Source organism: Paramormyrops kingsleyae, chromosome 5 (genome assembly GCF_048594095.1).
Source record: "Paramormyrops kingsleyae isolate MSU_618 chromosome 5, PKINGS_0.4, whole genome shotgun sequence".
Classification (NCBI taxonomy): Eukaryota; Metazoa; Chordata; class Actinopteri; order Osteoglossiformes; family Mormyridae; genus Paramormyrops; species Paramormyrops kingsleyae.
The window spans coordinates 39,819,475-39,891,213 of record NC_132801.1 but is presented as its reverse complement, the minus strand read 5'-3'; the positions used below and the strand labels follow the sequence as shown (position 1 = coordinate 39,891,213).

The window sequence follows — 71,739 nt, the reverse complement described above, 5'->3', positions numbered from 1 at the left end:
GCAAACGAATAATTATGGAATGTGAGGGGGACACGTCCCCTTCAGATTTAATGGCGGCGACGCCCATGATTATATCGGGTATTGACCATATATAATATGGATACAGCGTACTAATTAATAACTTAGAAAGTTATTCTGAAAATGCAAGGGGTGTGCATTGTCCTCCAGAGTCACACTTCGAATTCATAGGACATGACTGTCCCATTTTGTTTCAGAGCTGTTAACCCCTTAGTGTGTTGCACCATTGCACTTCAATTGGATGCAATATAATAATCAATAACTATTACAGACAAAAATCATCTGAAACCCCAAGGGGTGTGCATTGTTCCCTGTAGTCCACTGATCAAAGCACACTTCACTAGATGTGTGCCTGTCTTGTCTAGTTTTAAAGTGATTAACCCATTCATGTATTGTCCCATTGCACATTATACGGATACCTTCGAAAATTCAAAAATTAATTTAAAATTGTACGTAAAGCAATCTGGGAAAGAAAGGGGTGTGCAACAGTCGCCATGAGCCCAAAATGCTAAACCACCATGTCATTATAGCTGACAGGACCTATTCTATTAGCTAATATTAACATGATTTTGCACAAAAATCATCAAGATTTCGTCATTAAAAACGCCCCACCTTACTTCCGTTAAATGTTATTAAAGCCAGAAAACTGAATATCGAATATGAAGCTTAACCGCGGTGCCCCAGGTAAACTTGACTTAGCCCCTCATCCTTTCAATAGCTAGAAACTTCCCTGGTCAGCGCGTTGGTGGAATAGCGAAAGTTACTGAACTGGATGGGTTGGTGATATTTTATGAACGCGAAATATGTGTTGCATACACCTATTCCTAATAAAAGTACACTATTATAGAACTACAAAGATGCAATTCAATGCTGTAAACTGGCTCCGGAGCTTCCCGCCATGTTGCGATGTTCTGAAGCGTTATGGAGTGGGCGTGCTCAGATGGTTAAAGGCGTGTTCACTCCAAATTCCAGCTGACCAATCCACAGTATTCCTGAGTTCGCGCCATTACCCCTGATTCATAGCGGAAGACGGTTTTTTACTTCCGCTTGCGCTGTTGACAGTTGCGAGGTTACACATTCACTGTTTGTATTAAGGTTTCTCTTACTGCAGTATCTTTTACCTGGCGTAAATAGCAACACATCGGTGGTGGATACACAGTAGAGATGTTTTAAAAAGCGGGGAGGACAGTTCAGTAGCAGTGCCTCACCCGTCACTTCTCACGGACTGGGTAGATGACATGAAACTATGATATTAGCTTCATCGACATTATTAATTACCTCGTATTTTCCGAAGGCGTTGATAGCGAGGAATTGCGTAATTACAAGAGCACCGAGGCGTATTATTACCTGCACAGCAACAAAATTGATAAAGTACTGCTCAACAAACAAGGCAACTTTATTTTTCTTAAAGCAGATGTAGAGCCGAGTCAGAGCGTTAATCAAGCTAAACACTTAGCATGGGAGTGGATTAGTGGAGACAGTCGGCTGTTCCTGTATCGCCGGATTAGGGAAATCATGTAGTCATGCGGCTGCTATTCTGTGGAAGGTATATCACTTATCTGGATATCAGGGGCCTGTTTCACAAAGCAGGGTTTCTTGCTTAGTAGGATAACTTGTTGGATTTAAGGTAGTCAGGGCTAAATGTAAGTGTACAAAGATAACGTGCATCTAGCTCAGACTACCTTAAATCCAACAAGTTATCCAGCTAAGCAAGAAATCCTGCTTTGTGAAACCGGCCCCATAATGTTTAAATCACTGAAACAGAAACACTGGACTGGCCAAACGCTGTGATTGGGGAGTCACGCTGCTGCCATCTAGCTAAGTACTACGTGGAGTACTGTTTACATGTGAAAGCCACTCGTTAAAGCTTTGTGTGGGCTGTATGCTGTACAATCACACAAAGATTAAAATAATATATAAAAAATAAAAGTCGGTACATTAAGGGCAAATTTAATAGATAAGAAAAAAATACAGTTATAAAAGAATGCAGTTAAAAATATTATGAACTGTATTAATTCTTTAATATTAAGTGTATTATTACAGTTTTTCCGATCCTCCTTCCGCGGCATAGAGTGCAGTGCGTAGGGCCCTGGGCACAGACAGGCCTTTCGAAGTTGTTGATGCTCAAGGCAAAATGTTTCTAATGTGTTTTTCAGTTTTTTTTAATTATTGTGGCAGCCGACAACAGCACACGTTGAACCTGAGCTCATCCTCGAACAGGTAAAGGCGCCAATTACAGCACAAAGTAACCGATTTTGTTGTTAGCATCGAGTGTATATCAGTCTTTTGTACCCATATTGCTTCTCAAGGGGCTGTGATATAAGGCCTATTAAAGGCCTATGCGAAATAAAATCTTTTGAAGTCGAAGGACTCCATCATTATCCGGTTAAATCTTCTCTTTCCTCTCGCTGTCGACATTCTCATCAAAAATCAACAGACGATGAAATGTGACGCGATGCCGTAAAAATAGCACGCCTGCTTCTAGAAGTCGCAAGCGTGCGCATGCGTAAGTTACATTTTCGGTTGGTGTAACATTTTCGGTAGTGACAGACGTGTAAGCTGCTAAGGTCCGCCCACCTGTTGAAACAGTGCCAAAAGTCAGAAGCAAAAAAGCATTCCAAAAGCAAAAAAAAAATTCAAAAGCAAAGAAAAACATTCCAGAAGCAAAACAAATTAGAGAAGAAGGGAAAAATTATTTTATTCGACTTTTTTGATATTTGGAAAACATATTTTCATTCTGATACTTAATGATTTGCTTGCGGTTTTCAAAATTTTGATTAATACTTTTGGCACAAAATTAACTCCATACTCTATCCCCATTTAAAAAAAATCAAAATAAACACTGAAAAACAATAGCAAATACTTCTACATAGTGATATTGTCAAATGTGGATTATCAAATTTAAAACAAGTGTTAAAAACTGATGGACAAATGACGCTTCATGAAGCTGGATATTAATATTGTAATATCTTCTAAAATGAAGCAGCACATTTTTTGCAGCACAGATGGGCACAAACGCAGCACAGACGGGCGCAAACGAATCAGCCCAGTGTTACCTTGTCAGCACAAATTGTAGGCAATACGTCGCATAAATGGCGGATGGGCGCAATCGGATCGCGTTCCATTACGAAACATAGCGTTTTATTTGCGAAAAGTGTTGCTTGTCAAAACGTCGGATCATCGCATTTAAGTCAAAGGTCGCTTGTTGGTAGGGGAAACTACGCATCACATCGGATCTTGTTTAAAAAAGGGTTTCTTTGCCTCTGGAAGTAGTAATATTACTATAATAATATTATTTAATATAGTAATATTACTTGTAATATTATAGGGTATGGCACGATCTTACATAACTATTTTATATATTGGACATTGTTAAATGTTTCTTGTTATCATAGATAATGTTTGTTTGAGATCCTGTTTATATGAGAGCATTTTAAATATGAATGCACCTGTGTGGGGATCTATTGAGAGATGTCCCACTGTGGGTGAAGACTTGGCAATGTCAGATGGCTATCCATGCAACTGTTCTTAAATAAGTGTGTGTTGTTTGGGAGACAACTGTCTGCTTCTGGAGTTGTAGTCCATCATGTTTTCACTGAAAATACTCCAATGGTTTTCCGATAAGTTTTGGGTGCTTTGTTTCGATATGCCGCTTGAGTTTTGATGGTTTTAGAGCCTCGTTTGAAAGTGTTAATCCACAATACACACACTGGGCCTTGGGCTTACAGCGCTGGCTTAAAGCAATGCATTCTGGTCTTGACGCAATGCATCATGGTTAGATTTAAAAGTGGCGCTGGCAGCTATATACGGACCAATGGCCAGTCTCGATTTTAAATTCGCGGCCCATCAGTAGTTGAGAAACGTGGTTTTAAAAGATATGTAGAAAGTAAAAAAGAAAAGTATGTTCCGTCGCCTACACTTGGCTGGAAAGGTAGGTTGAAAATCATTTCTTTCTTAAATAGTTTCAGAATGATCTAAATGACTTTCTTTTTGTTTTTGATGATACATATTAATATGTCAACAATCGTGTTTTGATTATTTATTGTTTCACACTTTTTGTCGCACTTTAACCATTTTAACATCTATGGCTATGCTAACGTTACCATGCTCGACCTTTTGTGTGATGTGTTTTGTATGTTACTAGGGGTGTAACAATACATCGATTTTTATCGATATATCCATTCAACGGCAAACTATCCGATGCATGGATGTGACCACATAAATATTGATACATGCGTTTTTATTTTCTCGCCTGTTCCAGTATTGTTTTCATGATCAACTCCGACGTATATATGGTCTACGCCCAATACGTCGATCGCGATCTACTGGTCGATTGCAAAGGTAGTTTGGGTAGATCTTATGGCAGGGGTGGCCAATCTTATCCGCAAAGGGCCAGTGTGTATGCGAGTTTTCACTGCAACTCCCTAATTAGATTACTAATTAGAGGACTGATTGGCTGAAGAGTCCTCACACCTGGGTTTGAACAGCTGACCTACAGGTTATCCCAAAAACCTGCATACAGACCGGCCCTTTGCGGATAAGATTGGCCACCTCTGTCTTATGGCATAAAAAATAGAGGATGGATGACGCCTTCAACCGCGCCAGCTGCTGCAAGCTACCGAGTCGCCTAGTTAGCCTCCAGTTTATTTCTACTAAACTTAAGAAAGGGTATAAAAATGAATGGGGGAGCTGGACCAAGTAAGAAGGCAAAAACCTACCACTTCCATACAGAATGGGAGGATTTTTTTTTTCTTCTTCATATTCGAAGTGCATTTGCCTCATCTGTCAGTCTACCATTGCTATTCCAAAGAAGGAAAATGTGGAGCAGCATTTTCGGACTGTTCATAAAAACCACAGCATTAACTTCCCTCCGAAAAGCGAGCTGAGAAATAGAAAGGTGAAGGAACTAAAATCCCAGTTCAATTCAAAAATACTTTATTCATCTCAAAGGGAAATTAATAATAATAATAGTAGTAATAATAATAAATATTAAATAATACTCAATATTTTCATACATGAATATATGTTTTGCATTTTTATAGTAGGTAGATCATTTTGACTTGGTCATTTTATAAGTAGCTCGCAAGCTAGCGTACCTTCAGAGCGTGTGTTTAGTACGGCAGGTGACATAGGACGCTATACTCAGAGCACACAATCTCCTGAACACGTTGACCATTTAATTTTTCTTTAAAAAAAACCTCTCAAAGAAGAATATTGACATACTTGTCAGTCATGTTGATCTTCCTCATTCTACATGTCTGTCCATGCAATGTGTTTTATTTGACTTTATCGCGCTTTATTTTACTTGTTGTTGTTGTACCCTAGCGTAGGGCGAGCGAGCAGGGAACGAGGAATCAGGGTCAAGCAGATAGAAATCCAACAAACAGGGGGGGGGGGGGGGTTATTGCAAGCACAGCACACAACACGGGGAAAACTTCAATGACAGTGTCACGTTCAGGCAAAGGAGGCGAGCAGGGAAGCAGGCGATCGGAGCCAGGAAGTCAGGTAAACTGGGTTTAATACACCACGGACGGACATCGACGGACAATACAATGACGGATCTGGCATACATGGGGAGACGCGAACTCATATACACAGGACAAAAGCAAAAGAAACAGGAAACAGCTGGGCACAATCGGGGAAGCACACGTGGATAATGAGGGGGCGTGGCACACACTAGGAGCGGACGGAGCGGGGCGTGACAGACAGATCTGGGCGACAGACTCTGACGTGGACTTAAATACACAGGACTAGACGAAACAATAAGAAACGGCTGGGAACAATCGGGATTGGGAGAACTTAATGAGGGGCGTAGCACACGAGAGGGTCATACGAGCAGGTCGTAACAGTTATGGACATACTTTTGGTTACACTTTTGTATTTGTCTGGAGAAGACTTGATTAAAAAAATGAGTCACCATGTTAATCTACATTCATCCAAAGTTATTATTTTTTACCTTATTGCACTTTTATTTTGCTTGATTAATTATGGGACATACTTGACTACACTAGATTTTGTTTACAGTTCCCAATAAAATATGATAAAATGCTAATTATATTTGCCTTTTTTTATTCATTGAAATGTAAAGGATTGTGTGAAATTTCATAATTTCGACTACTATCCCCAGTATCGAACTGAATCGAATCGTATCATGGGAATTTCTGAGGTATCAAAAAAAATCGAACTGTTGGCTTGAAGAATCGATATTGTATCGTATCACGAGGAACGCTGTGATTACCACCCCTATATGTTACTATTAATTTAAGTTGTATTACTATGGCATAAGATCACTCTCAAAATACATGTGCATACTGAAAATTATCACAATTGTGCTTTTCAATTTTCAATATAATACAAAATAATAATTGTGATCACTTACTTTTAGAGTAATTTTTTACTGTCTTATTTGCACAGATGTTCCTTCGAGAATTCTGCTACCCACAGGGCAACTTATATCAAGTCAATGCACATGTAACTTGAAAACAGATCTATACCTACATCTGTCTCGATGTATGTCTAAATATTTAATGCTGTGTTCTCTATTGTTGACCTTACAGCAACAGAGAGGTTCCTTCTGCAAATGTTGGTGGAGTTGCATTGCCAGGTCCAACACCTGACAGAGATTATTACCCAAAGACCTCCCTTTTGGGGTAACAGTCCTGCAGACATACCATTAACAATGGCAAGTGCATTGTACAAAATTGCTTTATGATCTCTTTGAATTAAATTATTTTAGATTGATTTTGGAAATGTTTTTTTTTTCTTTGTCTAAATAATAAAGTTTCAAGGTGTATTTAAGTTTATATTTCATACCAATTTCTAAGTGAATTACTATTTACTCAATTACAGAGATTTTTAAAATCTAAAAATACTTTTTACAGGTCTTTCTATAAGAATCTATTATTTTTTCAGTCTGCAGAGGATGGTGGACTTCCACTGCAAGACATTGAGGAGCTGAAGAACATTGAAATGCAGTTGGGAAATGTTGACTTTAAGAACAAACTGGTATGATTATGGTTTTAGAAAACTACCTTACACATAGCTAATGCATGGATAGTAAGAAATATAACGTATACTTATATAATATTTTATATATATATATACACACATAGATACACACACTACCCAAAAGTATGTAATAAATTTGTATGACCAAACATCTGTTGTCACCTCCAGGTTTCCAAACTGTCACTGGCTGCGCAAACACTAAAAAAAACAGTTTGGAGGGTCTGTGGAAAGGTGTTTGCTCCCCAGTTGGTAGTTCATTTAAACTGGTGTGGCAAAGGGGACAAAATACCGATGAGGAATACAAACATCATAGATGTGATTATCCGTAAGTAAAACCAATGTTTAAGCAAAAGTAAAATTTGACCTTTCAGGATAAAGTTTTTATCCTAAAGGTTTAAACTAAATATGGATTTAGAATAGAATAGAATAGAATAGAATAGAATTCAACTTTATTGTCATTGCACATGTCACAAGTACCTGGCAACAAAATGCAGTTTGCATCCATCCAGAAAGTGCTTTTAGCCATAATATTTACAAAAATATATATTAGGAATAATATAGATATATTACAAAATGGGTCTATTATAGATATTAGAGTACAAAAAATATTAGTCTATTATGGGTATGTTACAATGTACACGGTAAAAAGGTATGTGTGAATATACTATGAGTATAATACAAGTTATAAACAGTTGTATTATTATAATTTCCGTATTGTACAAAAATGATTGTTTATACAGCATTTACAGTAGTGCAGTTAGGTCAGGAGGCAGAATTCAAGAGTCTGACAGCTGTAGGGAAGAAGCTGTTCCGGAACCGGGTGGTCTTAGTCCGGAGGCTCCTGTAGCGCCTCCCAGAGGGCAGGAGAGTGAAAAGTCCATGTGCTGGATGACTGGGGTCTTTGATGATTTTCCCAGCCCTATTCAGACACCGCTTCCTGTAGATGTCGTTTATGGCAGGAAGTGGTGCTCCGGCGATGCACTGGGCGGTTTTCACGACCCTCTGCAACGCCTTCCGTAGGCAGAGCAGTTCCCATACCAGACTGTTATACAGTTGGTCAGGATGCTCTCGATGGTGCAGCGGTAGAAGTTCACCAGGATATCTGAGGACAGGTGGTTCTTCCTTAGAGTCCTCAAGAAGAAGAGGCGCTGGTGAGCCTTCTTGATCAGCTTGGAGCAGTTGATCGTCCAAGTGAGATTCTCGGAGATGTGGACACCCAGGAACTTGAAGCTGCTCACACGCTCCACAGCCGTCCCTTTAATGTAGATGGGTGGATGTGGGTCAGCATTCCTCCTGTAGTCCACGATGAGTTCCTTGGTCTTCTCCGTGTTAAGCAACAGGTTATTGGTGTTGCACCACTCAGCCAGACGACCCACCTCCTCCATGTAGGCGGCCTCATCGTTATCATTGATGAGGCCAATCACCGTGGTGTCATCTGCAAACTTAATGATGGTGTTGGAACCATCGGCAGGTCTGCAGTCGTGGGTGAAGAGGGAGTACAGGAAAGGGCTCATCACACAGCCTTGTGGTACACCGGTGTTCATTGTGATGGTAGATGAGCAGTGTTGGGGCCGGTTGGTCAGGAAGTCCAGTAACCATTTACACATGAGGGAACTGATGTCTAGGTCTGTCAGTTTCCTAATGAGTTGTGAGGGGAGGATTGTATTGAACGCTGAACTAAAGTCTATAAATAGCATTCTGGCATAGGTGTTTTTATTGTCCAGGTGTGAGAGGACAGAGTGCAGTGCGCTAGAGACTGCATCCTCTGTGCTCCTGTTCTGACGATATGCGAATTGGTGGGGGTCCAGAGTGGGGGGGAGACTGGATTTGAAGTGTGCTAGGACCAGCCGCTCTAAGCACTTTGTGATAATGGGGGTGAGGGCTACTGGGCGGTAGTCGTTGAGGCTCGATGGTTTGGAGTTTTTGGGTATCGGGATGATGGAGGTGGATTTGAAGCAGGCTGGTACCACAGCGTGGGCCAAGGACAGATTGAATATGTCTTTCAACACTCCCGCAAGCTCCCCAGAACACGCTCTAAGAACACGCCCGGGGATGCCATCAGGACCTGCAGCCTTGTGGACATTAATCCTGCTCAGCACCGCTCCTACATCGGTGGGGGAGAGAGTCAGTGGTTGCTGGTCCGGAGTCACGTCTGCTTTAGTCGCAGTAGTTAGATTCCCTCGCTCAAAACGAGCACAAAAGTTGTTGAGCTTGTTGAGGAAGGAGACATCAGAGGATGCAGGGGAGGGTTTGGTAGTCCTGTAGTTTGTAATGGTCTGAAGTCCTTGCCACATGCGTCGGGGGTTGGAGTTGGAGAAGTGTTCTTCTACCTTCTTTTTGTAATGGTGTTTGGCTCTTTTAATGCTCCCCTTTAGCTTAGCCCTGGCTGTATTGTAGGCCTGTGCATCTCCTGACCTGAAGGCGGTGTTGCGGGCTTTCAGGAGGAGACGAACATCCCGGTTCATCCAAGGCTTCTAGTTGGGGTACATGGTGATCCGTTTCTGGGTGGTGACACTGTCTGTAGTTTTGGAGATGTAATCCAGTACAGATGAAGCATACTGGTCCAAGTCTATGTGGATGAACGTATTCCAGTCTGTGTTTTTGAATCTGTCCTGGAGCACTGCGTCTGTCCCCTCTGGCCACACTTTAATTGTCCTCACAGCAGGTTTCACACATTGGATCAGTGGTGAGTACCGAGGTGTAAGGAACAAGGAGAGATGGTCTGATTGTCCAATGTGGGGGAGGGGTGTAGCTTTGTAGGCTCAAGCCAGGTTGGAATAAACATGATCTAAAGTCTTGTCCCCTCTAGTGTGGCAGGAGACATGTTGGTGGAATCTGGGGAGAACTGTCTTTAAGTTGGTGTGGTTGAAGTCACCAGCAACAATAAAGGCAGCCTCAGGGTGTTTAGTCTGGTATTTGTTAATGACTACATAAAGTTCTTTCATGGCCAACCTAGTATTTGCATCAGGGGGGATATACACTGCAGTGAGTATAATAGAAGTGAGTTCTCTGGGGAGATAATAAGGTCTGCATTTAACCATTAAAAACTGTGCATTAGGTGAGCAGTGACTCTCAGTAGTAGTGGAGTTCATGCACCAAGCATTGTTAATATAAATGCACAAACCTCCACCTCTGGTCTTGCCGGAGTCGTCTGCTAGCCTGTCGGCTCGGTGTGTGTGGCGTCCTGCTAATTCAATAGCATTGTCCGGGCAGCTGTTGTTCAACCATGTTTCCGTAAAAACCATGACATTTGAGTCCATAATCCTTCTGTTGTTGGTGATGGAGAGCCGTATCTCATCCATTTTGTTTGCCAGAGAACGGACATTGGCGACGAAAATGCTGGGTAATGGCAGCCGGTGTGGTGTTATCTTCAGTCTAGCTCGTAGCCCTCCGTGCCTACCTTGCCTTTGTCTACGATCTCGGCGCCGCCTGCGTGCACTTCCGCCCAGCCGGGGAGAGTGGGCAGCCTCCGGTTTTCTGGAGATCTCTGGGGTGAGTCGGAGATCGGCGATAAAACTGTTGGCATTATGAGTCCAAATGTCCAGAAGTTCTTGTCTGCTGTAAGTCAGCAATGCACAGCAATTCTGGATAAATAATCCCGTCAAAAGTAGATTAAAAAAACCGCTAAATAGCAGATTCTGGAGAGACACTGAGCCTCGCGTTGTTCACGCGCCGCCGCCCCATACACGTTACATAATTCTTTCCCATAGTTATCATTGGTTTCAATGCCCAAAGTAGCTTTTTTTCAGACTGCAGATAAAAAGTGAACAATCACAATGTAAAGGAATAACAATAAACTCACCTGTTCATGATTTCACATTTACCATTTTATAAGGTCTAATGTAAGTGAATTGTGTCTATTCTGTTTTTTAGAGTCTGCATTACGAAACCCACTGGTGTCTAGTCCAAATGAGGCTGAAGCTGAAACAACCATCAAAGAGTGGCTTGTGACAGGCTGACCAGGCCTGTCCGATAGTTTTCTTTCAGTATTTTTATTTTTCTGTATTTTTAATTTTTGTAACGTGTGCATTTTATATTTTGTTAGTTTTTTAAAATAAAAACTTTTAACAAACACCTTTATATTTTATATATTATACATAAAATATATTAATATCAATACGTGTTCAACAACAAGCAAATGTAAAAATAATTATTGGCATTCATAGGCGGAAAACGTCGCGATTACATCGCCTGGACGGAGCTGTTTCAATGCCGCTACGTAGGGCCAATATGCAAACGCCTGAAATGCTACTAGATACCGACCTTTCAAAAAACGTTTCAAGGACGTAGCGCAGACGTACTTGTGCTGACTGGGTACGTCCAAACGTTATTTTAGTGGAGCTGGGTAAACTTTTGGTGACCTGTGTAAATAATCAGTAATATCTCAAAAATTGTTAAACTGATTCAACTACGATTTTTGTGGCACAAACGCTGTACTAACGAACGAGCCCGGTTTCACGTATGAACGCCTTTGTAGGGGGGCTGGCTGAACTTTTGGTGATCTGTGTAAATAATAATATCTCAAAAACTATAAAAGAGAACTACGATTTTTGCAGCACAAAAGAGCACAAACGCAGCACTAACGAACGAGCCCGGTTTCACGTCCGAACACCTTTGTAGGGGGGCTAGGTTACGTAATTGTAATAATAGCTATTATCTTTAAAACGAAAGCAGCACAAATCTTAATTTTTGCAGGTTACTTATGTGGAGTAAAGGCCATGCAGGGATGCCTACCTGCATATCTGCCTGCCTGTCCACTTGCCTCCTTGCCTGCTTGCCTATCCATCTGTCTATCTGTCTGCTTATCCGTCTGCCTGTTTGTCTGCCTGCCTGTCCATCTGCCTGCCTGCCTATCCGTCTGCCTGCCTGTCCATCTGCCTGCCTGCCCATCTGCCTGTCTGCACGTGTGACTGGCACTCTACGGCTTGAAGCTGCTGGCTGGACCAACATTCATTCATCAGCTTGTGTGCATCACATTATCGTCTGTGCGATGCTCTGTCTGTGAGCTAAACTGCCCAGTCCCAATCAGAAGCACTGAGATGGGAGTGAGATGGGGGAGGGAGCCAGAGCATGAGAAAGAAGGGGGGAGGGAAAGCGAGAGAGGGAGAGAGAGAGAGAGAGAATGAGTAGAGGAGCATCAATAATACTAACACACAGGCTGGCACACGAGCAAAACGGGAATCCGGCAGGAAGACGAAGGAGCTATCACATCCAGGAACAGGAAACAGAGCGAGGGAGAGGAGGTGAGAAGAATGAGGAGGTATCCCTTTGTGTGCGCTGATTTATGGTGCCGATGGCCAGCAAAGCCAGCGCAGGGGGCAGGGATTCAGCCATTCAGACACCCTGGGTGCAAGGCTTTTTCAGGGCGATGGTGCATGTCGGAGAGCAGCTAGACTATTCAAACTGAGAGTTGCTCTCACTTTCCATTCAGCTCCATGTCCTCACTGAACTGGGCTTCTATCAGATATTTGTGGTAGGTTTTTGGCTGGATGCTCAGCATTCGGGAAGGTAAGGTCGCTTAATTTACATGGTGAGGAAAAATACCAGCATGGTGTATGTCTGACGGGTGCCGTATTCCTTTTTTTTTTTTTTTTTTGGGGGGGGGGGGGGGCGGGTCTTGGATTTCAACTCCACAACAAGACCTCGGTCTTCTCTGTAGTGTCTGACACTGTGATTTTCATGTGTGTGTAATTCTGTGTGGTCGTGATCTCAGCAAGACCCTTATCCTGACCTGCGGCACTGTGAGATGCATGTCGATTGGTCAGGTGGAGGTATGGTTTAGGTGACAGCTGAGCTATGGGGTGTGAGGCAGAAGCTGAACATTTTGGCAGAGGGGGCAGTATTAACGGGCTACATTTCATTGAATCCTTCATTTCTCACCAGGTGTTGGATCCACAACAGGCAGACAAGGCTAAAGGGGCTGGCCAGGCAGAGGGTCTCTGCATTCCTTAGCTTTCAGCTGCCCGTGCCTGACACTGCCTGAGGATATGCAGCAGTTGTTGTGGTATAACGTAACTGCCCCCCCCCCACCCCAGCCAGCAGGGATGCCGTCCACCCACTCAACGCTCGGTTAAAAATGGATTAATCTCCGTGATTCTAAAACAGACTCCTCTAGGCTGCTCACCAGGCTTTTTGGCTGTAGTCAGATTGTCTTGCCATGACCCTGTTGATATGTGCTATTGCTTCTAGGTGGAAATAGGAAAACAGTGTATTATACTCACGTCTGTGTGCTAACTATTGTATTGCGGTTGCAAGGTCAAGTAATTTTGGTTCATCTTGGCAGTATTTTTCAGCAATTTTCTATAAACCAATTACATTTGTAACCTCATAATCCAAATTTTCTATAGATTGCAATAAAGGAATTATGCTATTACAGTAATAATTTTTATGGCTATAAATGTCTATAGAGATTTTTGTTTTACTGTCTTCAGTAGGTTTTGTAAATGATCGATATTTAAAGTATAGTGGCAGACTTTATTCATTTTACTGTTTATATATTCCATGGCATAGCATTTGGAGACTCTAGGAAAGAATCAAATAATGAAAAACATATTAATAAGTCAAAGCTCAGTTACCTTCTGAATGGGGATTAATCTTGGAGAATTGGTGGTTGGTTGAATTCCTGCAACAGATTATTCTGCCTTACTAACTGCCACAGAGAGGTAAGCTAATGTGCTGCTGATGTGTCCAGTGGTCACTATCATCAGGCAGAGACCCCAGTGATGAAAACACCATTGGCTGTGCGTTGATTGATGTGAGGAGGTTTGGGAGCCAAGTACATGAAAGTTCATTGGAAAGAGGAAAGACTCAAAGCACGAGCCCACAATTTCCCTCAATCACACAGAGGTGGCAGATCAGATCTGGGTGCTGGGTGGGCTATTGATCAGAAGAAAACGTTTTCTGATAGATGAGACCCACATGCTGTAAAGTGTGCAGGTTCTGTGCAGGTTCCATCTGGAAGTGATCCGATATCAGCGCTTTCAGGGATTAAGGATGTCTCATTGTGTTTATAAGGTCATTTGTACAGTGTACATTCTTGTTTTTTGTATGATTTCACATAACCAAACTCAAAGAGTTAAATATCTTCATCGCTCAGGTTCATCACTTACAATTTCACTGGTTGATAATGGAAATGTTAGTAGTAAGCTGTGCATAATAATTCCTCCACTCAGTAATTACAGATGTTCACGATAAGTTAACATGTGGTGCATTAGGGTGAGATGATAATGTTTGTGAATATATGTTGAGTCTTGACTTTTGTATTTGCGTGTAGAGGGCAGTTTTGAGGCTCAGTCTAGTTCTTTCTCACTTTCACGTGTCATAAACATGCTTGTAAGGGTGACACAGTGGCTGAGTAGCTTATGATTCCACACTTTGAGTTTAGATCACAGTCCTCTGTGTGTGTGCAGTTTGAAAGTTGGCCTGTGTTTCCTCCAGCTGCCCTGGGTTCCTCCCACAGTCCCAAAGCATACATTAGATGAATGGGCATCAGTGTGCTCATGCCCAGTGGTGAACTGGCATCCCATCCAGGGTTTTAATCTCCCACCCCCACCCCCTGTAAAGGTAAGAACTCTGGAAGATAGATGGAGAAGCATTCACCTGTTCTCTTTTCTCATTGAAATTTGTTTTCTGCTTGACCATTCCCTTTGTCTATACATTCTATATGCTTTGTACAGTTATAAATGCAAAGTTGCTGAAGATCTGATGTAAAATACTAGGAGACGTGACCTAGTAATGATTTTTCAAACTTCAGTTGTATTATATCCTGTTCAGGGCATCTGGGGGCTATCAGGTCCATTAAGACTATAAATAAAATTGAAAACAATCTGTGGATGGTGATGTCTGCCATGCCTACATATATATATATATATACACACATATACACACACATACGGTCATGGCCGAAATTATTTGCACCCCTGGATGTTTTCCAGAAAATGCACCATTTCTCCCAGAAAATTGTTACAATGACAAATGTTTTGGTATACACATGTTTATTTCCTTTATGTGCATTGGAACAACACAAAAAAACAGGAAAAAAGGCCAAATTTGACATAATTTCACACAAAATTCAAAAACTGGGCTGGACAAAATTATTGGCACCCTCAACTTAATTTTTGGTTGCACACCCCTTTGGAAAAAATAACTGAAATCAATCGCTTCCTATAACCATCAACAAGCTTGTTACACCTCTCAACTGGAATTTTTTACCACTCGTCTTTTGCAAACTACTCAAGGTCTCTCAGATTTGAAGGGTGTCTTCTCCCAACAGTAATTTTGAGATCTCTCCATAAGTGTTAAATCGAATTTAGATCCAGACTCATTGCTAACCACTTCAGAACTCTCCAGTGCTTTGTCTTCAACCACTTCTAGGTGCTTTTAGAGGTATGTTTCGGGTCATTGTACTGCTGGAACACCCATGACCTCTGACACAGACCCAGGTTTCTGACACTGGGCCCTACATTGTGCCCCAAAATCTTTTGGTAGTCTTCAGATTTCATGATGCCTTGCACACAGTCAAGGCATCCAGTGCCAGAGGCAGCAAAACATCCCCAAAACATCTTAGAACCTCCACCATGTTTGACTGTAGGTACTGTGTTCTTTTCTTTGTAGGCTCATTCCGTTTTCTGTAAAAAGTAGAATGATGAGCTTTACCAAAAAGCTCTACTTTGGTCTCATCTGTCCACAATCCCAGAAGGATTTTAGCTTCCTCAAGTACATTTTGGCAAACTCCAGTCTGGCTTTTTTTATGCTTCTGTGTCAGCAGTGGGGTCCTCCTGGGTCTCCTACCATAGCGTTTCATTTCGTTCAGATGTTCAAGCTGACACTGTTTGCAGAACAGCTTGAATTTTTTTAGAAATCAATTGGGGCTGTTTATCCACCATTCAAACTATCCTTTGTTGCAGTCTTTTATGAATTTTTCTTTTCCGTCCACGTCCAGTGAGATTAGCTACAGTGCCATGTGTTGTGAATTTCTTGATTATGTTGCGCACAATGGACGTGGACGCCACCTTATTGCCACCTTGGATTGCCACCTTATCGTGGTGGAGGGGTTTGCGTGCCTCCGTGAACCTGGGGGCTAGGTTGTCGGGGGCAATAGCCCCTGGTAGGGTCTCCCAAGGCAAAAAGGTCCCAGGGGAGGGGCCAGACAAAGAGCAATCCAAAAGAACCCCATGAAAAAGTATAAAAACAAAGTCCCGTTTCCCTCGCCCGGACTAGGGTCACCAGGGCCCCACCCTGGAGCCCGGCCTGGGGGAGGGGCCCGTTGGCGAGCGCCTGGTGGCCGGGCCTTAGCCCGTGGGCCCCGGCCGGGCACAGCCCGAAAGAGGCACGTGGGACTGTCCCCAGGTGGGCCCACCACCCGCAAGGGGAATGTCAGGGGTTCGGTGCATTGTGGATCGGGTAGCGGCCAAGGGAGGCCCTGGCGGTCCGATCCCCAGCTGACAAAACTGGCTTTCGGGACATGGAATATCACCTCTCTGGTGGGGAAGGAGCTTGTGCGTGAGGTTGAGAGGTATCGACTAGATATAGTCGGGCTCACCTCAACGCATAGCTTGGGTTCTGGAACCAATCTCCTGGAAAGGGGCTGGACGCTCTTTTACTCTGGAGTTGCGGCGGGTGAGCGACGCCGGGCTGGGGTGGGGCTATTAGTGGCCCCACAGCTCGGTGCATTAACATCGGAGTTTACCCCGGTGAACGAGAGGGCTGTTTCCCTGCGCCTTCGGGTCGGGGATAGGTCTCTAACTGTCATCTGCGCTTATGCGCCGAATGTCAGTTCGGAGTACCCGGCCTTCTTGGATTCCCTTAGCGGTATGCTATTTGGTGTGCCGCGGGGGGATTCCATCGTTTTGCTGGGGGACTTCAACGCTCACGTGGGCAATGACAGTGTGACCTGGAAGGGGGTGATTGGGAGGAACGGCCTCCCTGATCTGAATCCGAGTGGTGTTCTGTTATTGGACTTCTGTGCAATGCATGGTTTGTCCATAACGAACACCATGTTCGAGCATAAGGGTGTCCATAAGTGGACATGGTACGAACATGCCCGGGGCTACAGGTCGATGATCGATTTTATAATCGTATCAACTGATCTGTGGCCCTCTGTCATGGACACTCGGGTAAGGAGAGGGGCAGAGCTGTCAACTGATCACCACCTGGTGATGAGTTGGCTCAGGTGGCGGGGGAGGAAGCCGGTCAGACCTGGTAGGCCCAAGCGCATAGTGAGGATCTGCTGGGAACGTCTAGCAGAGGCTCCTGTTCGCTGGAGCTTTAACTCGTGCCTCTGGCAGAATTCCGACTGCATGCCGGGGGAGGTAGGGGACATTGAGTCCGAATGGACACTGTTCCGGACCTCCATTGTGGAAGCGGCCGTACGGAGCTGTGGCTGCAGGGCGGTCGGTGCCTGTCGTGGCGGTAACCCCCGTACCCGATGGTGGACACCAGAGGTGAGGGGGGCCGTGAAGCTGAAGAAGGAGGCTTACCGGGAATTATTAGCCCGGGGGTCTCCGGAGGCAGCTGATGGGTACCGGCGGGCCAGGCGGAACGCGGCTCGGGCGGTCGCAGAAGCAAAAACCCGGGCGTGGGAGGAGTTCGGTGAGGCCATGGAAAGTGACTTTCGGTCGGCCTCAAAAAGGTTCTGGCAAACCATACGAAGTATCAGGAGGGGGAAGCAGCTCCTGGTTCCTACTATTTATAGTGGGGGGGGGGGGCTGTTGACCTCACCTGGGGACATCATCCTGAGGTGGAAGGAATACTTTGAGGACCTCCTCAACCCTGCCTCAGATACATCTATGCATACTGCCTTTAAGACAACTGAAGGCACAGAGTCCGAGGGTGCTGGGGGGGGCTAGCCCATCACTGAGGCTGAGGTGGCCGCGGCGGTTAAACAACTCCGTGGTGGCCGGACCCCGGGGGTGGACGAGATCCGCCCGGAGTACCTGAAGGCTCTAGATGTTGTGGGGCTGTCGTGGCTGACACGCCTTCTCAACAGTGCGTGGAGGTCAGGGACAGTGCCGCTGGATTGGCAGACCGGGGTGGTGGTTCCCTTATTTAAGAAAGGGGACCGGAGGGTGTGTTCCAACTATAGGGGGATCACACTTCTCAGCCTCCCTGGGAAGGTCTATTCCAGGGTACTGGAGAGGAGGGTGAGATCGATAGTCGAATCTCGGATTCAGGAGGAACAATGCGGTTTTCGTCCTGGTCGTGGAACACTGGACCAGCTTTATACCCTTGCAAGGGTACTGGAGGGGGCCTGGGAGTTTGCCTATCCAGTCTACATGTGTTTTGTGGATTTGGAAAAGGCTTACGACCGGGTTCCCCGAGGTGCTCTGTGGGGGGTGCTTCGAGAGTATGGGGTTCGGGGTCCACTGTTGTGGGCGATCCGGTCCCTGTACGAACGGAGCAGAAGCTTGGTCCGCATTGCCAGCAATAAGTCGGACGTGTTCCAGGTGCGTGTTGGGCTCCGCCAGGGCTGCCCTTTGTCATCGGTCCTGTTTATCATATTTATGGACAGGATTTCTAGGCGCAGCCAAGGCGTCGAGGGTGTCCAGTTTGGTGACCTCAGGATTGCCTCGCTGCTTTTTGCAGACGATGTCGTCCTGTTGGCTTCATCTGCTGGGGATCTCCAGCAGGCACTGGGGCGGTTCGCAGCCGAGTGCGAAGCAGCAGGGATGAGGATTAGCACCTCCAAGTCCGAGACCATGGTTCTCAGCCGGAAACGGGTGGTTTGCCCTCTTCGGGTTGGGGAAAATGTACTGCCTCAAGTGGAGGAGTTTAAGTATCTCGGGGTCTTGTTCACGAGTGAGGGTAGGCGAGATCGGGAGCTGGATAGGCGGATCGGAGCGGCGTCTGCAGTTCTGCAGGCGCTTAACCGGTCCGTCGTGGCTAAGAAAGAACTGAGCCAAAAAGCCAAGCTCTCGATCTATTGGTCCATCTTTGTCCCTACCCTCACCTATGGTCATGAGCTATGGGTAATGACCGAAAGAACGAGATCGCGAATACAAGCGGCCGAAATGAGGTTTCTCCGCAGGGTGTCTGGGCTCTCCCTTAGGGATAGGGTGAGAAGTTCGGATATCCGGGAGGGCCTCAGAGTAGAACCGCTGCTTCTTCACGTCGAAAGGAGCCAGTTGAGGTGGTTTGGACATCTGGTGCGGATGCCTCCTGGGCGGTTACCCGGGGAGGTTTTCCGTGCCTGTCCTACAGGGAGGAGGCCCGAGGCAGGCCCAGGACTCGCTGGAGGGGTTATATCTCTCGGCTGGCCTGGGAACGCCTCGGTGTCCCCCCCGAGGAGCTGGTGGGGTTAGCTGGGGAGAGGGAGGTCTGGGTGCCTCTACTGAAGCTGCTACCCCCGCGACCCGAACCCCGGACAAGCGGCAGATGATGGATGGATGGACAATGGACAAAGGAACATGAAGATCTCTGGAGATGGACTTGAGATTGTTGATATTTTTCCATAATTTTTGTTCTCAAATCCTCAGACAATTCTCTGCTCTTCTTTCTGTTCTTCATGCTTAGTGTGGCACACACAGACACACAACAGAATGATTGAGTCAACTTTTCTCCATTTTAACTGGCTTCAGGTGTGATTGCTATATTGCCAGCACCTGTTTCTTGCCACAGGTGAGTTCAAACATGCATCATATGCTTGAAATAAAACGATTTACCCACAATTTTGAAAAGGTGCCAATAATTTTGTCCAGCCCATTTTTGGAATTCTGTGTGAAATGATGTCAAATTTGGCTTTTTTCTCAGTTTTTTCTGTTGATCCAATGCACATAAAGGAAATAAACATGTGTTGACCAAAACATTTCTAATTGCAACAGTTTTCTGGGAGAAATGGTGCATTTTCTGGAAAAATTCTAGGGGTGCCGATAATTTCGGCCATTACTGTATAGAGAAGCTGTTGAACCTGTACAGTCCCTACAACAGAATGTTCATAGTAGCAGTGATTTTGTTATCTAGGAAATTTACTTTGAATGGAGGTCTCATTACATTCTGTACTGGGAAATGCAGTGAAAAAGGAATTAAACTTCGGTATCGGCCTCTGAGAAAAAGAGATACAGATGAATCGACTTGCTATTTGCAGCAGTAAAGGATTCTGGTAGCAGATAACATTGTTATAGGTGATGTGTGAGTGTTTGAAGTGTTTGAGGATACATATCTTGGCATGCCAGATCTTGAATGAATATATCAGGAGCCTGATGTGGGTGTTGAAGTTAACGGTACATTTTAACTTCAGGCCAACTCATCTGATTATAGCCTCCACAATCGAAGAAATACTTTGTTTGCATTAGTCCCCAGCTATGGAGGACCCACATGATTTAACTTTATGCAAATAGGAACATTGTATGACTATCTGACCAAATTACATTATGAAATTCACAGTTACAGTACAGGTTAGAAACACTTAGCTAAAAAGGTATGCTTCAGCATTAATAATTTATAATAATAAAATTTAATTTATAATGCACTTTACATTTTACAAAGAAGATCTCAAAGTGCATACAGACAGTGAGAGAATATCACAATAAAAACAACAACAGAGGAAAAAAAAAAACCATTTAGTTAAGTAGTCATTAAAAACATTGGTTAAAAAGAAATGTATTCAGGTTTTTATAAAAACATGTAACAGTCTGTGGAGCCCTCAGATGTAGAGGAAGGGCATTCCACAGCCGTGGGGCAGCACTGGAAAAGGCCCTATCTCCAGTGTTACGGGAACGAGTCCTGGGAGGTTGGAGAAGATGTGTGTTAGTGGAGCGGAGAGTGCGTGGGTGACAGTGCGGAGTGAGGAGTTCTGTTAGATACACAGGCACATCACCATGCAGGCATTGGAAGGTAAGCAAGGAAATTTTGTAGGTGATCCGTGCAGTAACGGGAAGCCAGTGAAGGGAGCGGAGCACGGGAGTGATGTGCTCATGTTTCCTTACTCTCATCAGGACCCTGGCAGCGCAGTTCTGAACATACTGAAGTTTTTGTATGTTTTTTCCAGGAATCCCGATGAGAAGCGCATTACAATAGTCCAGTCTGGAGGAGATAAAGGCATGCACCAGTTTTTCTGCATCAGAAAGGGAGAGTGTAGGCCGGAGTTTAGCAATATTTCTAAGATGGAAAAAGGAGATTTTGCAAATGTGCTTGATATGGTTTTCAAAATTGAGGGTCAAAAATAACACCAAGATTGGTGACTGTTTTCGAAAGAGAGATGTTCTGACCGGAGAAAGAGATAGTGACGATTTTTTGTTGTTGAATTTGGTGTGGAGTGCCAATTTGAATCACTTCAGTTTTTGAGCTGTTAAGATGAAGGAAATTTTGCTCCATCCATGCCTTTATCTTATCCAGACAGGCGGTGAGTGTTGGGGGAGTGATTGGCGTAGATATCGAAGGGGCTGATGAAGTGGAAGGGGCCTCAGACGCTTTGCTACCCAGCTTCAGGTAGAGCTGAGTATCATCGGCGTAGCAGTGGAATGAGACCCCGCAGCTGGTAATGATGCGCCTAAGTGGAGCCATGTACAGATTAAAAAGAATGGGCCCCAATACTGATCCCTGAGGAACACCACAAGTGACAGGAGGGCTCATTGATTTAGCATGTCCAATGGAGACAAACTCAGATCTGCCCGTAAGGTATGACTTAAACCAACCCAGGGCAACGCCGGTGAACCCTGCAAGGTATCGTAAACGGTGGAGGAGAATGTCATGATCAACTGTATCGAAGGCTGCTGACAGATCCAGAAGTACGAGGAGAGAGGAGGAGCCACGGTCTGCAGTGATCAATAGGTCATTTGTGACCCGGACCAAAGCTGTTTCGGTGCTGTGTGCCGAGCGGAAGCCAGATTGAAATTTGTCCAGAATTTTGTTGTCGTGTAGATGTCTTTGAAGATGAACTGAGACCACTTTTTCCAGAACTTTCGAAAGGAAGGGGAGATTGGAAATGGGTCTGTAATTTGCCAGGTCTTGAGGGTCCAGGTTAGGCTTTTTAAGGTGGGGTTTGATTATGGCTGATTTCAGAGTGGAGGGAACATAACCTGACTGGAGGGACTGGTTGATGATGGTAGTAATTAGGAGGCCGAGGGAGGCCATATTTGCATTCACTAGGACTGTTGGGAAGGGGTCAAGGGCGCATGTAGAGGGTTTCATAGCCCTAACAGCGGCCTCAACCTCCTTCACACAGACCTGAGGAAAAGACCAGAAGAGGGAAGGGTTCCCTAGAGGTGTGTCGACACCAGTAGTGTGAGCAGACAGGGGAGTTGCAAGTGAAGAGCGGATTCTTAGGATCTTATTTTGAAAGAAGGCGATGAATTTATTGCAGAGGTCATTAGTAGGTTCGGTGAGTGATGGTGTTCGAGGCTGGAGGAGGTTGGTGATGGTGCAAAAAAGAGTCTTAGAGTTACCCGGGTTATCGGAGATGATGGATGAGTAAAAACGTGATCGGGCATTTTTGAGAGCGCTTGCATATGATTTGCGGTGTTCCTGGTAAGCTAGCTTGTGGACTAGCAGACCCGAGGCTAAGAAGCGTCTCTCAAGCGCTCTACCGGCTGCCTTTAGTTTCCTTAGCTCCGGTGTATACCATGGAGCTGAGCACAAAAAGGCAACTGTCCTTGTTTTAGCGGGAGCGTGGCGGTTCAGAATGGTGGAGAGGGTGGAGTTGTAGAAATCTACTGAATTGGTGGAGATTGATAGAGAAACAGGAATGTGGTCATTAAGATCAGCTGAAAGAAGTTCAGGGTTAATGACTTTTAGATTTCGAAAGGAAATCTGCCGCTTTGGCTTCATGAGAGAAATTTGAAAGGGTAACTCCATGTAAATAGCTTTGTGGTCTGACACACCCAGGTCATATACGGAAAGATGATGCACAGGTAGAGAGTTCGTGATGACTAAGTCCAAGGTGTGTCCTCTAGAGTGTGTTGGAGATTTGACATGTTGTTTCAAGTGCAAGTAATCCAGCAGTTGGAGGAATTCAGCGGTTTGATGATTTGTGGGAATGTCAACATGAATATTGAGATCACCCAGGATGAGCAGATTGGATGAAGTGGTGCAGAATGATAAATAAATATTAGTGGCAAATAATAAATAATAATAATAATACTTCTTGTTTTGCAAATACCGAGAAACTCATGAAAGCCTGATAGACGAAACCCATCTGCAGTGTATTCCTCCATAGTGTGTTAGCCTCCTGGAGTGCTGCTTATGGCATTCTGCGATGGTGATCAGTAATTCCAGTGAACCTACCAAGTTTCTGATTTTTTTCCCCAGTTCAACAAGGGCATTTTATTATCCATCTATTCATCTTCTACCTACTTATTCTGGGTGGGCGCTATCCCCCACAGCACAGCATACTGGGCAGGGAGACACTCTTAGTGGATTGCTAGTACTTTGCAAAGTGTCATTATATTAATCACATTGACTGCAGACTAAATTTAATGGTAATATAAATGTGCCATTTTTCCAAATCAGCTCCTACAAGGAAGACCTGCTCTCTGGGTTGCTGGCAGGTTTCCCGCAGAGGTTACCAGGATGGTTAAGAAACAGAAACAGCACCCTGTGTGTGTTCACATCTCATAGCTGTCACACGCTCAGTCTAGCGGCAAGACTGTTTGCTGAAGCAGGAGACTCAGTGGTGGTATGAGAGAGTAAGCAGCAGAACTGAGCCAGAGAAACAATCATAGACCCACCTAACTTATTAGCTTCATGCTTTAGGAAGGAGGTGTGTGTTTCCTGCTACTTCATGCTGTGGGTCATGTCATAACTTTTAGCTTTTGGAAGTACAATGATTTGTGTCCTTGGTGTTTGACCAGCTGTCTCAAACTGTATAATTCCCCACTATAGTGATAGCCTCCTTTAAGTCGTTCTGCACTAACACGGGAGTATCGATTTTTGTATGAAGTTATTGGCACAGCAGCTTGAGGTGGATCTGGTGAAAGAAAAACAGATACATACATAATACTCTCAATCCTCTTTTATACTCTCAGGGTCATCATGGTCACACAAACACATGTTTATTGTGGATTCTGAGGAGAACAAAGTAGGAAGTCCACTTTGTCTGAGCTGAATAGAGGGAAACGGTGGCAGACAGTGCCAGTGACTCTTGATTCATATGCAGGGTGTTATCTCAGGGGGAACTGACCGCAATGGATCATTACAGCAATCTGGCAAATGCAGAGCGAAACTTACAGCTATTTGTGCTAAACTAATTCCAGTTTTCCCAGTCTAAAATGAAAACAACTCTGTGAAGCAAAACATTTGTTCCAGAACAGAATTTTTGAAAAGTCATCATCAAGGTTCCTTCAAAGGCTGCTTTTTACACAGGATTTATGATTAAGAGGTTAAATACCTAAAGAAAAATATTCAACAAGGTAAAACATTATTGCAATATACTTTGAACAAGCTTGCAGGGAGTGAACACATATTAAAGACTCTGTTTTTTTATATTTTTATTTTAAAGGTTTATGGGAAAAAACACAACTGAATATGAAGCAATCCTAACAGTATTATATATTCTAGTTGTCCTGTGGCTTTAAAATTGATTTTGGCTTATGTAGGTGGAAATATATCTCTGTTTTGCTTTCATTTCCCATGTGCAACATGCAGTATTTTTCAACCAAGAAAAAGTGTATTGTCTGAGTAATTTTTATGTGCAATATGTGTTACACCTGTGTAGCCTGGGACTAGTATCTGCTGAGCAGAGAGCATTGCTTTTTGTAGCTTAAATTTCTCTCTTTTTTTTTTTTTAATTTTTATTGATAGTTGTAAATTGGTTCGCTGGTCATGCAGATTGCAGAGTTAAAAATTGCTTATGGAATGACTATGTAGATTTTGGAAATAGCAGACAGTATAATATTTCTAATGTTAAAGCTGGAATTGTTTTGATATAGGCAAAAGCCCTTGTGTTATCATTTGCACTATACAGTTCCAGTCAAAAGTTTGGACACGCCAAGCTGCCAACAAAGGAGAGTGACAGAGTGTCACATCACATGACTTGGCTACCAGAGTGTCGTGGGGTAAGGTGTCGAGAGGTGTCAGGGTCGGGCAAAGACAACAAAACATCCAAAAAAAAACTTGTGATTTGTGATTTATTTAGGCATCAGCTCATGTTCTGGCTTCTCCCATCAAATGCTCCAAAAACAAGAGAAAAAATAAAGAAAACAACAAAGGAAAACTAATACAAATAACTATCAAACAAACAAAAAAAACAAGTACACCAGACTGAACTGTGGCCTCTAGTCCCCACACACCTAAGGACCTCCCACTCCGAGAGCACACAAGTAGCTGGGCCCCAAAAAAAGAAACTAACCCTTCCACCATCTTATAAACCCTTGTCCCCGCCCCTCTAATTGGGAGCTACCATTCCCCTTTGGATATAAGGGTACCATCCTACCACAAGGGACAAAAGGGCAATAAATATAAATAAAGACTGCTTCCACCCTTGCCGATCCTGCAAACAAAAACCTTGGGAGAAAGATACCAAAACAATTCATTATTGTGGTAAAATGCCACTGTCCCCTTAAAATACTGAGGACGGTTCCATACACGCAGCCTCACACAGAGCTAAAAACAGTAGAAATGGTTTTGGAGAAGTTTGACCAGAGAGTGAAGGAAAAGTGGGCAATGAATATTTAGCATATGTGGTATCTCCTCCAGCACACCTGGAAAAGCATCTCAGGAGGCCACCTCATGAAACTCACGTAGAGGAAACAATAGGGTCAGCCAGTATCTGGAGTAATTGGGGTTAAAGGCCTTGCTCAAAGGCCCAAAGGTGGGATCACTCTGCTGATCCAGGGATTTGAACCAGCAACCTTCTGAGTCCCAACCCATAGAGATGTCCCCCCCAAGAAAAAAAAAATATATATATAATTCCATATATGATTCCATATATTTGATGTCTTTTTATTATAAAATGTAGAGAATACTGTAGTACAGATAGGTGCAGATAGGAGTCCTTCTCATGTGCACCTTGTTCTGCAGCTTCCTGTATGGTCAATGGCCCAAAGTTCATTTTCTGTGGTGTCCAGTCCAGCTGACTTTGGGCCCGTTAGGTAGAAGACCTGCCAGTAGGGATGGGATGGGTCAGCTTGTGGAGCTTTTTGTCCTGTTTGACTAAATTAGGATTCAGTGAGTCTTGACAAAATTCCTCTGTAGGGATTTTAATTGCTTTGGCCCCTGAATGTTCATTGATTCAACTTCTAACCACTTATCTTGTTGAGGGTCACAAGGGCCCTGGAGCCTATGTCAGACCCAGGTGTGGGTGTACTCTGTACAGGATGCCATATATGCAGTCGTACCCTATGGCCAATTCAGAGAAAGCAAAATTAACTGAACTGCATGGCTTTGGACTGCAGGAGGAAACCAAAGGAACCCCATTTTACATGAAAAGAATAGTATTTACAGTTTTATTTGGCACAAGTTTTCAGCAGTACACAGCAGTAGCCTGTTGTGTGTTTCACTTAAAACTGCAAAAAGTACCACCACACCACCCATGTCTGTTTGCCTTATTTATCCACAATATCTCCTTTTTTAAAAGATGATGTGGCTGTTGAGCTGTCGATTTCTTCACCAACACTTGAAGCGCCCTCAGAAATTTATCAAAACAGTAGCATGTGGCGTGATCTGTTAACTCAATTAACCTGGCTCTGCGTTTTTAAGGTTGTCCATTCTTAAAAGCTTACCATATGATTGGCCACGACTCACCGGTTGAGAAACCCTGATTTAGGATGTATTTGTAAAGAATAAATTCATTTGTGAGATATTTCACATGAGATTTCTCAAACAACTGCTTATTCCAAATTATCTACAGAAAAAATGGGTTTAATTTTTTTTAATTGATAAAACACATTTACAATTTAATTTATGTTGTGATTTATATAGCTATTCTAGCTGTTACAGTTACAATTATGTGCAATTACATAACAAAAGAAACCATTTTCATTTGATATTTGAAACAAATTTCAATGTACCGATGTGATCACAGTAGCTAGACAAATGTCTTTTTTCGCGAATGTCAACTACTGCAGAACAAAAAGAATTGTGTCAAAGTATTGATTTAAGTTCCTGTTACAGTCTCTCAGCCTGTGGGAGCATTTCACCACATTATCACCTCTAATGGTGGTAATTAGATTTCCTTACAGATCCTGCTTAAGGTGTTTTGGAGGGATTTAGGAGGTGGGGTTCTTAATCATTAAGTAAACTGGGGTGGTGAGAGCAGTTTCAGTAATTAGCAATAAGATAAAAACAAGTCAGCTGGAAGAACATACTGATGTTTTGGCATTAGTGAGACCATATACAATATATGGTCAAAAGTACTGGACAGCTAGCCATTACAGATAGATGGATATAGATAGATTAGATAGATAGATAGATAGATAGATAGATAGATAGATAGATAGATGATAGTACTTTGTTAATCCCTTGGGAAGGTTCCTCCAGGAAATTTACAGGAACCTTTATCACATCCCATTCCATATCCTTAGGCATCAATGTGGAGTTGGTCCCCCCTTTATAGCTATAACAGCTGCGACTCTTCTAGAAAGGCTTTCCACATTTTGGAGTGTGTCTATGGAAATGTTTGCCCTTTCATCAAGAAGAACATTTGTGAGGTCAGACACTCTTGTTGGACCTTAAGGCCTGGCTCGCAATCTACGTTCATCCCAAAGGTGTTAAATGGGGTTGAGGTCAGGGCTCTGTGCCAGTCAAGTTCTTCCACACAAACTCACCCAACTATGTCTTTTACACTGGGGTACAGTTACCCTGGAACAGAAAAGGGCCTGCCCAAAACTGTTCCCAAAATGTTGGAAGCAAAACGTCTTGGTATGGTGAAGCATTAAGAGTTCCTTTCACTGGGACTAAGGGCCTAAAACCCTGAAAAACAACCACATACCATTATCCCTCCTCCACCAAACTTCACAGTTGGCACAAGGGGCGTTGCTAGAGATTTTGGGCCCCATGAAAGCATATCATATTAGGCCCCCCAGTCCAAACCAATCCAGTTATTTTCCTAATTTTTTAGGGCCCCTGTCAGCCAGGCATCTGCCAAACCCGGACTTGTCCATCAGACTGCCAAACAGAGATGTGTGATTCAACACTTCACAGAACATGTCCCCACTGCTACAGAGTCCAGTGGTGGCATGGTTTACACCACTCCATCTAAAGCTTGACATTGCATTTGGTGATGTGCGCTTGCATGCCATGGTTGGTCATGGAAGCCCATTCCAAGCGCACAGTTTTTAATGCCAAAGGAAGTTTGCAACAGAGCACTGGTGACTTTTACACACTATGTGCCTCAGCACTCCTCGACCCTGCTCTGTGAATTTACATGGTCTGCTACTTCACGGCTGAGTTTCTGATTGTATGACTAGGTGCTTGATTTTATATACCTCTGGCGATGGGTCTAAATCAGAGGTGCCGGAGCCCTGCACAGTTTTTGGTTTACCTTCATTTAACACACCTGATTTAACTCCTTGTGCTAATTATCACACAGCTCATAAGCTAAATCATTTGTGGTGGAACAAGGAAAGAGCTATGCTATGCAGGGCTCCGGCCCCCCAGGACTGGAGTTTGACACCCCTGGTCTAAATGAAACACCTAAATTCTATGATTATCAGGTGTGACCCAAATAGTTTTGTCCATAATGCATTTCAGAGGATCACAAGCAGGTAATGTCAAGGATAGTGAACCCACGTTTATGTGTGGATTCACTTCACACTGTGCATTTGTCAAGGCAGCTTGGCTTATTATTTAGCTTTTTTAGGTCCCTGTGTTCATGTCAAGCTCAGATATGGGGTACTGTCTGGCTCTGTGAGTGGAAGATCTGTACCTGTGTTTGGAAAACCACAAGTTTGAAACAGTTTGAGACTGAGATGGGGCAGCAAAGTGACCCGATGCACTGATAGATCAGATGGAATATTTATATAATGATTAGTGTGCATGAGTTTGAGGACTGGTCATACATTTGTTTAGACTGACTATACTCAAGAGAACAAAGCAAAAGCAAAGACACAACAATCAATCAAAACATTTCATTATGAATCCTGATGTAGTCGTCTTATCTGCCCCATACCCAGGTACTGCGCCTGATCGATGATCGATGCCATGCCGGTGCTTTCTGCAGGTGCAGGTGAGACTTCCTATAACACTGAGCACATGCCACTCTGCTCACCTCACAAATCATTATCTAATACATAGTATTGTTTAAACTAATGTTTTAATGCAGTGGTTCCCAAAGTAGGGGTCGCGACCCTCTGGGGGGTCGTGAGACATTGAGGGGGAGGTCGCGAGATGATTTCCAAGAAATCAAATATTTTTTTTTAAACTATTAGAAATGACATTTTATCAACATTTTAACATTTTATATTAACATTTTATCCATAACTAACAAAAGATAAAAACTAGTAGTTAACAGTTACATTTAAAAAAAACATGCAAATTAAAAAGCCATCAGCCTTTCAAATTTCTTTCCGTTTGATCGCGACCCCTGAGGTGATTACGAAGGATTAACGTCACATCAATAGCGTCAGTTGCAGCAGAATTTACAGCACCATGTTAAACATTCCGACATGTGCACGTAACGTGTAGGTAATTTTCATCGCTTTAAGCTTAGGATATTATTTTTGTTGAAATGAAACGAATGAGTAAATAACAATTTAAAAAAAAGTTATATGGTTGTTAGAGCGTTGTGTTCTTTTGTGTTGTCATGCTCTTGTTTGGATAGGATATTTTGTTGAAATTAAACAAATGAGTAAATTACTATTTAAAAAAATTATATGGTTGTGTTCTTTTGTGTTGTCATGCTCATGTTTGGATAGGCCTATTGGCGCATGTGCACTGTTGCGCGCAACATTTGTATATTTTAACCACTTCCGAGGATAGTGGGGGTCACGAGTCACTGGCACGGTTATTTTGGGGGTCGTGAGCTGAAAAGTTTGGGAACCCCTGTTTTAATGTACACTCACCTAAAGGATTATTAGGAACACCTGTTCAATTTCTCATTAATGCAATTATCTAATCAACCAATCACATGGCAGTTGCTTCAATGCATTTAGGGGTGTGGCCCTGGTCAAGACAATCTCCTGAACTCCAAACTGAATGTCAGAATGGGAAAGAAAGGTGATTTAAGCAATTTTGAGCGTGGCATGGTTGTTGGTGCCAGACGGGCCGGTCTGAGTATTTCACAATCTGCTCAGTTACTGGGATTTTCACGCACAACCATTTCTAGGGTTTACAAAGAATGGTGTGCAAAGGGAAAAACATCCAGTATGCGGCAGTCCTGTGGGCGAAAGGGGGTCAAACACCGTATTAGTATGGTGTTCCTAATAATTCATTAGGTGAGTGTATATGGCAATCATTGTTCTTGTGGCTAATTACCTGTGAGAGATTAAATGTACTTAAATGGAAAATTGTTTTCAGGGCGATATACCTTACATTAATTTCTCAAAAGTGTTTTCAGTGTCTTTTACCTACAGAAGAGCATCTAAAAGCAAACATTTTACAGTGCATTTCTTGTGTATAAATTTAAATGTGGAGAAATGCATATGGTAGCTTATCTATTTCCTCCAAAATTGTAAGATCCAACTTAGCTGATATTAAATAATACCAGTGCAATCAATCTTAAAATATTTTAAAAATCTGGATTTTCTTTCAGAGGAGAATGACATGTAATTAGTGTGCAATTAATCAAAAACATGGTTAATTCTGTGTACTCAAACCCAGGACTCCATGAGACGCTGGCCCTGCTGACTGCCCAGCTCTGCCCAGATGCCAAGCACACGGAGGACATGGTCTTCCTGAGGGATGTCTTCAGTGAGAAGAGCCTCGCTTACCTCATGAAGGCAGGACACTTTGCATCCTGCATTTTTCCTCACTGCATTTCCCCAGGCCGGAGACTCTTGTTTCCATATATTTACACATCAGTTCATTTAAAAATATATATTTTTTTTTTCTTTTTTCTGTAATGAACAGTTAACAAAATTGAGCTTAAAATGAATGATGGTAAATCTTTTCAGTCCAGTGGGGCAGCATATGGCTCAGTGGGCTAAGCCTCTGTGGTTGTGATCAGAAAGTCACCAGTTTGAGGCCAGCTGCAGCACATCTGCAGGTCTTTCAGCAAGGCCCTTAACCCCCAGTTCCCTGGATGCTGCATTGAGTGGCTGCCATTTTCAGGCAACCTGCTCTCGTCTATAGAGAGTGAAATGGGAGAGGAGTAAAGAGAATTTCCCCATGGGGATCAATAAACATCAGTTAAGATTTAAAATATCCTTCCTAAATGGTGCTTTCTGATTATATATGCTGCTTTGTTTTCTCATTCCCCTTTTTGCTAAATATATTCTATTATTTAAATAAATGCCAATAGATTAAACTATGATACTGGGCGACATGCTTACAGACAAAATGGCTGTCTTTCAGATACATGAGAAGCTGCGACAGTATGAGCACCTCAGTCCCACTCCTGTTCTCCACAGTGCCTCCTCTCTGGCAGAAGATGTAAGTACAGTGAAATCAAAATTTTGTACGTCCATCCATCTTCTATCTGCTTATCCTGCTCAGTGGCATGGGAAACTGTAGACCAGTCAAATTCTGTGACTGTGACTCTTTATACTCAATGGGTTGGTTGAAACAAAATCTTGATCTGGATTTTTAATTTCTGGACCTGAAATGTCCACCTCTGACTTTCAGACAGCACAGGGCTCAAGGCATGGCTGTGGAGGCTGCTTGGGTAATACTGTCACCTCACACTTAATCCTGCTTTCACTCCTGTCACTGTTCTCCCCATGCACTGTGGTTCTCATGCAGCTGCCTTTGTTAGGCTTCCTGGCGCCTTGAACTTACCTATAGGAGATATGTGTGAAATGGAGAATGGCATCCCATGCAGGGTGTAGCCCAGCCTTGTGCCCTGTGATACCCTGGTATGTCATGCAGGGCGTATCTCTACCATCTGCCCTGAGAGACTTGCATCTCATCCAGGGTGTGCCCCAGCCCTGTGCCCTATTCTGCCTGCCATAGGTTCCAAGCGCCCCAGTCCTCGGTAAGCCTTGGAACCTTAATGATGTATGTTACAATGTGCTACTCTACATGTTACTTTGCCAGCAGAACTTCTGTGAAATAAATTCCATAAATCCAAAACCAGTGCAATGCCTGAACCCCAATTAGAACATATTCTTATCAGTCATGTCTGTGAATATCTCATGAAGACCTTACTGTCTAATTCATAGAGGCACCTACTGCAGTGGTAAAGTGGCCATTGGAAAGGTGATTTAAAGCTGTCAGACAATGGAAGTTCACTGGGAGCAGCCAATGATGAGAACATTCATCCAAAAAGGCCTCCATGATCTGCATTGATGTGACAGAAGGAAACGTGCTGGGCTGTGGGCCAAGTCAGCGTGCAGGCAGCTGAAAGGGTCTTCATCTGCTGCCGTATATGTATATAAAAAAGGGCATATAAATTTATATCCGCTTACTCTGGGCTTACTCAATAAATACTCAAAAATACATTACATTTCCATTCTTAAAACACAAGGAAATATTTTTATATATTTTAATAAGAAATTTGAGACTCATTTTTTAAATTTTAGGCTATTGTTAGCAAAATCTGTCTGTACCACATATATACATATAGTACTGCTATAAACTACCATATACTGATTTATGGCAACAGAGTGGAAATAGTCAAAAAAGGATAATTATAATCTATATTTATTATATTCGTGTGTGTGTATATATGTATGTGTGTGTGTATGTGTATATATATATATAATAATTTTGCAAATAGATTAATGGGTTTTTTTTTTTTTTGGTGTGTAAAAGATGAAAAAATTCCAGCTTCATAAAGTAAAGTTTTCCTACACAAATATTTTTGAGATTTTTTTCTCAAGTTAAATTTGTTAGTAGTAATAATAACAGGTGCAAATCACACACAGCCACACATTCCAAATTCTTGGGCCTATAAACAGAAGATAAGTGGTATTGATGTTTGGTAAAATATTTGCTGGATTCTGAGTGGGTGTGGCCACAGATTCCCAGCAGAGATGATTGGTTGACAGGTAGCCGAGGAGTTGCAGAGCGGGCCAATGAGCAACGACGAGAAGGAGCTTCTGCAGCTGCTGACAGCTCCACACCTTAAGGTGCCTGCTAACATGCTGACCGTCACCATCAACTCTGCTGCTCATAATGCTAATGATGATGAGCAGATAATGGGCTCACAGAGCCTTTCAGTGAAACTAAAAGATTAAATGAATGTCTCTGACAAACACGTTTTTAGCTTTTTTGTCTGTCTGTAAATGTCTTTGATTCTTTTCAGTTCTGTAATTAGGAAAGGCTTTCCCACTCAGAACAATTTTGCAGATCTATTTCATTTTTATGGACATATATAACAGCATATTAAATGTAGTAACTGCACCACTCACTTCCCTATTTATTGAAATGTCTTTGCCCTGACATTTGCCTCTGTTGTATTTTCTCATCTTTTTGTTCTTCATGTCCATTAGGCTGTCCTCACAGTGCACGACACAGTTGCCCAGAAGAGCTTCGACCCTGTGCTGCCGCCACTGCCCGACGACCTGGATGATGGGCTGGAGGAGGAGTCAGTAAAGATTGTGCGCCTGGTTAAGAACAAGGAGCCGCTGGTTGGTGTTTCATTCATTCTTGCCAGCAGGGCCTGCAAAATGCTCACATCTCCAGAACAGCACCTTTGTATTTTAACAGCACAGGTCTGTCCTATGTGTTACACCATGTAACTTACATAACTAATCCAGGTTTAGATATTTGTCCATCTTTTAACCTAATCCTAGTTAGGGTCACATAGGGGCCTATCATTGGGAACAGCAGGGCGCAAGGCTGGGGTATACCCTGGATGGGAGGCCAATCCTTATCAGGGCACATACATGCACACATCATACAGTAGTAGCAGATAGAGAAGACAATCAGCCTAACTAGCTAACATTACAGAAGCAGAATCTCTCTTTTCCTAGGGGGCAACCATCCGTCGAGATGAGGCCACTGGTGCGATCGTAGTGGCCCGAATTATGAGGGGTGGGGCTGCAGACCGTAGTGGTAAGTAGCCTGTTTCATTCCAGCTCCTGCAGTGTGTGACTAGAAAGCTTCTTTACAAACTATGACAAACTAACAGAAACTACTAAAGGTGAAATGGGCAAAATGTTCATGTGTGTAAAAATACATGACATGGTATCCTAATCATAAACTGCACATAAAGGCCTTTAAATTAAGATATTCTAGTAGCCCTACACTAAACACTTCATGGAAAAACAGATTTTTATAGTAATATGTTGAATAATAATTCTTCAGCCAACACTAATGCCTCGTTTCCACCAACACAGTGCCGGTACTGGTGCCAGACTTTGTCCCAATCCGGCACTGGTTCCACGCATTTCCACAGCAAAAAAAATGACCCTGGGACAGAAAAAACGACTCCAGCATGGCACCACAGAAAAGCTGGGCTAAGAATTTGGCATCGTGATGTAAGCAAAAGTGGGGCAGGAATTTGCATCGAAACCTTCCATATACCTGGAAAATTCAATCTGTAACTGATATAGTTAGTCTAATAATGCTGGTGCCGCAGTGAAACAATTTGCCAGCTTGTTAGCGGAATTGTTTTTCTCTGAGAAAAACTAAAGATCGATCTGCTGGCCAGATTTAATAATGAAGTAGAATTATGTCGCAGGTCGAATTAATAAAATATTTTCAAATATTACAAAGTTCAGTTTTTAGCAAACGGGGAGCCTTTATGGAGACAAAAGTGGATACAGGCAATAGAGACAGGGTGCAACGAGTCATACTCTGGAAACTTGTTTTTAGTTCTGCAAAATAAATCCAAAAAACGAAACACAGATCAACCTTTACTTTGCTTTCATTTCCACCTTCATAACATTTCTGTTCCATTCTTTTTTGAACTGGTGGAAACGCAGGCTGGTTCTCAAAAGGCACCAAGCGAAAATCAGCCCATCACCGGCACCAGCACCAGCTCCGTGTTGGTGGAAACGAGGTATAAGAGATACAGTAGTAAAATGTGACTCCCATTGAAATGAACCATTCAAATGACATGATATCCCTCAGTCATTGTAGTTGTAACATTTCATAATGTGTATTTCAGGAGACTGGAGAGCTATTTAGCCCCTGTGGTTACCATGGAAATGCTATCTGTTTAGAGGGGATTTTAATTTATGTGTGCATGTTTGAGATTCTCCATGAGGGTATTCCTTTAAAGTACTCGTAAAAATGCATTCACAATCATTGAGCTACACATGGTGACGAGAAGTCACATGGCATCGCTTTGTGTCTATTTACATGCAGATTTGTCCCAGTTATGAGATGCACTCTATTTGCTGTCCCAGATCTTGAGATATTACTTCTAGCGCAGTGTTATGAACATAGATTAAAGCTCATGCTCTATTGTTTGCTCAGACTCACCAATTGATTTTCATAAGATCCCCAGTCTAGGGAAATTGGTGTCGCGCAGTAAAGCAGTTCAAATACGTTACCACAGTAATTTGATCACAGTATTGTGACATCTGAGCAGTTGGTAGACGGTCTGATTGATGGCTTTAATTTAACTTCCCGAACAGGCCCAGTAATCCTGTAAGTGGGTGGTTATTTGCTGCAGCCAAGAAAGCAGGCCCAACCTTCTCATTTGCTTTGGCAAATGAGCATATGTTTCTCGGCAGGCCTCGTGCATGTAGGAGATGAGCTGCGAGAAGTAAATGGCATTCTCGTCATCCACAAGAGACCCGATGAAATCAGTCAAATTCTGGTATGGCCTTCCTTCCTTCTTTCCGTTCTTTCTCATTTTGTGTGGCCAAACCTAACAGTATCCCCCAGACATAGTCCTTTAAAAATGCATACAAACATGTGCAAATGGTCTGACAGCATGGATTACAATGATTACAAGTAATCCGTAATTGAATTTATTTGTCAGTATAGTTTAAAGCCAATGCAATTAAGATTCAAAATATTGACTAGTTATAAATTCTGAGAATGATGAAATATAGGTAATTAACAGCAGTGTGATTTCTCATCCTGCTGCTGCAGTCACAGTCTCAAGGCTCTATCTCTCTCAAAATAATTCCAGCGATAAAGGAGGAGGACAGGCTGAAGGAGAGCAAGGTCTGTGATAATATGGGAGACACATGGCTGCCTTCTATCAGCTTATGCTCTATGTGTCTTTCATGTCTTAAACTAGGTGTCATAAATATGTATTATGCATTTCTCTGAAGGTGGTTGCCCTCGCTATGCCATCATTATCTCTGTGTGTTATTTCTCAGGTATACATGAGGGCCCTGTTTGACTATGTGCCCTCTGAGGACAAGGCCACGCCCTGTCAGGAGGCGGGACTTCCTTTCCAGCGTGGCGACATTCTGCATGTGGTGAGCCAGGATGATGCCACGTGGTGGCAGGCCAAGCGGGTGGGTGACAGCAATCTGCGTGCAGGCCTTATCCCCTCCAGACAGTTCCAGGAGAGGTAGGAAGGCCTTCCTGGCCTGCTCTGTCTCTGTAAGGTACCATTTGGCATGTGTATATTTCTGTGCATTATGATGTCAATTGCCCATGCAATTTGAGTGTTTCTGTAAGAAAATTAATTTTGGTGTTCTGCATTACTGTGCCAGGAGCTCCTCCCTGTAGTCACTGATATTTCATTGCCTTTGTGAAACTGTATTTTCACGTCATGAAGCGGCTGCACTTTAATAGTTACACATTGGATGCTGCCTTCTCAGGCGATTGGCTTACAGGATGAAAACCGGGACCCTACAGAATCCCAAAGCATCCAAACCACCAGTTTGTAAGTCTTTTGCCTTAATATGTTCTTCCAATATTTCTGCATGTATGTACAGTGCCTTGCAAAAGTATTCATCCCCCTTGGCATTATTCATGTTTTGTTGCCTCACAACCTGGAATTAAAATGTATCTTAATCTTATTTCATGTGATGGATCTGCACAAAATAGTCTAAGTTGGTGACGTGAAATGAGAAAAATATATATAAAAAAGAATAAAAATAAATAAAAAACTGAAAATTTGCATGTGCGTATGTATTCACCCCCTTTGCCATGAAGCCCCTACAAAGTCCTGGTGCAACCAATTACCTTCAAAAGTCACATAATTAGTGAAATGAAGTCCACCCGTGTGCAATCTAAGTGTCACATGATCTGTCAGTATAAACACACCTTTTCTGAAAGGCCCCAGAGGCTGCAACACCACTAAGCAGGAGGCATCACACCATGAAGACCAAGGAGCTCTCCAAACAAGTCAGGGACAAAGTTATAGTGAAGTACAAGTCAGGGTTGGGTTATAAAACAATATCCAAATCTTTGATGATCCCCCGGAGCACCATTAAATCCATCATCTTCAAATGGACATGGTACCACAACAAACCTGCCAAGAGAGGGCCACCCACCAAAACTCACAGACTGGACAAGGAGGGCATTAATCAGAGAGGCAGCACAGAGACCATAGGTAACCCTGAAGGAGTTGCAGAGTTCCACAGCAGAGACTGGAGTATCTGTCCATAGGACCACAATAAGCCGTACACTCCATAGAGCTGGGCTTTATGGAAGAGTGGCCAGAAAAAAGCCATTACTTAGCGTTAGAAATAAGAAGGCACGTTTTGAGTTTGCCAAAAGGCATGTGGGCGACTCCCCAAATGTATGGAGGAAGGTGCTCTGGTCAGATGAGACTAAAATTGAACTTTTCAGCCACCAAGGAAAATGCCACGTGTGGCACAAAACTAACACAGCCCATCACCCCCAGAACACCATCGCCATAGTGAAACATGGAGATGGGAGCATCATGCTGTGGGGATGTTTTTCAGCAGCAGGGACTGGGAAACTGGTCCCAGTCGAGGGAAAGATGGATGGTGCTACTGTAAATACAGGGATATTCTTGAGCAAAACCTGTGTCAGTCTGCCTGTGATTTGAGACTGGGACGGAGGTTCACCTTCCAGCAGGACAATGACCCGAAGCATACTGCTAAAGCAACACTCGAGTGGTTTAAGGGGAAACATTTATTTACTTGAAGATTGCTGTTCACAAGCGAAAATCATCCAACATGAAGGAGCTGGAGCAGTTTTGCCTTGAGGATTGGGCAAAAATCCCAGTGGCAAAATGTGGCAAGCTCATAGAGACTCATCCAAAGCGACTTGCAGCTGTAATTGCCGCAGAAGGTGGCTCTACGAAGTACTGACTTTAGGGGAGGTGAACAGTTATGCACGCTGAAGTTTTCTGTTATTTTGTCCTATTCGTTGTTTGCTTCACAATGAAAAAAGAAATACATCTTCAAAGCTGTAGGCATGTTCTGTAAATGAAATGGTGCAAACTGTCAAACAATCCATTTTAATTCCAGGTTGTGAGGCAACAAAACATGAGAAATGCCAAGGGGGGTGAATACTTTTGCAAGGCACTGTATGTATTTATATATGAATGCACACTATATTTCCAAAAGTATTGGGACACCTGCCTTTACTCACATACAGTATGAACTTTAATGACATCCCATTCTTAATACATATGCTTTAATGTGGAGTTGGCCCATCCTTTGCAGCTATAACAGCTTCAACTCTTCTGGGAAGGCTGTCCACAAGGTTTAGGAGTGTGTTTATGGGAAATCTTTGACCATTCTTCCAGGAGAGTATTTGTGAGGTCAGAGACTGACGAGAAGGCCTGGCTCACAGTCTCTGCTCTAATTCATCCTAAAGTTGTTCTATTGGGTTGAAGTCAGAGCTCTGTGCAGGCCAGTCAAGTTCCTCCACACCAGACTCAATCATCCATGTCTTTATGGGCCTTGCTTTTGCACTGGGGTACAGATATCCTGGAACAGAAAAGGGCCTTCCCAAAACTGTTCCCACAAATTTGGAAGCAAAATGTCTTGGTATGGTGAAGCATTAAGAGATCCTTTCACTGGAACTAAGTGGCCAACCCAACCTCTGAAAAATAACCCCACACCATAATCCCCCTACACCAAACTTTACACTTGGCACAATGCAGTCAGGAGAGTACTGTTCTCCTGGCAGCCACCAAAACCAGACTCATCCATCGGATTGCCAGACAGAGAAGTGTGATTTGTCACTCCAGAGAACACATGTCTCCACTGCTCTAGAGTCCAGTGCCAGGGTCCTTTACACCACTGCATCTGACGCTTTGCATTGCACTTGGTGATATAAGGCTTGGATGCAGCTACTCAGCCACAGAAACCCATTCCATGAAGTTCTCTACGCAGTGTTTTTGAGCTAATCTGAAGGCCACGCAAAGTTTGGAGGTCTGTAGCTATTGACTCTGCAGACAGTTGGCAACTACTGTACAGCACATTGTGTGCTTCAGCATGCATTGTCCCCACTCTGTGAGTTTCTGTTGTTCCCAATTGCTTCCACTTTGTTATAACACCACTAACAGTTGACCATGAAGTATTTAGTAGCGAGGAAATTCCACAAATGGACTTTTTGCACCTGTGGCATACTATCACAGTACCACGCTTGAATTTAATGAGCTCCTGAGAGTGACCCATTCTTTTGCAAATGTTTGTAGAAGCAGTCTGCATGCCTAGGTGCTTCATGTTATATACCTGTGGCTATGGAAATAATTAGAACACCTGAATTCAATTATTTGGACAGGTATCCCAATACTTTTGGCAATAAGTTTTTATGTACATATGTGTATATAATCTATATAAGCTTTCATAAACACCTGCTCACACACAGTAGGTGTGTTAGAATAGAGATAAGAAACAGAGATATAAACTGAACAGTATATTGGAGGTGTGACGCGCAGGTGTAAAGAGGGCGAAAGAGCATAACAGCCAAGCAGACCAGACTGTCACTGGCCAATGAAAAGGACAGACTGCCGGAATGTAAGCAGAGAGGCTAGCTGCGGCCTTGGGGTCACAGTGACCACAGTAAATCATTTAATCTCGCATTAATCTGATAAAACGAGGTCTTTGGGGGGAAGCAAGTGTTTGACAATCTGCTGGATTTATCCCAAAGCTGGGGCTCAGCCATTTCCCTCCAGAATAATTAATCCCCATTCTGGCCTTTTTTGTGAGGCAGAGCAACTGGCTTGTGACTTAAACCTGTGACATCATAGAAGGACAGATTCCCTGCGCTATATTATGTTGATTACTCAGAGCAATGGTACTGACTCGGTAGTGACTGACCTCGTGAGAGTGGCCAGATGAGATCATGAGCGGTCTGCACCTGCGACTTGGCAGGCCAGCACTGGGTAAAGCTAGAGGGCGCTTTGTGCACAGGCCTTGTCTGTTAGGTGTGAGTGTGAGTGACGTGTTTCTCCTCACTTTTTGTACTGCTCCCTTACCGCCAACCTCAGACGACCAAGCTTGTGACAAAGGTAGGTGTGTCATCCACCAGTCATGCCATTGTTTCTCATTCATGTTCAGTGTTAAAATGCACAGCATAGGCATAATTCTCCTGGATCTCGCAATGCAATATCTGGCTCATTAACATAATTCTAACAAAGAAGGTAATTGATCACTAAGTGTGACATCAGAGATTCTTTTTTTTCCGCTCCTCTCTCTTGTTTGGCACTGAGTTTGCTAGCTTTGCAAGCCTCTCTCAGCCAGGCCCACATTGGCCCCTGGGGGATTCGGCACAGCCATGGTTTGTAATCCCTCCGGCTGTCTGGGAACAAGACTGGAATAGATATGCCCGTCCCCTCCTGCACGTTCCGGGTGGGGAAGTGAATGTCAGAAAACCTGGCAGTTAAGGTCTCATGTCACTGTCCTTAGACACCTCCCGTTATTACGATAGTCTTTTCTTTCTTCATGCTTTATGGCATTTTGCATATTTTATCCTTGCTCCTTTATAATCTGTATCACTATGTCCTTGGCTGCCTTTTTTCTTCCCATCTTCTTCTTATTTCATCATTTTGTCTTTTGACTTTTCTTTTGTCAAGTTATTGTGAAACTTGCTTTTAGTCAATTGTTTTCAGTGATGTAATTAGCCTTAAAAATAGCATTTAGCAATCAGAAAAATGAAGTTAAACTACTAGCTAACGTTTTAATAATTAATTTGCTGAGTGCATCTGGCTTTATACGTATTGAAAAATGCTATAAATGCATAGAAGTGCAAAACTAAAACACATGACTGAGGGTTGGTGATGAGGTGAATTGAGCAGGAATTGTCACACCCCGAATTGTCAGACCTGTCGCAGGCTCCTTGACATTGTCCAGGCGACTGACACTCACACTTCCCCTCTTGATGCTGAGGCTGTACAGTATTTCCTCAGATTGCAGCTTGAGTTAATCTGCTATGAGAGTCCCACCTCTGTTGATACAGGCTGCAGCGGATCTCATTGTGCTTGCCTCCCGGTCCTTGAGCCCCCCTCCATGCCCCCAGCTGTGTCTCAGGCCCCTGCTCTTCTCCTGCTCCTCTTCCCATAGCATTCCCAGAGTCGGTGGCCCTCCACTCTCGTCTCCCAATGCTTCGGCGTGTCCTTGTGGTTTCTTACCCTCTGCTCTCCCCCTGTCCCCCCTCCCTTGCCTTCCTGCAGAGGACTGTGACTGTGAGGGCTATTTCAATGGACAGTACATAGGTGAGAGCATGCATCATGCGTATCGTCTCAGTTCACATGCAGATCACAGCTGTAATGGCACAAACAGGCTGCTTTATGGGGGAGTTGTAAATAGTTGAGGGGGGTGATGTCTGCAGCTGGGGGGATTTGGCATGTACAGTATGTAGTATATCAGTACAACATACCCCAGCACTAACTATATAAGGTAATTTGACTCAGACTAAAAGTCGAAGGCAGAATTCACTGTCTGTAACAATGTTTTTACCTGGCTCATGAAAAATACATGTTTTATGCCAAAAGCAATAATTGCGTTACTGTCATTAATTTTTAATTAGAGAAGCAGAAATTATTATACAGTGGAATGAATGTGTCACTTATTGTCACTTCCGTAACATTTGGCAGTATTGCACCTTAATTTCCAAACTAAAAAACTGTTTTATCAAAAAAAATGGTCTTTTTCACTGCCATTCAAAACAGGGGCATAATGTCCACCTTGCTCCTCCTTTCTGACCAATCAAAATCCTTTTTATGCCACCAAGATGTCTGAGACATAGCCCTGGGGACTGTTCACATGATGTAACAATAACATGAGCTGAATACTGCTGGGATTCATGCAGACGCTTGCCTGCTTTTGGCCACAATTCAGACATCTGACGGGCACTACTCTGATGCTTACAGCACATTTGCAACATTGCACTTGACACTGGAAATCCAGTCATGGTGGGGAGTAAATTTATCAGCATCAGCATAACATATGTAATTGTGGATTTATAAGGCGAACCCGCATTAAATCCACTGAGCTCTGTTTCAATGGGAGGCTTCATATTAAGCTTATTTTGATAGAGGAATGCTGCAGATCTCCCTAAAAAGGCATGGAAAAAAGACACCAGCAGGGTTGCAACTGTTTCCCTAAATCACTTGTATGGTATGAGAGGTGAGTTTTGACAATATGTCTACAGCCCAAAGAGCCTCGCCCACACCTGTACCACTGCCAGCTCTCTTCTGACCATCCATGACCACTCTGCTTGTGTCTCTGGGAGCTTCTGCCTCTGCCAAGAGCCCCCAGGGGCCCCTGCCTCAGGCCTGTTGCACGGTCCATCCAGCATGCCTGCCCCTTTTCCATTTAGAGGCGTACTCCTAGCTGTGTGATGCTCTAATGATAGTTACAGTTTCTCCAAAGTGTAAAAGAGTCCCACGTTCCTGTAGAGAAGCTCTTTCCTGGGAGTTTTACACAGGTACTGTCATTCACCTTCTCCAGCACCACCAGAGTGTTTTCCAGACTCTCGTGGCTGTAGAAAATACCGGTTTTCAGTTTATTTCCTAGGTTTTTCTCACATTTCAATGTGTTTCATATGAGAATTGGTCAAATTGTTTATATTTGTTAATCAGTTGCACAACATATCACTGGTTTTTATTAATAATTTTTTAATCCAGTAAGTTCTGCTTCAGCATAGAGTTATTTAAAAAATTTAAAAAAAGTAAATAGCAGTCCAGTACATTTTTGTCTAGTTATAAATCACAATGATCTCTGTAAACCTCTCTCTATACAGTATATCGTATATCATATAGCCTTTAGTTCATCATGTGTCGGCAACTGTTTTCTGTCCTTAAGCTGGCCTTAGGAGAAGCTTCCGTCTGAGCCGCAAGGACCGCCATGGAGAATCCCGCCCCCCAGAGTCTGCCGAGCCGGAGTTCCTGACCTATGAAGAGGTGATGCGGGACCAGCGGCGTCATGGTGACAGGCCCCGTCTGGTGGTGCTCATTGGTGAGATGGACACACGGGCATCTGCTAACTATCTCCACCTTGACATTTAATGCAGGCCTAACCCTAAGAATTACATTACACTAACAATAACAATTTTTGCTGGGGGTGGGTTTGGGTGCCGGCGGATCGATGGCTCCATGAACCCCTTCCTCTTTCACCCCTCCCATGGGCAGTCCTGCCCAGTAGTAGTTCATGTTCTGCTCCCTGTAATAATATGAACATTTAAATTGCCAGGTAAAAACTGTTACTTTTACATTAGAGTTTGGATAAACAGAATCAGTGATTGTTTCTCAATATGCATACTTGACTGTACTTGTGTTCTCATGTACCCGTTTTATGTCATCTTCCATTGCCGAAGACCAGTTCCAATATTAAGAACAGAAGTACAGTGAATGGTAAAAATCCCCAAATGTTGTTCTTACCCTGTCCCAAATATCAAGGATACATCAGTTGCATCCTCACCGAACTAGACCAATCCCATGATTCATTGCACCCTAAGTTCGTTCTTGGGAGGCAAGTTACCAAGACTGGTCTTGCCAAGACCACAAGTACGATCTTTGTGTTCTTGGTATTGAGAAACACCCCAAATTTCAGCATTGATTCTCACATTATTATTATTATTGGCATTGGACGCTCTCATTCAAAATCAGAACATGATCATTTTGAAGAGTAGGAAAGACGAATTCCCTCCATTCTGCACACTTTGCTGATCTAATGTGGATATAAGCAGCAATGGAAAGGGTTCAGACATCACTAGCAGTGCTATTTTGTTTTATCTGCTTATAAACAATTTCACCTTAAATTGATCTCATGTCTGTCACATTGTTTGTTATTTTTATATGAAAAACGTTTTGAGTTGAGTTGCTGTTGCCTTTCTATCTGCTTAAACCAGGCTGGCCATTATTCTCTGATCTCTGCCATCAACAAGGCATTTTCACGCAGAGAACTGCTACTCATTAGATATTTTTTTCTTTTTCAACTGATTCTCTATAAATCCTAAAGCTGGTTGTACGTCAAAATCTCAGTAGACCAGCAGTTTCTGAAATATAAGCCCTTCTGGAGACAATAACTCTGCCTCATTCAAAGTCAGTTAGATCACCTTTATTCCCCCCCATTCTGGTGTTTAATGTGAACATTAACTGATGCTCCTGATCTGTATCTGCATGATTTTATAGATTGCCTGATTTGGTATTTGCTTCAATTAGCAGCTGAATGGGTGTACCTAATAAAGTGGCCTCTGAGTGCATATTATGAACTATGCAAACAAGAACTACTTGCCTTTGAAAATTAAAAATTTATGGTTTCCTATTCTGTTACTACTCATGACTCTGTGAGTTCTCAGTCTGGAATTCAGCCACGCAGAACTGATACACAAGGCTCTTCCTACCTGCTACAATGTGGTATTTTGGGCTAAGATTTGAGTTGGTCTGCTACTGAAAGATGGCATTAAAGCTAAGGTTAAAGTGCTGTCTTGTTTGGTACCAAAAGATAGTCAATTCCCTCTGACAGCAGCGTAACGCTCAGACACTGGGTCAGTTTGAGAGCAGATGGTCTGGAGCAGACTCTGTGAACCCCTGCAGGTTCCCTGGGCGCACGGATCAATGAGCTGAAGCAGAAGGTGGTTGCGGAGAACCCCCAGCGCTATGGAGTGGCCGTGCCGCGTGAGTATCTGCCTGCACTGCGGGATCCACACCGCAGGGCCTGCATCGTGGGATCTGTACCAAAGCCCATATGTACCAATCAGTGAAGGCTGTGACAGTGAGACAGAGGCTGTTTACTCTGTGTGTCCTTCGCTTTACATCGTTTGTTCACTCTCGAGTTGGCAGGAGGATAGCAATTATAAAAAAAAGACATTTCTGGAAATCGCTGCATCACCATCAAAATGTACCCATACTGTTCCCTAGAAAATCCTCTCAATTTGAGGGCAAAAGCAGGAGGTGCAAATGTTCTCATAGTCTTTATGAGAAAATAAATGAAAGCTTTTGAGTACAGTCCCATTTAACAGGAAGAATTATGACTTTCAAATTTATAAAGTACAAAAAAGGTTTATGTACCAGTCTAGAATTGTTTTTACACATTTAAATTATGGTAATAAAGGTTGATTACTGGAGGTTGATTCACATATCCATTTACAGAGAAACTTAGTCAATGCTGGAAAAGTTGCATTTGGTTTTGACTGTGGATTTCATTATGGTAATATTTATGTCAGTTTGCTATCAAAAGAATATTGTTAAAAAATATATATGAATCTATCTATGCAGCCATTAAAAGGTTGTGGTGTGGTTCATACACACACACACACACAATAGCCACTTGCAAAACACTGTGAAGGAATCCTCTAATCCTGCTTTTGCTTTTATATTCTCCCCAGACACAACCAGGCCTAAGAAAAGCCATGAGAAGGAAGGGGTGGAGTATCACTTTGTCTCTAAACAGGCCTTCGAGGCAGACGTACAGAGCAATAAGTGAGCTGGCTTTACTAATCTATGAATTCTCTAACTTCTGATGACATTACATTGTATGTTAGTGGATCCAGTTCTGTTGTGCTGTGAAACGTCTGTCCTGCATCACAGTTCTGGGGCTACATTGTTCTGCCTAGATTTATTGAGCATGGCGAATACAAGGAAAACCTATATGGCACAAGTATGGAGGCGATTCGCAGTGTACTGGCCAGGAATAAGCTCTGTTTGGTGGATGTACAGCCAGAGGTAAGTGTAACTCACCTAAAAACTTTAATGTCATTAATTTTATTTGGTTGATCATCTCCATTGACTAATGACATTTTTTTTTTTTTGTTAATCCATGTTTTTGTAAAACGTACCTTATCCCACTGAGGATGCAGAGCAGCTTGGTGTTATGACTTTTTGATTCAGTTTCACATCCTTCCTCATGACCTAGATGAGTCACCACCATAACACAAATGGCCTGTCTGATGACTGGTCCCTTACTGTGCTGCTAAAGAGAGCTAGCAAATGTTACTTCCCTTTGCCCCCTTTTGAGTGTTGGTGACACTGAAACATTTAGCATCATCATTGGCTTTTCCCTCGCACTCAATAGTACTTTGTGACATGTGTGTGCATACTGAGATACAGAGCCACAACCTTGAGTATTATTTATTCCTGCAGCATAAATCCACCCATGTTGCTGGGCTGAGTCATCCAGGCACTCACAGTGGAGGGCTTGGGCCATGTCTTTCTAGGTGGGAGGTGCCTGTGCTGAGTACATCGGTATAATTTTTGGAAGGAGGGAGTGGGTACGCTCGCATCCATATCGGGAGCAAAATTGTCCTCATCCTATAATACAGATCAAGTCTGTGCAGACGGCTATGGCAGTCACAAAGGCAATGCGCCTCTGAGGCTAATCCATTCATTTTCCCCCCATCCATCCATTTTCTATACTGCTTGTCCTAAGGAGGGTCACTGCGTTCTGGAGCCTATCCTGGAAGCTATAGGCACAAGGCAGAGAATAACCCGCCAGGGCACCAACCCGTCACAGGGTACACACCATGGGCAATTTAGAGACTCCCAGCTACATTGGCCAAAGTGCATGGCTTTGGACTATGGAAGGATACCAGAGGAAGCTTGCAAACTCGGACACATAGACATATAGACGGAGGGTGGGAATGAGCTATGAGGCTGCAGTACCACACTCAGCCACCACCGACACTAAGACTAAGACTAATGATAATATAAATAATACATTTCAATAGCAAACTGTGAAAACCTTAGTGAACATCTCCAGAACCCCACCAATCGCAGTCCTGATCTCTGTCTCTTAGGCTTTGAAGATTCTGCGCATGCCAGAGTTTAGGCCCTATGTGATTTTCGTGAGGCCCCGGATCCCAGAGGGCCAGCGTCGCCGCAGTGCTGCCACATCGCCGGGGCAAGGAGAGCCTGGCCGTGTCACGGTGAGACTGGCGTGGAAGCCACAAGGTTGCTCAGTTCAGGGCTCTGCTGCCATATGTTTGAGCAAACGATTCGACCCAAACAGATTGAGCAGAGGTGGGCAAACTTTTTGGCGTAAGGTCCAAGTAAATTTATTTAATAGTAAGGTGGGCCACTTCTGTTACAGACAGTCTAACATAAATGGATTAGGCAAAAAATCCAGTTCAAGAAGAGAGAGTTAAAAATCAATTTTTAAATATCAGTTTAAACATAGCTTACTCAAATTACGTTCGACACATTAGTTACTTATTATATATTTAACTAGCTGCACACACATTTTGCTAAGGGATTGACATGTGCGAGTCTGGCATGGTGTAGCTATGGGCAATATCCCTGATTTTCTTTTCGATCGCATTTGATCAAGTACGAAGGCTGGTATTGCTATCTTGTGTGCAATATATGGAAATAGAGCTGAACGATATTGGAAAAAATTCAGAATGTAATATTTGGATTTTTTACAATGAATATTGTGATATTTATAAAACAAAAAGAGGTGAGAAATTTACCCAAAATAAATTGGTAGAGATGCTGTGAGTTGTGCCAACAGACGCAAAGCTGTGCCAACAAAGAACTTGCTTTTGCTGAATATCCTCTCTGTGAAGACCAAAATATTTCTATGCAGTGAAAGACAAATGTCTTTCTGTGACCAGTTCTTATTTGCTTTTCTCCTCCACTCATGTTTGTTAAATTTCTCACGAACGTACCAGACTGTGTATGAGTATCTCCAACAGCAAGGACGAAAATGACTGTCAAGGGCTCGGAGAGCGCATGCAAAGCTCATGGAAAAAACAGAAGTGGTAAACTTTAGACTGATTTTTTTTAACATATACTACATAAAAAAAAACTGCAGAGTTTTGTTTCCTAAAACAGAGTAAAAAATGTTTCATAAAAATTGGTACGTCGTTATGTTTTATATAGTGGCCTGTAACCCAGCATTGTACAGCCCATAGATTTGCTTACATTCATTATCAGGTAGACCACCTCATGCTAACAGCCAAGAAGCCGAATCATGCAACTTCATACCCTAATAGATGATAAAGTAATCGCTGCAGTGTACTCAGGTAGGTAGTGTAGCTAGCAGTACAAAGTTGTGCAATAGCTTAAATAATCAGATCTGCTACAGATGCTTAACAATATTTCACCTTTAAATATGTCAGCTAGCTAAGAATATTAAATTAGTAGTTAATGAGAATTGTCTAATTTCAAAATGCACTATGATATGCTTGGACGGTACTAAGGTAATATGGTATACTATAGTATTTTGAGTTTGTTAGTAAAATTCTAGAGCATGGAGCATCCCTACCTCATTCAGCTAATTTTATTGCCAAGATCTCAAAATACCACAGTAAACCCAAAATATATTTGAAAATACCAGAACAGTGTTGTACAAAGTACTGGGCTTTCAGAATGTACTTTGCCAGACATAACAATTTTACATATTATCTTGTAAAATAACTCCACACAAAGCTATTTTCTTTCCATTGGTTCAGTCTCTAACTGCACCTTTCTTCTCCCACTGTTCTTTATGTATAATAAGACTGACAAACTGATAAAATATCACTACTTTGACATTACAATCTATTCTCAAAACAGAAACATTAAGACTGAAAGGACTGATAATTCAGCATCGATCCACAATGCACTGTGCGCCATCTAGGGGCATAGATGACTATATAATCACCAAATACAATAAACAAAAACAATAAATAAATGTTTGATTCATTTTTTGCTTAATGGGCTGGTTAAAGCTGATTGGTGGGCCGGATCCAGCTTGTAGGCCATAGTTTGCCCTACTCTGGCTTAGAATGAAAACATCTAACTGTGTAAATCAATATATACTCACCTAAAGGATTATTAGGAACACCTGTTCAATTTCTCATTAATGCAATTATCTAATCAACCAATCACAGGGCAGTTGCTTCAATGCATTTAGGGGTGTGGTCCTGGTCAAGGCAATCTCCTGAACTCCAAACTGAATGTCAGAATGGGAAAGAAAGGTGATTTAAGCAATTTTGAGCGTGGCATGGTTGTTGGTGCCAGACGGGCCGGTCTGAGTATTTCACAATCTGCTCAGTTACTGGGATTTTCACGCACAACCATTTCTAGGGTTTACAAAGAATGGTGTGCAAAGGGAATAACATCCAGTATGCGGCAGTCCTGTGGGCGAAAATGCCTTGTTGATGCTAGAGGTCAGAGGAGAATGGGCCGACTGATTCAAGCTGATAGAAGAGCAACTTTGACTGAAATAACCACTCGTTACAACCGAGGTATGCAGCAAAGCATTTGTGAAGCCACAACACGCACAACCTTGAGACGGATGGGCTACAACAGCAGAAGACCCCACCGGGTACCACTCATCTCCACTACAAATAGGAAAAAGAGGCTACAATTTGCACGAGCTCACCAAAATTGGACAGTTGAAGACTGGAAAAATGTTGCCTGGTCTGATGAGTCTCGATTTCTGTTGAGACATTCAAATGGTAGAGTCAGAATTTGGCTTAAACAGATTGAGAACATGGATCCATCATGCCTTGTTACCACTGTGCAGGCTGGTGGTGGTGGTGTAATGGTGTGGGGGATGTTTTCTTGGCACACTTTAGGCCCCTTAGTGCCAATTGGGCATCGTTTAAATGCCACGGCCTACCTGAGCATTGTTTCTGACCATGTCCATCCCTTTATGACCACCATGTACCCATCCTCTGATGGCTACTTCCAGCAGGATAATGCACCATGTCACAAAGCTCGAATCATTTCAAATTGGTTTCTTGAACATGACAATGAGTTCACTGTACTACAATGGCCCCCACAGTCACCAGATATCAACCCAATAGAGCACCTTTGGGATGTGGTGGAACGGGAGCTTCGTGCCCTGGATGTACATCCCACAAATCTCCATCAACTGCAAGATGCTATCCTATCAATATGGGCCACTAGCACCTTGTTGAATCAATGCCACATAGAATTAAGGCAGTTCTGAAGGCGAAAGGGGGTCAAACACCATATTAGTATGGTGTTCCTAATAATTCCTTTATGTGAGTGTATCTGTCAACCCTTAAATTGTTTAATTAAATAAATGAATAAAAACATCTTCCTAAGCAGGATAAATCATTCAACATCTTTGAGTTGTCTTTTGTGCTGCTTTATGTTTTGTCTCATGGTAAGAATTTGATTATGCTGTATATTACATTATATACATTTAGCAGACACATTTACCCATAGCAATGTACATTTGAGAAAGCAGCGTCAGACAGGTCCTGGAGCAATTAGCAGTGAAATTACTGTCCCAGCCACAGGATTTCAACTGGCGTCCTTCAAGTCATGGGCACAGAGCCCACCCACAAAACCACATACCACCCCATGTTCTATATGTGACTTTGGGTGAGTTTGCCGAAGCCTTCTTAACACTGCGTCGTTCGTAAGTTCTACCTTTTAACACAGAACTTACTAATGACGTAGCATTAAGAAGGCTTTGAGAAACTCACCCTTTATTACTTAAGACTCTTAGAATAATCTGTCTCTTTCCTGCTAAGGATGACCTTCAGGAGATGCGTCAGTCAGCACAGCTGATCGACCAGCAGTATGGCCACCTGGTGGACCGGATCCTGGTCAAGGAAGACTCAGCCAGTGCCTGCGCAGAGTTACGGATTATTCTGGAGCGGCTGGAGCGTGAGCCGCAGTGGGTGCCTGTAAGCTGGGTGAAGACCTAGTTGCTAAATGCAGGCCCAGGTATGACATTGCACCACCTCTCCTGCTCCCTTTGCCAGTCACATCTCCATCATTCCCAGTGACTCTAATGAAACCTGGCTGAAAGAAGTAGCCACTGACAACTCAATCTATCATTGGGCTATGAGGGTTCAAGCATAGTGAATACAGCCCAGCTCTGAAGATCTAACAGCAGCGGTTCTTTGGCTGTGTGACACCTGACTGTGTGTTTTGTGGCAAAGATGTCTGTGGTGATTTGACAATATTCCCTGGTTGTGTGTGCTCAATTGGTGATGTCATATATGACAGAACAGTTCTGTCAGTCGCTCTTGTGCTTAGTTTTTTAGGACTCCATTATTTCCATTTCTTATTTCACATAACTGTTCTGATTTGCTGCCATTTGTTAATCCATTTGTATTGTGTTATTTGTTCTCTCAGTGATGCTGCTGGAATGAGTCGTGATTTTATGTAATCTTCACTGTGTTCCCTGGGTTCCGAAGAAGGTATAAACAAACATTAAACAGACCTGTCCTGTCCCAGTAGCAGAAGCAAGAAACTGAGGCGATGGAAATCTAGCTACTGCAGTCTTTACATCTCCATTGTAGTTGTCGTGAAGGTGATGTTGTTTTGCTACCATCAGGGAGGTGGTACAGAACCCATTTCTGTGGATTCATTTGAAGTTATCTGAGATTTCCTTTCACTTCTGAGCCTCTGAGGAGAAACTGAAATCCGACACGGACCACATAGTGCTTCCCAATCTGTCTGCCTTTCTGGAGGCCTGGCCGAGAAGAGAGTGCATGTGCTGTGTTCTCTAACGTGAAAGCAAACAAGCTGTATTCATGCAGATCTGGCGGGGAGGTTCTCCACAAACAGTGCGTTAGAGTTAGATTGTGACTTGAACATAAATGCATAACTGTAAAATGAAACAAACAGCAATACTGACTTGTAATGTGAATTCCAGTATTACTTGTTTTAAATGTGATCTGAACAAATATTTTAACTTATTTTTTGAGGCGCATGACATCTGATAAAGGGATTGTGATGGTTTCATTTTGAAGAAGATAGATATGTAATATTTCTTATTAATACTTAATTTTGTATTAAAAGGTCTTTGGTCATTAATATGCTCATGGTGATCAGAATCTCAGTGATGATGTATATGGAAAGCTTTATGGATATTTATAATAATTATATAAGTGCATACTGTGATATTTGTTAAGACTTCTTGATAATTCCAAAAAAATCATCGTATGTTTTGCAAGTACTTGACCAAATCAAAATACACAATCTTGGACCCTAACATTTGTATGCATAATATTTCAGCATGATTTGATTCATTTGCATTAATTAAGGTACAAACACTGACCATCTGAGCAGCTTCTATCAGCACTTACCCAGAGCAAGGTCATGCAGAGCCGGTCCCAGGAAACCGCTCACATCAGCTACTCTCAAGTCAGGTCAAATTATTTTTATTTATATACCATATTAAAAACAACATATGTTGTGCCAAAGTGCTGTACATCAAAATATGACAATATTAAAACACATAACAAATAATTATTAATCTAATTAAGGTAAACAGAACCTAAGGCTAGACAGTAAAAGCTGGTTTTTAAACAAAATTTAAATGTATCAATAGTAGGGCATCCCACTACCAGGGCGTATCAATAAGAACATAAGAACTATACAAACGAGAGGAGGCCATTCGGCCCATCGAGCTCGCTTGGGGAGAACTTAACTAATAGCTCAGAGTTGTTAAAATCTTATCAAGCTCTGATTTAAAGGAACCCAAGGATTCAGCTTGCACTACGTTATCAGGAAGACTATTCTTCCTGAGTAGCTTCCTCAAAAAACTCCAACAGATTTGTTAAACAGGATCTACCTCTCCTAAATCCATGCTGGCTATCCCTCAAGATGTTATTTGAGTCCAGGTAATCTACCATTTTCTCTTTGATTATAGCCTCCATAACTTTACCAGTTATACAAGTTAGACTGATTGGCCTATAGTTTGACAAATTACTTCTATCCCCTTTTTTGAAAATGGGCGTTATGTTGGCATGCTTCCAATCAGAAGGTACCACACATTCAGATAAGGATTTTTGAAACAGTAATGTTAAGGGTCGGCAAATAATACCCCTCTTCTCTTTTAACACTATAGGTAAGATGCCATCAGGGCCCTGTGATTTATTTATTTTGAGCTAAGCTAGGCTTTGCAAAACATCAGCTTCAGTTATATATATATGCTGTGTATCAATGACAAAGGCCTAGTCAACTTTAGATTTCATGCATCCCTGTGGAATGCAGAGAAATTGATAATTGGCTGATCGAAGATGAAGAGAAGTAGTATAAAGCTCAGTAAGCTCTGAGATGTACTGGGGACCTATGCCTTAAAAACAAATGATAAAACTTTAAACTCAGTTAACAGAGCAGAGAGTCAATATAATGCAGCCAATACAGGTAATATTCAGTCCCTTTTCTTAAGAGCATTTTGAACAAACTGTAGCTCAGATGAAGATGCTAGTGGCAAGCCAAGGTACAGAGAAGTGCAGTAATATAATTGGGTTGAGATAAAAGTGTAAGTAACTGTCTCCAGATCTTTAACTGAAAGGTAAGCCTGGCTATTGTCCTTAATTGAAGAAGAAAAAATAACAGCATTTATTTGTTTAACAAGCTTCATGATAGAAGCCTAGAGGAAGCTTTTACAGAGTAATGTGGTGAGAGCTTGAAATAGATCCTTGTGGCACCCCACACTGAAAAGGAACTGTGGGTGAAATATCTTTACCTGTACTGACTGAAAAAGACCTTCCTTCCAAATAAGATCAAAACCATTTTAAGGCTGTTCCCCGGATACCTACAGCATAACTAACACTATCAATGATCATCAGTATCAAAAGCCACACTCGGATCAAGTAGAATTAAAACAGATGATCCACTGACAATAGAGAGCAATAAATCATTTGTCACTGTGTAAGGCTGATTCAGTACTATGCTATGAAATCAGATTGAAATTTATCAGTAACGAAATATTGTTCAAGGTAACTGGAAACCTGTGATTTGTGATTTTTTGTGATTTGTTTCAAAATGGGTCAATGACTATTTGGAAGTGTTTGGTCTAGGTCAGGACTATTCAAATCACGGTCCTCAAGGGCCGAGAACTGATATTTTTCCAGCTTTCCTTTACCTGAGAGTCAGTTGGGGGGGGGTCTAGGTTATGCTTTTGTAGCAATGGTTGAACCACTCCATGTTTAAAACAAGTCACAGTCATTCGCTAGAGAGGTATTTATAATGGTCCATACAGTGGGGGCAATGGGAGGCAGTATTTCTTTAAAGAAGTATACAGGTAGAATATCTATGGGGCACAAAGAGAGTTTCATTTCTAAAACAGTGCCCTGCAGCTGGGAAAAGGAAACTGGTTCAAACTGGACAAAGGAACTAAATGGGAGCTGTGCTGGATAAGGATTACGTGACAAAGGAAGAATTATAGATCATATACTATTAATTTTAAAATTAAAATTTGAACAGGTTGGTTCGACTTTTAAGAAATTCAAGTTCTGAGTTCGAGAACTGAGGTACTACTGTATTTTCAATTTATGGTGGGTTTATCAGAACGTCACCCCATCGCAAGCTTAAGAGGGGTAGAAATAATTACAAAGGGTTTTAATTTATGGGCTGAGTTGAAGGATACAAACACCAAGAATTTATGTTCAGAAAGGGCAGGGATGAGATTATTCCTGGCTCCATGATTTATAAGGGGGGAATCAAATATAGGTTCTGTTATCTTAGGAAATAAAATGTCCACAAAACACTGATGCAAGTTCAGTTATCAAAGTACTGCTTAGAAAAATGACATTTAATCTGTGTGGACATACAGATAATGAATATTTTTTAAATGTAATGATTAAAAAAATTGACAAGATGTACTGATTACATAAGAACATTAGATTATACTTGAACAATACTTTTAATAACTGCATTGTCAACTGAAAACAAAGACCAAACAGGTCTTATAAATTTTTAACTAGCACAATTCCCAGTAACCACACATTTAAAATAGGTAATTTGCATTAATAAAGCAATACAGATTAAGAGACTTAAAAATCCAAGCCCACAGAGGTGGGGTTATGTACATCCTCAAGGACACAAGTAGAACGCCACCTCAGTCTTTTGTTCAAATGTTTATATCGTCAAAGATTGTACGGACAGTCTTAGGGATTTACACCATTTATTTATAGAGCAGAACAAGTACAGTCCAATCCTAAAGAATACTAGAAAATAATATACAGTTCTTGGTTTCTTGGAGTTTACTTCCAGAGCTTCTTAATAGACATGTTCTTCTCACTGTCCTTCTGCATCACCTGTTGAAAGACAAAATATGACTTTTCTCTTTGACTGGTAACACATCGTTTAAAATCGGAAAAAAAAGATCAAGGGTGGATATGACCACTTCAACAGAAATGTGATCAACAATAGACAGCTTGCCTTTGCAACGGCCATCTCGAAATCCTCCTGGGTGACATGCACTCTCCTCTCTCTCAGAGCGTACATGCCAGCCTCCGTACAGACACCCTGTATGCAGTAGGAAAACAGCATTAGCTCCATTGAATCAAGAACACAATCTTCCACCTCCAGCTGCATGTCTAAATGAATGATCTTCTATATATTAATGAAGGGGCACAGCATGAACAGATGTTAATCTGACCTCTGTCCTATGGGCCAAAAATCTACAAACAAGCATACGAGCCAGGGAGTTTATCACAGGGTCACCAGCTCAGTTTGTCTCTAACCTGCCAAGTACGTCTGAATGCAAAGCGGCAGTAAGACAATACAGCTAAATAGTGTCATCAACAACAAGAAATGATGCTGAAGTACCAGGGACAAAAAAAGGCCACAGATATCACACAAGGGCTGTTCAGAAATTCTACTGTATGAACCTTTTCAGCATTATGAACTAGCTCTATTGGCACAGTGCATTGTGTCGCTTGTGCCTGGGAAGGTAGACAGGGTGCCCAACATACAGTGCCTTGCAAAAGTATTCACCCCCCCTTGGCATTTTTCATGTTTTGCAGCCTCACAACATGGAATTAAAATGTTTCTTAATCTGATTGTGTGATGGATCTGCACAAAATAGTCAAAGTTGGTGAAATGAAAAGAGAAAAAAAAATATATAAAGAATAAAAAAATAAACTGAAAATTGGCATGTGCGTATGTATTCACCCCCTTTGCCACAAAGCCCCTAAAAAGTCCTGGTGCAACCAATTACCTTCAAAAGTCACATAATTAGTGAAATGAAGTCACCTGTGTGCAATCTAAGTGTCACATGATCTGTCAGTATAAACACACCTTTTCTGAAAGGCCCCAGAGGCTGCAACACCACTAAGCAGGAGGCATCACACCATGAAGACCAAGGAGCTCTCCAAACAAGTCAGGGACAAAGTTATAGTGAAGTACAAGTCAGGGTTGGGTTATAAAAAAATATCCAAATCTTTGATGATCCCCCGGGGAACCATTAAATCCATCATCTTCAAATGGACATGGTACCACAACAAACCTGCCAAGAGAGGGCTGCCCACCAAAACTCACAGACTGGGCAAGGAGGGCATTAATCAGAGAGGCAGCACAGAGACCATAGGTAACCCTGAAGGAGTTGCAGAGTTCCACAGCAGAGACTGGAGTATCTGTCCATAGGACCACAATAAGCCGTACACTCCATAGAGCTGGGCTTTATGGAAGAGAGGCCAGAAAAAAGCCATTACTTAGCGTTAAAAATAAGAAGGCACGTTTTGAGTTTGCCAAAAGGCATGTGGGCGACTCCCCAAATGTATGGAGGAAGGTGCCCTGGTCATATGAGACTAAAATTGAACTTTTCGGCCACCAAGGAAAATGATATGTGTGGCACAAAACTAACACATCCCATCACCCCCAGAACATCATCGCCACAGTGAAACATGGTGGTGGGAGCATCATGCTGTGGGGATGTTTTTCAGCAGCAGGGACTGGGAAAGATGGATGGTGCTAAATACAGGGATATTCTTGAGCAAAACCTGTGTCAGTCTGCCTGTGATTTGAAACTGGGACGGAGGTTCACCTTCCAGCAGGATAATGACCCGAAGCATACTGCTAAAGCAGGGGTGGCCAATCTTGTCCGCAAAGGGCCACTGTGTGTGTGGGTTTTCGCTGCAACTCCCTAATTAAATTACTAATTAGAGAACTGATTGGCTGAAGAGTCCTCACAGCTGGGTTTGAACAGCTGACCTACAGGTTATCCCAAAAACCTGCATACACACCGGCCCTTTGCGGATAAGATTGGCCACCCCTGTGCTAAAGCAACACTTCAATGGTTTAAGGGGAAACATTTAAATGTGTTGGAATGGCCTAGTCAAAGTCCAGACCTCAATCAAATTGAGAATCTGTGGTCAGACTTGAAGATTGCTGTTCACAAGCGAAACCCATCCAACATGAAGGAACTGGAACAGTTTTGCCTTGAGGAATGGGCAAAAATCCCAGTGGCTAGATGTGGCAAGCTCATAGAGCCAAAGCGACTTGCAGCTGTAATTGCCACAAAAGGTGGCTCTACGAAGTACTGACTTTAGGGGAGGTGAAGAATTATGAAGTTTTCTGTTATTTTGTCCTATTTGTTGTTTGCTTCACAATAAAAAAAGAAATACATCTTCAAAGCTGTAGGCATATTCTGTAAATGAAATGGTGCAAACTGTCAAACAATCCATTTTAATTCTAGGTTGTGAGGCAAAAAAAACATGAAAAATGCCAAGGGGGGTGAATACTCTAGCAAGGCAATGTATCAGAAACACTTAACAATGATGGTAATATCAAGCACCTACTTTTCCTACAGAAGAACTTCAGTCCTGAACTTAGATACTGGATCATTCAAGCAGAATCCAGTACTTTACTGCATGAAAGTGGTAGAAATGTCTAAATGTGACTGACTGGAGAAGCCATGGAATTTATTAGATTACATCCTACTCTTCAACAAACCATTCAAATTTGGGAATTATCTTGGGATATGGGAACATGAAGGATGTTTGCACCTGCAGAACAGCCTCATTCTCTGGCTGTAATGCCCATCCAGAGCATCATCAGACCATGATCATGAGATGACTTTCCATTCCACTAAACACTCTGGGCTGAAGGCATCCTTTGACTTTCATGCATGTTTGAAGAAAGCCAGACCATATTACTTTTCCTCTGCTTTTCAGAGGTCCTGGTCTTGTGCTTCTTACAGCAGGTCATGCCTCTCTGTGCATGAGACAGGAGCCCTGGATGCCGTGAGCTTCACAAAGCTGTTTTTTGCTGAGACTGGGGAACATGATTTGGTTCTTCAGTAACTCAGGCCATATTTGTGTGTCCTATCGCAGCACTCCATCCATCCCTGTGAGTGAGCTTTGGTCTTCATCACCAGTGTATTTTTCCCATGTTTGGCAAATGCTGTCATCATTTTTGAGGCAAAACGCAAACCTGAAATTTGGGCACTGACACTGTAGCTGCCTCAGGTCACTGAAAGCTCACGTATCAAGTGCCCTCTATCAGACCTCTTACAGGTGATACACACTGCTAACTGGCATTCAACTGAATCAGTTCCCTTTGTAGCTACATTTGTGATCTGTGATTTAATTTTAGGTAAATGTAATTTTATCTGGAATATCTAAGCTGGAAACTGCAATATCACAGTAAGCATGTGCCCATCTGCTTTTGTATTGTGAGTACAAATATCACATCTTGGGGGGGCAGGCAATAAGAGGCTGATCCACACTGCCGCACGGCTGCTCACCTTGACCTCCGCTCCAGAGGCTCCAGGCATCAGCTCAGCGATCTTACGCAGATTGATTCCACGGGTCAGATTCATCTTGCGGGAATGGATCTTCAGGATGTCCAAACGAGCCTGCAGGGAAGGGCCATAGGACACGTCACTCAGAAGCTTACAGACAAATCCAATCACCATTCACACATCAATACTATTAATCTGTGTCTACACCTATAGACAGTGAGGAATATTGTATCTCCAGAGTTACTGTTAACAGCTTCCACCAACTACTGAACTGTATCAATTGGTAGAGAACAGCTGCAAACTTAAAATTCAAATGTCACCTCTTCATTGGGGGGAGGGAATTCTATCTTCCTGTCGATGCGACCAGGTCTGAGAAGGGCAGAGTCCAGGATGTCGATGCGGTTGGTGGCCATGATGACCTTTAGAATACAAAAAAATTTACTCAGAGGTCATATATGCTTCAGTAAAAACAGACAAATCTGATGGCTATTTAAGAAAACATGGGAAATAAAGTGCAAAATAATGCTGATTTGAATTCAAATAAAGAGATCAGTTCTGCAGAATAAACTCTGATGCCAGGTTCAAAACCATGAACAAACAGAGCATTAATGACTTCCCCCATTCACCAACCTTAATGGTATTTGATCTACTGACCCAGGGCTGGCAAAAGCCATTTCGGGACCCAAAGCAAAATCTGATTTACTTAGTTGTCATTTGGGGGGTGGGGGGACTAGGGGGGCGGGCAGTTGTAGGGACCTCAGCAGCCACTTAGCTGTGCTCACACTCCCACTGGGCACGGCAGACACAAAACCCACGAGTACCTTGATGTTCTTGGTGGCCTCAAAGCCGTCCAGCTGGTTGAGTAGCTCCAGCATAGTCCTCTGCACCTCGCTGTCTCCACCAGAGCCTCCCTCAAGGCGTGAGGAGCCAATGGAATCGATCTCGTCCATGAAGATTATGGAGGGTGCGTGCTCCCGGGCCATGACAAAGAGCTCCCGCACCATCCGGGCCCCTGCGCTCACACAACAGCAGCACGTGCATCATAAGCACCAGAGGTCTCCACAAGTAGAGATTACTGCAAACTGCATGAGTTATGCCCTCACTTGGATAAGCCATTTCAAAATGCAAATTGTGTCAAAATCATACATATGTCATACTTTACTGACTTCAGCTACTAATGCACCAATACCAAGTTTAAGTACTCAAGCTTGTTATCTGGTACTCATAATACCAATTTCGGCTGGGCAATGTCAAAAAAATATGCAATATTTTAATTGTAACACACAGCACCAAGAGGGGAAATAAATTTAATTTGCAAAAACACACACAAAATGGCAGGGATACAACATATTGCCATGTTGAGCCACCCTAAATCACACCAAGAGAAATTCCTTCACTGTGACAGCCCTAGTTTATCCTGACTTGTTACGGTATCCCCCAAACACCATGCAGAGAAGCCTGGCTTCCAGACTGGTATAAATATCTGGCTGCAAGTCTCTGTCCAATCAACATTGTCTAAGCAAAAACTATGCATGAAGCTCTCAAACTCCCAGTGAAGCACTGTGTCCAGGCGGGCTCTGAAAAGATATCACCGAGGCACATTGACTAATACGCTTTCATCTGTTCTCCATTTAGACAAATTGCACTTGAATCTTCCATAGAGTTCCAGTGATACAAGGCGACAGTGGGCGTCTATCGGCTGTGTATATCCTAGCTTCAAAGGGAAAATTGATATATATGTTGAAAGCAACTACCATGAAACGATCAGACCTGTGGTTCAATTAGCAATAGATTACACTTTTAAATGCTAATAAAATTAAGTTACATTGACTGCATTCTTTTGCCATTTTATAGGAAAAAGCGTACTTCCTGTGTAGTCAGAGCAATTGCTTGTGGCATAACCTGCATCATTACAAGGATAAGTAAGAGTACATAAGCATGGCATCAGATCAAATATCAGTATATTCCTAATACTAAGATTGCAAAAGCACAGAGAATGTTCTCAAACTCACCCTCTCCAATGAACTTCTGCACCAGCTCTGAGCCAGACACCCTGATGAAGGTGCAGTCAGTGTGATGGGCTACTGCCCGAGCCAGCAGGGTCTTCCCAGTCCCTGGAGGGCCATAGAGAAGCACTCCCTGGGATGGGTGAATAAAGAAAATCAACTTTTATAGAATATAACCTACGAATATACTCTACAGGTGTATACTTATAGAGACTGCGTACACACAGCATTGACTAATGTGAACTGAAGTTCAAGGTGACCCCTGCACTCTTGCTTGTCACAAACCTTGGGTTGTGCAATTCCAAGGGCCTCAAAGAGCTCTGGGTGCTTGACTGGCAGCTCGATCACCTCCTTGATCTCCTTGATCTGCTTGTCCAGGCCTCCAATCATCTCATAGGTGGAGTCTGGTACTTTCTCCACCATCATCAGAGATACCAGGGGATCCACTTTGTTAGGAAGGATCTTGTGTAGGGTGTAACTGTCATTGCGAAGGGCCACACGGCAGTTTGGAGTGACCTGCGCAACACGCGTAATCAATTATCCATCTCTTTTTGTTGCCTACTAGCATTCAGAGATGTAAATACATTTTCAAAAGTTTTGACCAACTTCATCAGAATATTTTTTTAAATTGCTACATTAATTTTGAGAAATGCATTGTCAAAGATGGTTAGAGCATTTAAAAGGTTTTCTTGTTTTCCTTAATGTTTTTCACCAATGTCAAATTAAAGCATTCTGTTAAAATTGAAATTGCCCCAAAATCCACATTTTCAAATTGATATCATAAGTCATTAATCTTTCTGTCCAACAAAACCAATTTGTTTACTCTTGCCACTGTACAAATGACTTTCATTCTTACTAGTGAGTAACTTACAGTTTTTTCCAGTCGCTAACAAGCGCTTACCCATACTTCAGATACTTTTTCTAAACTCTTAACACAGACTCACACCTACAAAACACAATTGGCCAAATGGATAATTTTCTTCTCAAAAATACATTTTGTTAAACATATACTAGCACTTCATTTCAAAATAGAACACATCTTTCTCTGCACACACTAACTTTACCAAAACACTGGAAATCTGACTCAAAATGAAATTATTCTGTCAAACAATAACGCATGTTTTCAGTTCACAAGGTACATGCAGTCAATCAAAGTGCACCAGGTTTCAAAATACTGGCAATCTTTGGCATTACAAAAACTACATAGACTTTGTTTCATTTTTACAGGTAACTGTATGCAAGACATGCAATCCACCGTTTTTACACTATATTTTTTGGTTGGGAACTGCATGTATGTCCACATCTAATGTTCACATTCTAAATCATTCCAGGAAAAAGCAAATCAGTTTTTTTTTTCCTTTACTGTGTACAAGTTTTTCTGTATTGCTTACAGTGAACAAAATATTCATGAAACATACAAGAGCGAACACACAAAATACACTGAGCGGACACACAAAATACACTGAGCGGACACACAAAATACACTGAGCGGACACACAAAATACACTGAGCGGACACACAAAATACACTGAGCGGACACACAAAATACACTGAGCGGACACACGAAAAACAGCAACAAAAAAGCTCAGATGAAAGGGGGAAAGACTGGGGGAAAAAATAAAACTGGAAAAAACTGTAATTGCCAGCTTATTTTTGAGCTGATGTGTTGTTTTTGAACTGATATCATTGCAGAAGCAGAGGTTTTATACTGTATCTAAGGTTTGGAATATTGTTTTTGCTATTGTGGGATGTTGTGTGTTAACATTCGTAAATACTACAAAAACGATCCATAATTTTGTTGGGAGGTATAGCTTGTCTGTTAAGAAAATGTAAGCATTGTAGATATGTGTCGACTGACTGCATATTGTGTGAAAACGACATGAAATTTGTGACTGGTATGGCCGCAACAGACCGATGCTGTGCTACTTGTGTTTAGAGTTTTGAAAATGTGACAACTGTTTGGACAAACGCTTGTTAGCGACTGGAAAAAACTGTAATACAGGATTCATTTTTCCTTCTTCAGTTAATTTAGGGGTGAATGTAAAATCAAGTATATCTTGCCTAAACTGCACATAAAAGCTGAAATCATAAGTAAATTTCCACTTATTATAAACCAGATGTTTTTCTTAATGTAAAAGTCAAATTAAAATATAAACACAAATTAAATATTTGGAGGAAAAAAATAATGAGCAGTGAAACAACACTCACATCATTTATGTCAATGTTCTTATCCACATCCACAACAAACTTCCCCTCCGGATGCACCTGGAAACAGAGCAAGACAAGCAGTCAAAATGAGCTCAACACCATCACTTTCACAAAGAAGTAAAGGTGGAGCTGGGCTAGATGGGCTTATTACCTTAACCAGCACCTTCTTCTTGTCCATGGCCCTCACCACCTCCCCTACATAGGAACCCTGCTCCTGCAGCAGCTGCAGCTCCTCACGCAGGAGACGCACTGAAAGGCATTGAGACCAGTGATTATTACACACAAGCATTTTTCCACTGAGGACACACAGTGGGAATATATGCATAAATCACCATGTATAAAAAAGCACTATACATGGCAGCAGAGAGCAGGTCTACCTTTGGCGTTGAGCTCATTCCTCTGTGCCTGCAGACGCCGAAGATTCTGGCTCTTATCATTCACCGTCAGCTACAAACAAACAGGAGTTATTCACGGGTTCTTCGCTAAAACGCGGTATAGTTATTCTCCTTGTGGATTTCTCACCTGAAGCTCCTCTATTTTGGACAGATAATACTGCCTAAGACCAGAGCCCCCTTTGATATCTTCGGTCTCCATCTGAAAATAGAATTTAAATTAAGTAAATAAGACTCGAATGCAACATTGATGTATAAGCTGAATGGAAACATGCAATATTAGCAGCTTTAACTGAAATATACTGCTGAAGTTAATTTTACTAGGTCTATCGTAATGTTAGCTAGCTAGATAACAAAATGTTGACGTTAAATAAGCTTGCAAACCGCAAGCAAAATTCGACAAAACACCCAGAAGCAGTGGAACAAGATATCCATGTCCTGTCGCTTTTAATTATATTCTGTTCCCACTGATTGTCAAGCACGTTTTATGTTAGCAGGCCATATAACTGGCGATGCTGCTCCTCAACAGCAGCTGTAGTTAACAAGTCCGGTACAATGAGACAGCAAACCGGTACAATAACCGCTTAAACATAGCAAACATGCGTGTATGTAATCAAAGTATAATCAAAATATTAAGACAAACATCGATAATGTACCCGCAGGAACATGTACGACCGTCAGAAAATATAATATAAACGTTAAACTCAGATTTTTAACACTTACATGATCCAGCCCGTCCAGCGCCATTTCGGCTGCCTGCTTCAGAATTTGACGTCACTTCCGGAATGCGATCAAACCTCCTGCTGGAAAACAGCGCCCTCTAGCGACACGATTGACTGAAGCGCCAAATGAATGAATGGATAAATGAGTGAGCAGACGCAGGTCTTTAGAAGTTCCTAGAACGAAGAAGTTAACACGATTATGAGAAGTCATGTGGTATGCGGAGCCGTCGAGGAACACTTGCTTATTTCAGTTACATGATAGCAGGATTATATATGTAAATTTATCTGAAGTATCTGTCCTGGGCTAATTATGGAAATAAAAAAAATTGCATGAACACATACTCTTGGTAGATATTTACACAGTTCAATTAATTGCAAAAATGGAAAAGGTAAATGCTGGACTGTACGGGTTTGATGCAGGTAGGCTCTCTATAGCTCTCTATATATTTGGAGATGCAGACAAACGGGCAGAAACAATGGCGCCTGCTGAAAATTTCGATTGAGGAGGTGGGGGTAGTATGGTCCAGTTGAATTTATTAAACAGAAATTACTTTCGGAGAGGTCAACCCCGTTATCTTTCTCAAAATATGATTATTTTCTGACTTGCAAAATGTTAGTATTTTTTTTTCATTTCAACATAACTGGTAGAAAAAAGTTCAATAGGCATCATCAAAAATTATAAAGGACATTTTAACTTTCGTTCTTTGCTTCATTATCTGATTTTATTTCATGGTTGTCACATGTTTTTCTTAAGAACATAAGAACTATACAAACGAGAGGAGGCCATTCGGCCCATCGAGCTCGCTTGGGGAGAACTTGACTAATAGCTGAGTTGTTAAAATCTTATCTAGCTCTGATTTAAAGGAACCCAAGGATTCAGCTTGCACTACGTTATCAGGAAGATTATTCCATACTCTGACTACACGCTGTGTAAAGAAGTGCTTCCTTAAATCCAGTTTGAAATGTTCTCCTGCTAATTTCCACCTATGGCCACGAGTTCTTGTATTTGAACTAATGCTAAAGTAACTATTCGGTTGAACAGCATCCAAACCTGTTAGAATCTTATAGACCTGGATCATGTCCCCCCTCAGTCTCCTTTGCTTGAGGCTGAACAGATTTAGCTCAAATAACCTTTCCTCGTATGACATTCCTCTAAGACCAGGAATCATTCTTGTGGCCCTACGCTGCACCTTTTCTAGGGCCGCTATGTCCTTTTTAAGATATGGTGACCAAACCTGCACACAGTATTCTAGGTGAGGTCTCACCAAGGAATTGTATAATCTTAGCATTACCTCCCTTGACTTAAACTCCACACACCTGGAGATATACCCCAACATCCTATTGGCCTTTTTTATTGCTTCCCCGCACTGGCGAGAATGAGACATGGAAGCATCAACATAAACACCAAGGTCTTTCTCATAATCAGCTACCTTTATTTCAGTAGGTCCCATAAAATACCTGTACTTTATATTTCTGCTCCCTACATGGAGTACCTTACATTTGTCGCATGTTAAATTTCATCTGCCAGGTGCCAGCCCAGTCACTAATTAAATTAAGGTCCCCCTGTAGCTGCTGAGCCGCTAGTTCAGTATCTGCTACACCACCCACCTTGGTGTCATCTGCAAATTTCACCAGTTTACTGTATATATTGGTGCCTATATCATTTATGTAAATTAGGAACAATAGTGGTCCTAAAATTGAACCCTGCGGTACCCCACTATGAACGCAGGCCCACTGTGACATTGAGCCTCTTATAACTACTCGCTGCTTCCTATCCGTTAACCAGTTATCAATCCAGGTCGCAACAGTTCCTAAAATACCTGTTGCTCTGAGTTTAAGTGAGAGCCTCTTGTGGGGGACAACATCAAAAGCCTTTTGGAAATCTAAGTAGATGACATCATAGGCCTTCTTATCATCAACTTCCTGAGTAGCTTCCTCAAAAAACTCCAACAGATTTGTTAAACAGGATCTTCCTCTCCTAAATCCATGCTGGCTATCCCTCAAAATGTTATTTGAGTCCAGGTAATCTACCATTTTCTCTTCGATTATAGCCTCCATAACTTTACCAGTTATACAAGTTAGACTGATTGGCCTCTTCTTTGGTTTTACAATACTTTAGATGAGAATTCTGCTCTCAAAAGAATATAATTTCCCTAGTTACTTCTCACGCTTTTACGGAATCAAGTGCAGTTTTCGGTTAAGGGTAGTACTGGTTTAATCCCGTTTTATGACATTTTTCTTCATCAGCCCTAACACAAATTTACTGGTGCCATTTCATCAACATAACAGTTTAACAGTTCTCTTAGCACACAGGTAAATTATGGTTTAGTCAGAAAAGTATGCATGTATCCCTTTAGCATGGTGTTCATTAATCCAGTATCTAACTTGGGGGTGTAAAATCCTCCTCCTCCTATTATTGTTAATAGTATTATTATTAATAAATTATTTTAATAAACATGCACTTTATATGAATCTACAGTTATCTGTGTGTGGGGGGGGGGGGTTGTGTTTATATTACATCGTGGGGACTAAATGGGGTAGGGGTTAAGATCATCATGTAGGGATTAGTGTTTTCCTCATAGAAATGGAGCCACCACAAGATATAATTATAAACCTGTGTGTGTGTGCGTGTGTAAGTGGGAGGGAATCCATTATACCACAGAGAGAAAAATCTGGATTGCTGAACGCACCTTTATTTTATAAATGTACCAAAAGTAATCCAAAAATATATATATATATATGTATGTATAAAAGTTAACAAAATTGTCTTTTTAACTGAAAAGAAAGCAGATGGCACAAAGGTCTGAGAATTACACACCATGACAGGTCTGTATGGCGTAAATGAAACATATCTACAGAAACAGAGAATGGGTTTCCCAAGCATTGAACATGGCTAATAAACTAGGGAAGGTTGGCATTATCCCTGTGCACAGCCTTTGAGGACACCATCACCTCTACACTGCAAAGTTCAAATTCTCTTTTTTCATTTAGCCCAAAGGTTGCTGCAGTGCTGGTCAGCCAAAGTTTTCTACAATGATAAGAGTTGTTTGTTTATTAGCATGAGTCCCCCATGAGTCCCAGTAAGATGCTAAGAAAAAAAACATTTCAATATACAATTACAAGTATCTTGCTGAGTGGTCGTTATCATCAGTCATATTTTAGTCACCTTACAAAATCATGGAAGACAAAAAAAGAACAATTAAGCCCTGAATGGAAATCACACTGCCAAAAAAAACCCCTAAAATTTCTTTCCTTAAAAAGCAATACTACCTTGTAATAAAGTTAACTTTGCAGTAACAAGCATATGTAAGCAGAACAACATAATACGTTTTTGGAATGATTGTGATTTATCAATATTTGCAACCTGAAAATTAAACCTGATTCAGCTTCGATTAGCAAAGTCCAAGTGGTATAAAAGGTTTACACATGCAGAATCTCGAATTTTTGTGTGCTCTGGAAAGACAGACGTATGGCTTGGATTCCTACTTCAAATCAATATCACATTTCACATTTTAATTTAAAGTCTCTGGAGAACACCAAACCCAGTTAATATTCCTCTCTTGGCTTACCCTGCAGTGCAACACCCTGACAACACGACAAAATACACCATAAACATTCCAACGAAGTTAAACTACTGACCAAGAACAGCTGGCCTTGTGAATACAACCCCCTACCCTCAACCCCTTACACCATCAAGGCAACATCCTCAGCTCTACGCCACTGCGTAAAGATTTCCTGAGAGTACCAGACATGACATTTTTGCATATTTGAGGATGAACCTCAAAATTTTGCCAAATATTGTAAATTTCAGGCTTTTGCAAAGATACTTACAAAAAAAATAATGCAAATGAAGCTTTCCTGAAATAGGGAAGAACATCCCTTCACATAAACTGTGCAATAAAACACACCTCTTAACCAAAAGCTATATTTGAAAATTTTACAAAACTAAATTGCATATATGGTAATACCTGTCAAACTTCACAAGTAAACTACGTTTAAAAAATAAGAAAAAAATTAAGGACTACTGCAGAAAAACAAGTTTTTCAAAAGTGTATTTTATCACTTCTGTCCACAGAGAAAAACAAGAGTGCAAAAGGTAAAAATTGTTTCTCTTTCACAATATACTTACTAAAACAAACACTCTAAAAGGTAAAACAAGTTTAAGTGGCCAAATCTGCCCAAATAACACTTCTGTCCAAACTGTTTGTAAATTTATTTACAAACTTTACAGAAGGAAAAAAAATAAATGGAAAGATAAAACTGCAGGTTTTAATTGGTTCCAGTTTTACAGTTTGCGGGGTTCCAGCTTTGATTTCACAACACACTTAGGTGAGATTCCTGGCTTGACCATTTGGTGGTGCTTGCCGGCGGGTGGTGGTGAGGAGGAAGGCCTCGGGTTTCAGGTCAGGCGAATGCCCAGTACCTGCTCCAGCTCTTGCCTCCTCTGCTGCACCTGAAAACAAAAAAACATTAAGTTGTGAGAATGGAAATCTCATCCTTTTCAAATTTAATGACACCAGGGGACCTGAAAAGAACACAAGAACCTTAATTTTACTATGAGACTATTATATTACACTTGCTTTATTTTCTCAGTCTATGTTTTATGAAAGATTATTAAACTTTAAAAAAAAGCACCTTTGTTGCACGAGTAATTAACTACATTGCCCCGGTGTCATACAACAAAAAGGTCACTCTTGGGAACTAAATTGGTTTAAGTTACAAGTCTTTGTGCTTAACTGTGGATTTTCTTACACTAAATCACCAAAACTGAATACAAGTTCCATTTCCCCTTTTTAGGTTTTTAGTAATAATCCTCAGGAACAACAGACAAGCTCAACAGGATATGCAACAAAATAAGAGAGTAACAGAGCACCATGCTGGCGTATACATCTGCCCACCTTAGAATAGACATAGCGGCCCACAGCCTCCGGGACCCAGGGCGCCTGGTAGAACTCGGTTCTCCTCTCCTCCTCTGGGTTACCAGCGATGTCGGTCATCAGCTGACACACAAGTATAGCAAAGTTAATGCTGCGACTATTATCAAACTTTAGCATGTTACCATGTGAGTGTTTTACTGAAGAACTTCCAGCAGAATTAAGCAAACCCAATATGTAAAAATGGAGAACTGTACGTTTCAAATAAAGTTTGTATTTACATAACCCCTTAAAGTAGATTGAAACTATTTTTTTATATGCATCAGTTGATACCTGGCTACTACACATTATGGTGCAACATAGATAAATTTATAGATGTATATTATCACAATAATACCTTGAGGTCACGGCACTGTGACTTGAGCCAGTCCTGGATGAACTCCTGCGGATTAGTACTGAAGCTCAGCATGAAGTCCCTCTGTGTCTTCAGTTGATTAATGGATTCAATTGTCTCATGGATCTAGAAGAAATGCAATGAAGCTGTTTAGATTGCTCTTTTTAAAAAGCCACTTTCATTGTGCCTTTTAACTGGAAAATTGAGTTTTTAAAATTTTATGTTTACTTCCTAATTAGGTTTAAACTGGTCTACAATTCTAAAGCATTCACTAGGGAAATACATTGTGATGGACGGAAATGAATAGCACTGGCTGTATTCATTCTTTAAGACAGAACAAATCCACTATGCATAACTTCCTGCCTTCCTAGTCATGAAGTAGGGGGTACACTTCTCCACTTCATTATTAAAGTGGGCTGTCTTGTATTTTTAGCGGGGAGGAGGGAGAATGAAGAGCAGAGAGGTCGAGAGAGCTGGGTGACCGTAGGTCGTAGACGCAGGAAAAGCCGTACACACGTTACAGAGGCAGCATCACCTGAGGTGTCTGTGTCTAACAGGTTTCAGGTGCTTCCAGCTTTAGAGCCGGAATGGACTGGGGAGGCAGGTGGGCCCTTGGGCACTGAGGAGCCCCCTCCCACCAGGAAGAGGGAGGTTGTGGTAGTGGGGAATTCAATTATAAGGGGAGTAGACAGTAATGTGTGCAAGCGTGATAGAGGGTCCCGTACGGTGTCTTGCCTGCCTGGTGCCCAGGTAGGAGACCTTCCAGATCGTGTGGACAAGCTTTTGGCCCCAGCTGGGGTGGATCCAGTTGTCGTGGTGCATGTTGGCACCAACGACATAGGCAAGGGTAGAAGGGCTGTTCTGCAGGATAAATTTATAGAAGTCGCCAATAAGCTTAGAAGCAGAACATCCATGGTGGTATTTTCTGAAATACTCCCCGTGCCACGCGCAAGTCAGGCTAAGTTAGCTGAGATAAGGAGATTAAATGCGTGGCTAAAAGGATGGTGTAGGAAAGAGGGGTTTAGGTTTATGGGGCACTGGAGGACCTTCTGGAACAGGTGGGACCTGTTCAAGCCGGATGGGTTGCATCTGAACCGGAGGGGAACCAGTGTACTGGGAAGGCGTATTTGTAGAGTAGTTGAGGAATGTTTAAACTAGGGACTGGGGGGGCAGGGAGGTTAGTTAAGTATGTAACTGGGGGGAAACGGAAAGCCCCAAAAAATCATATTATAAGTAGGCACTGTAATAGGCCTACCCTTTGTTGTCTGTATTTAAACGCCAGGAGTATTAGGAATAAAATTCATGATTTAGAGGCTCTTATCTCATCGGACTCTTATGATATTATAGCAATAACTGAAATGTGGTTAAGTGAAAAGGATGGACAAGAATATAATATGGATGGTTACACGTTGTTCCGTAAAGACCGTATAGGTAAGAAGGGAGGTGGTGTTGCAGTATATGTAAAGGAGAACTTGCAGGCAAGGGAGCTTACTGATATAAGTAAAAGTACGGAAGCTATATGGGTAAAATTAGATGCTAAAAACTCAAATAGCCTAATTGTCGGTGTTTGCTACAGAGCACCTAATATAGCTGCCGAGGAAAGCAGATTGTTATACAGTGATATTAGGATTATGAGCAATAAAAATGATGTGGTAGTTATGGGTGATTTTAATCTACCGGGGATGCAGTGGGACATTGTTGCTGGCTCTTCTGAAAATGAACTTGAGATGGTGGAATTAGTACAGGATTGTTTTTTTACTCAGTTTGTTAACACCCCTACCAGGGGAGATGCCATTCTTGATCTTGTTTTCTCTAATAACCAGGACAGGATTGGTAAATTAGACGTTTTAGAACCACTGGACAGTAGCGATCATAACATGGTTACATTTGAGGTTAAGTTTAGTGCCCGAAGATAAATATATACGGTTAGGAAGGCTAACTTCAATTGTATGAGATTAAAACTAGAAACTGTTAACTGGATGGAGTTAAATAACAAAATTGTTGAAGAGGCATGGGAATTTTTTAAAAGAACATTATTGCAAGTGCAAGAGGACTTCATACCTGTTTCCAGCAAGAATAAATCTAGGAAATTGCAACCTAGGTGGTTTACTGGTTTACTAGGGAAATAAAGTATAAAGTAAGGAGGAAAAGGGCTTTGTTCCTGAAATGGAAAATAACTGATGATGACAGAGTAAAGCAAGAGTATCTAAATCTACAGGCTGAATTAAAAAATTACATTAGACGAGCTAAAAGGAATGTCGAAAGGAAGATCGCATTGGAGGCTAAGGATGACGTTAAAAGTTTCTTCCAGTATTTTAACTCTAAAAGAGCTCTAAAAGCTGAAATCACTAATCTGCAGGATAGTAAGGGTCTTATAATTGAAAACGACATTGATATAGTTCAATTTTAGGACCACTATTGTTCC

General features: G+C 42.1%; 3 protein-coding genes across 8 annotated transcripts in view; 1 reads left to right on the top strand and 2 right to left on the bottom strand.

Moving 5' to 3' along the window:
• The first annotated feature begins 12,130 nt into the window (after nt 1-12,130).
• Nucleotides 12,131-52,235, top strand: LOC111834428 (MAGUK p55 subfamily member 3-like). Of its 3 annotated transcripts, none has more exons than XM_072712732.1 (19): nt 12,131-12,269; nt 29,070-29,122; nt 30,715-30,833; nt 31,408-31,485; nt 33,042-33,122; nt 33,486-33,623; nt 33,969-34,050; nt 35,679-35,764; nt 36,043-36,117; nt 36,276-36,472; nt 36,726-36,790; nt 40,322-40,342; nt 41,504-41,545; nt 43,137-43,289; nt 44,870-44,950; nt 45,661-45,754; nt 45,889-45,997; nt 47,068-47,196; nt 50,764-52,235. In XM_072712732.1, exons 2-19 carry the CDS (start codon nt 29,086-29,088, stop codon nt 50,938-50,940), a joined length of 1,764 nt encoding a protein of 587 aa, XP_072568833.1. In that variant the 5' UTR covers nt 12,131-12,269; nt 29,070-29,085; the 3' UTR covers nt 50,941-52,235. The 3 variants fall into 3 exon arrangements, with proteins under 3 accessions (XP_072568833.1, XP_072568834.1, XP_072568835.1); XM_072712733.1 differs by having other exon boundaries at nt 12,131-12,286; XM_072712734.1 differs by lacking the exon at nt 12,131-12,269 and adding an exon at nt 12,315-12,534.
• Nucleotides 52,236-55,140: 2,905 nt separating this feature from the next.
• On the bottom strand, nt 55,141-64,202 carry psmc5 (proteasome 26S subunit, ATPase 5). Of its 2 annotated transcripts, none has more exons than XM_023793712.2 (12): nt 64,048-64,202; nt 63,455-63,526; nt 63,310-63,379; nt 63,084-63,181; nt 62,933-62,989; nt 61,010-61,240; nt 60,731-60,857; nt 59,540-59,730; nt 59,039-59,137; nt 58,722-58,832; nt 55,415-55,501; nt 55,141-55,290 (listed from the first exon to the last, which is right to left on the bottom strand). In XM_023793712.2, exons 1-12 carry the CDS (start codon nt 64,069-64,071, stop codon nt 55,237-55,239), a joined length of 1,221 nt encoding a protein of 406 aa, XP_023649480.1. In that variant the 5' UTR covers nt 64,072-64,202; the 3' UTR covers nt 55,141-55,236. The 2 variants fall into 2 exon arrangements, with proteins under 2 accessions (XP_023649480.1, XP_023649481.1); XM_023793713.2 differs by lacking the exon at nt 64,048-64,202 and adding an exon at nt 63,981-64,003.
• Nucleotides 64,203-66,717: 2,515 nt separating this feature from the next.
• smarcd2 (SWI/SNF related BAF chromatin remodeling complex subunit D2) overlaps nt 66,718-71,739 on the bottom strand; it is a 14,417-nt gene continuing 9,395 nt past the window's right edge. For all 3 annotated transcript variants that reach the window (XM_023793714.2, XM_023793715.2, XM_023793716.2), the window contains exons 11-13: nt 69,318-69,440; nt 68,945-69,046; nt 66,718-68,499 (exon numbers count right to left, since the gene is read on the bottom strand). In XM_023793714.2, the coding sequence (XP_023649482.1) occupies nt 68,446-68,499; nt 68,945-69,046; nt 69,318-69,440 (279 nt within the window). In that variant the 3' untranslated portion in view covers nt 66,718-68,445. The remainder of the gene's footprint in view (nt 68,500-68,944; nt 69,047-69,317; nt 69,441-71,739) is intronic.

What these genes read in the sequence shown, in the direction of transcription:
- LOC111834428 (XM_072712732.1), top strand. Translation starts at nt 29,086, where the DNA reads ATGATCGATGCCATGCCGGTGCTTTCTGCAGGTGCAG. An exon ending in CGACCAAGCTTGTGACAAAG is followed by an intron (nt 40,343 to 41,503) that starts GTAGGTGTGTCA and finishes GCCTTCCTGCAG; the next exon opens with AGGACTGTGACTGTGAGGGC. An exon ending in GAGAGCCTGGCCGTGTCACG is followed by an intron (nt 47,197 to 50,763) that starts GTGAGACTGGCG and finishes TTTCCTGCTAAG; the next exon opens with GATGACCTTCAGGAGATGCG.
- psmc5 (XM_023793712.2), bottom strand. Translation starts at nt 64,071, where the DNA reads ATGGCGCTGGACGGGCTGGATCAT. An exon ending in CCAAAATAGAGGAGCTTCAG is followed by an intron (nt 63,380 to 63,454) that starts GTGAGAAATCCA and finishes GTTTGTTTGTAG; the next exon opens with CTGACGGTGAATGATAAGAG. An exon ending in AGAACATTGACATAAATGAT is followed by an intron (nt 61,241 to 62,932) that starts GTGAGTGTTGTT and finishes CGTGTTGCGCAG; the next exon opens with GTCACTCCAAACTGCCGTGT.